Genomic DNA, 72,089 nt, shown 5'->3' with positions numbered 1-72,089 from the left:
GCTTCTGGCAAACAGAGGTTAGAGACATTTCAGAGCATGGTTTTGCATACCTGCCCATCCTACCTAATAGCTATTGATGGACCTGTTCTCCATGAACTTCTCTAGTTCTTTTTCAAACCCTCTTACAGTCGTAGCCTGGACAACATCCTCTGACAAAGAGTTCTAAAGGATCACTGTGTCTTTTTAAATCTGTTGCCTCTTTATTTCATTTCAGGACTCCTAATTATTGTGTTATGAGAAAGAGATATTAACACTTTTACCTTCAACATATCAGTCTTGGTTTTATAGATCTATGTCATATTTCCCCTCGCCTTAGTCATCTCTTTTCCAAGCTGAAAAGTCCCAGTCTTATTAATCTCTCCTCATACAGAAGCTGTTCCTAACTTCTAATCAGTTCTGTTGCCCTTCTCTGTACCTTTTCCAGTTCCAATATAATTTTTTGAGATGGGGCAATCAGATCTGCATGCAGTACTCAGGTTGTAGGCATACTATGGATTTATATAGAGGCAATATGATATTTTTGGTCTTAATATCTATCCATTTCCTAATAATACCCAATGTTTTGTTCGCTTTTTTGAGTGCCATTCCACATTGAGTGGATGTTTTCACAGAACTGTCTACAATGACTCCAGGATCTCTTTCTTGAATCTTAAGAGCTAATTTAGACCCCATCATTTTACACATATAGTTGCCATTATGTTTTCCAAAGTGCATTACTTTGCATTTCTCAGCATTGAATTTCATCTGCAATTTTGAGTCCTGTGGCACCTTTAAGACTAGCAGATTTATTGGAGCATAAGCTTTCATGGGTGAATACTCACTTTGTCAGATGCATGCATTTTTTTTGCAAATGCTTCATCATACTGTAAAACAAATTGCATAATTCCAGAAAATTTGCATAGCTTGCTGATTCTTCTCTTTCTTCCTGCCCCCTCAGAGCAAATCCTTGTTTAGCCAGGTAAAGCATTAGTGATTCTAGCAGCATAGTCTCTGTTTTCATGTAATGCCAGCCTAGGCCGCCCAGAGGAATCCGGGGGGCTAGGGTCTTCGGCGGCGGGTGCCCCTGCCACCGAATTGCCGCAGAAGACCCGGCACTTCGGCGGCAGGTCCCGGAGCAGAAGGATTCCCTGCCACCAAATTGCCACCAAAGACCCGGAGTGGAAAAAGCTCCAGGGGTCTGGGCCCCATGAGAGTTTCCACAGCCCCCAGAGCGAGTGAAGGACCCGCTCCAGGGGCCCAGAAAAACTCTCGTGGGGGCCCCTGCGGGGTCCAGGGCCTGGGGCAAATTACCCCATTTGGCCCCCCCCCCCGGCAGCTCTGATATGAGCTTGTGAGAATTTAACAACTGTGCCACTATAGAGCCTACTTCTTTAAACTGGTTTTAAAAAATGCCACTGTTCAGAACACTGCTCGTTTATGGCAGATGGTATATGTTTTTGTTGTTTTTCCAATATAATTTTCCAGTCTCTTACTCCATTTTTGGTGATGCAGGGTCTCTCAAAAAACTGGAAAACTGTCTGCAAGGAAAGCAGAAAACTGTATCTGCCTGCTCACTGTACTATTAAAACAAAAATAATTTGCAAAATTTGACATACATGAGAAACACTGTGACACAATTTTTCTGATTCTAGAGTTCCTAGCTCACTTTCTCTCCTTCTTTGGAATTTGCACCACTTAATCTCTTATGGCATTTGCATGCCCTTGGTCTTTGGTGGGTGTCCGGCTCCTATACCTGGCCCAGCTGTGTGACTCCTCCTGCTGTTATGCCTGCTGATGCTGGAACATCTCAGCTAAGGGAGCTGGAACATGGAGTGCAAGGAGGCCAGGGCCCACTTTTAAATGTGGTTCAGTCTTCATTGGAAAATGGTTGGTGGTAGGGGTCTTGGGGGAGGGGAGGTCGGTCTGTAGGAGAGGAGGGACTGTGCAGGCAGTCGGCAAAGGGCTGTGGGGAAAGGAGAGTGGAGGAGAGGAGGGACTCAGTGAACAGTGAGCAGGAGAGTGGAGGAGATGAAGGACTCAGCAAATGGCATGGGGGTTTTGGGGGAGGGGGATGGAGGACAGGAGGAACTCAGCGAGCTGCGGGAGGTGGGGCTGTGGAGAAGGGGGTGGAGGAGAGAATGGAGTCTGGAGTAGAGTCAGCACCTGGGGATTGGAGGGCCCCACAGGGCAGTGGAGGAGGGGAGAGGCTCAATGAGTAGTGTGCTGTGGGGGCCTCTGGGGGGAGGAGAGGAAGGATTCAGCGAGAAGCAAAGGGGGCCTCAGCAGAGAGGTGGAGCAGGGACAAGCAGAAGGACCACTTGGGGGGGCAAGTGGGGCAATTTGCCCCAGGACCCGGGCTCCCCAAGAGAACGGGTGAAGTTCCCACCCCGGCCCCGGCCTGACCCCGCCTCCGCCTCTCTCCCGGAGCTTCAGCACATCCAGGAGCATCCCTGGACAGCTGCAGCGTGGCCGGCGCTCCACCCCGCTCAGAGCTGGGTGGTAAGGAAGCGGGGCTGCGAGCTCCAGGACAAGTGAAGGGAGCTCAGACCCCGCTGGAGCTCGCAGCCCTGCCCCCTTACCACTTAGCTTTGAGTGAGGAGGGGCTTGGGCCCCGCCGCAGCCACGCTGCAGCTGTTCAGGGATGCTCCTGGATGCGATGTGCTGAGGCTCCGGGTGAGGAGGGGGCCCGGGGTAAGAGGTCACGGTGAGGGCCGGGGGGGTTCGATAAGTGGCAGGGAGTCCCAGGGACAGTCAGAGGACAGGGAGTCTGGGGGACAGTGAGGGGGCAAGGAGCAGGATGGGTAGGGAATTCTAGGGGGGCAGTCGAGGGGCAGGAAGTGGGTGGAAGTCGGATAGGGGGCACAGCCAGGCTGTTTGGGAGGCACAGCCTTCCCTACCCTAAAGCTCATTCAGCAGTTTGAGGCTTGCAGAAGAGCCAAGCTGTTAGCTTTTCCATTAGGGTTACCATCCCTTTCACTTCTCAAATGCCAGATTATAGTCTACATTTAATTTCAGTGCTATAGGTAGATTCATGTCAGGGGAGCGTAGCTTCATTTACAATTAGCCACTGCGGGAGGGATCACATGAGAAGAGCAATATCCTACACCACCTACCTCCTTCCCACCCCTACCAAGGGAAACCCCCCTCTTCCCCTGAGGCTCCAAAGGGGTTAATTCAGTGGTTCTGAAACTTTTGTCCTGGTGATCTCTTCAACGTAGCAAACCTCTGAATGCAACCCCCCCCCTTATAAATTGAAAACACTTTTTTATATATTTAACACTATTATAAATGATGGAGACAAAGCAGGGTTTGAGTTGAGCTCACGACACCAGTAGAAACCTTGTGACCCCCTGAGAGGTCCGGACCCCCAGTCTGAGAACCCCTGGGTTAATTTAATTTTAGCACCCTGTGTCCATTCACATGCAATTGCTATTTTGAGCATTTCAGTTTTCACAACATAGGCTCATCCCAGATTCTGGGACAAGCTCAAATGCTTAGTTCGTGGAGTATATACATAAGCTATACTAAAGACAAACCCACAGTAACCGTCTCCAGTTTGTGAGGGACCCCATGGAGCCAGTCTCTAGGAAACAGATAAATGCCTGGAGGTTAAGTCCATTAATGGCTATTAGCCAGGATGGGTAAGGAATGGTGTCCCTAGCCTTTGCTTGTGGAGATGGATGGCAGGGGAAGATCACTTGATCATTACCTGTTAGTTTCACTCTCCCTGGGGCACCCAGCATTGGCCATTGTAGGTAGAAAGGATACTGGGCTGGATGGACCTTTGGTTTGACCCAATATGGCTGTTCTTATGTTCTAACCTAAATGAACACAAAGTTATGGAATCAGATATGAGTCAAGGAAGCCAGCAGAGTATCAGAAACCTGGAAAAATCTCTGACTGGATGGGCTCAGGCGTTTGGTCACAAACTGAGGTGGTTCAAAAGTTTTGAATTTTGTTTAAGCGGAATGTTTTATCGTTTCTTTAAACAATTAAACACAGCAAGCAGCAAATATTTGGCAACACACTTCTGAAACCACAAACCATATTCAGGTTTTGGCAGACTAATTTCAGCTTTTCAAATAAAAAAACACAACAAATTTTGAAGGAAAGCAGACATTGTCAGTGATTTTTTCCTGCTTTTTAAAAGATCCAAGTTTTCGATCCAAAAAAAGTTTTGACAGAAAATATTTGTCTAACCCTTTGAATGAGCTTTTGTGCCTTTTAGCACTAGCTGATGCTGAGAACCAGTGATATCTTGTAAAGAAGTTTTCTCAAAACTGGGTTTGTGCTGAAATGTGGAAGGTTTATTTTGTCCCAGGGTAACCCATGGCGGGGGGAGTAATTGGGGCAATTTGCCTGGGCCCCCACGAGAATATATTATTGCAATTTTTTTTATTGAAGGGGCCCTCGAAATTGCTTTTCCCCAGACCCCTGGATCTTCTGGGCGGCCCTGAGAAGAGGTGGACCATGGGTGGGGCCATGGGGAAAAAGCGAGAGGTATCATCGAGGGTGGAGCATAGGCCAGGACACCACAGCCCAGGTGTCCCCTCTCTCAAAGGTGGTAAGTTGGGGTCTGCACAGCCTAGGGAGGTTTAGTCTCCCCTGGCCTATTATACTTACTGCCTACATGGGCCACTTCCTACTAGCTCCCTGCAAATGTCCCAAGGGCTCCATAAAGCAGCTGGAAGAACACCCGAGAGGAACCCAGAGGGACAAAGAATTTCTGCCTTATGCAAAAGATATATTAATGGGTGGAACAGAACAAAGAGAGGAGAGGAGCCATCATGAGGAATCCCGTAGCAACCACCTGAGCTGAAACAAGGGCTGTAGCAGGAAAACGGATTGTGCCCAGACTAGGAAGGCATCCAGTCTGTGAAAGAAATGTATTGAAACATCTCTGAGGGTGAGAATTTATCTGTATTCAGATTCTGACTGTATTAGACATAGACCCGCGTGTTTTATTTTATTTTACTTGGTAATTCACTTTGTTCTGTCTGTTACTACTTGAAACCACTTAAATCTTACTTTCTGTATTTAATAAAATCACTTATTACTTATTAATTAACTCAGAGTATGTGTTAATACTCGGGGGGTGGACAGCTGTGCATATCTCTCTATCAGTGTTATAGAGGGCGAACAATTTGTTTACCCTGTTTAAGCTTTGTGTAAGGTAAAACGGATTTTTTCGGGTTTAGACCCCATTGGGAGTTGGGCATCTGAGTGTTGTGGACAAGAACACTTCTGTTAGCTGCTTTCAGGTTAAGCCTGCAGCTGTGGGGCAAGTAATTCAGACTGTGAATTGGAGTCTGTGTTGGAGCAGGAGGGTGTGCCTGGCTCAACAAGACAGGGTGCTGGAGTCCTAAAATGCCAGGGCAGGAAGTCAGGGGCAGAAGTAGAATTGGCACATCAATTGGTAGCTTCCAAGAGGGGTTCTGTGATCTAACCCGACACAAGAACTGTGAACAAAAAATAGGAAAGGTTCACGAAAACAAGAAATCCCATTCTGTGGGCATGGGGATATCACAAAGATCCTGCAGAGGGACTAATGGAAAGCCACTTTGTCTCATAATGCTACAGTATCTTATGGTAGTCTCAGGGCAGGTCTACACTGCAGCTAGGATTGACACTCTGAGATCGATCCATTGGTGGTCGATTTAGTGGGTTTAGTAAAGAGAAGAGTAAGATAACTCAATGGGAGATTTTCGTCTGTGCACCCCTCTGCCCCCTCCCACAGTGTAGACCCCACAGTAACTTGATGTAAGGTACATCAACTCCAGCTATCATATTCATGTAGCTGGAGTTACGTAGAGTAGGTTCACTTACCGTGCTAGTGTAGACATACTCTTAGAGTTACAGAAATGCTGAGTAACAGGGTGTGTGAGGATGGAGGCTGATGGGTGACAATGAAAGAGGTCAAGTGATGCTCAGAGAGAGGTAACTCAGCAATGGAAAGAGCCGTGCTTGGTGATGGAGTGATAAGATATTGTGTGGGAGGAAATTCTCAGGCTGTGAATTTCCACAATCTGAGCTCAACCAAATTAGGACAGGGCACCCTTGATTAATGAGGAGATATGCTTTCTGCCTCTTGTAATAGAGGTTTCAAGTCAGCAGCCCCAGGTGATCACTTTCTGCAGCAGGTGTATTTGCCTACTTTGTCACGAAGATCTTTGGTTCTGACCCCATAAATGACCGGATTGAGCATGGGAGGGATGAGGAGATAGAGGTCAGCCAAGATGATGTGAACATGGGGAGTGATGCCTTGACCAAACCAGTGTGTGAGATTGGAGAAAAGGACAATGGTATAATATGTCAGCATCACACAGATGTGGGTTGTGCAAGTGTTGAGAACTTTCTCATGGGCTTTCTTAGTGGAGATTCTGAGGACAGCCCTGACGATCAGAAAGTAGGACAGGGCAATGAGCGTCAGGTCAAACCCATTGATTATAAACATTAGCACCAAGTCATATATCCTGGTTACTCTAATGTCCCCACACGCCATCTTGAACACAGCTATGTACTCGCATTGCATGTGAGGGATAATGCATTTGGCACAGAATGGCTGCTGACTCAGGAGCAAGGGCAGAGGCAGAATGAAGAGAACAGCTCTTATCAGACCTACAAGCCTTAGTTTAGCTATTCGTGCATTGCTGAGGATGGTGACGTATCTCAGAGGGTTACATATGGCAACATAGCGATCAAAGGCCATTGTCATGAGGACAGCTGAGTGCATAACAGAAACCATGTGAAGAAAGAACATCTGGGTGAGGCAGCCAGCCATACTAATGCCTTTCAAATTGAACCAAAATATGCCCAGTGCCTTTGGCATGACAAAGGTAGGTGAGGTGATGTCTGTAAGCGCCAGCATGCAGAGCAGCAGGTACATTGGCTTCTGCAAGGGTCTGCTCCTTACCTACAACACACGGAAATGTGAAATTTCCCAACAGGCTGATAATGTAGAATGTAGAGAAAGGGATGGAAATCCAGATGTGGGCAGCCTCCAGGCTGGGGATGCCCATTAGGATGAATGTTGAAGGGTCAGAGGAGGTGAAGTTGACCGCTCCCATGAGGTGGTTGATGCATCAATATGACTCAGAAATGCTCAAGGTGCCTGTAAAGGGAGAGAAGCACAGCAAGGGGGTTACATGCTTTATAACAAATAGTAGAGTAAATGTTTTATAGCTATTCACATTCTAGGAGTCTTCTTGAGGGGAGTGAAGACCACCAACGATGTCACTCTCTGCTTTATATAACTTTAGCATATGGCAGGAACCCTTTGTTTTAAAACTTGGTTTCCAGACTAGTTTGTGGGAAAAATTACAAATGGAGTCCAGAGTTCTTTGGCCTGGCCACTTGCTCTTGTAAAATCATAGCATCCATTATGTATAGGCTGTCTGAAGCATTCTCAGGGAGGCTCATCTGGTGGGAGATAAGTTTCTCTTAACACCTATTGTTTCATCCAGTGGCTCATTGCCCTGATTAGGCCCTTCCCAATCAGCTATCTAGACTGAAATCATCTTGCCTAGTGGGTGTTACCCAGTTCTAACTACGTTTGAAATACAGATCAGTAGTCAATATTCATAACTGCAGACAAAAATCATACATGCATATGAATCAGATAATATTTTTCAGAAAGTCATAACTTTTTCAATGACATCTTACATGACCCAAGATATGATAAAATGTATCATAATTCTGCTATAATCATATAATCATATTATAACAATATCACTATGATCAATATAGGGTACATTGTCACAAAATATCAGTGGTTATTTCTACCAGGGAAATGCCTGACGTTACATAACAATAATTAGGAACAAAACTGAGTAAAGGTTCTGTCAATCAGATTGCAGTTCTGTGGCTTGCCAGGGCAGAGACCCTGAAACTCCCCAAACACACTCTGTATCAGGAAAGATCCCAAAGCTGGCCTTGGATCAACAATCCTACAGAAAAAAATTATTTCAGCAGCACTGTCCACCTGTCCATCAACATGCCTCTCTGCAACCCTGTGACATTCCCCTCTGGTGGTGTCTCGACCAGTCATCTGCTAGGTCACTTCAATCCTTGACTCTTCGAGCCAGACTGACCCTGCTCTGCTGTGAGAATCTCTACTCCTGGGCTGTTCGCTCACGGCCTCTGCCATGTAAGCTGCTGCTTCGATTGTGCAACTGAATTACACTTAACAATATCTTCAGTCCCAGACACATCCCTAGGAACCTCCGGCTTGCCGGGTCCAGTTATGCTCACTGGATGCTGGAAGATTAAATGAATTCATCAATTTAACAAAGAAATTGATATGCATCAGTCTTGTTATCCGCAAGGTAGTCTCTTAAACACGTCAACCAAACACACTGCTTCAGATAGAGTAAACAATACATTTTTTTAAATCCAAATAGAGATATTAAGTGATATTAAGTGATAGGCAAAAAGTCAGAGTGGTTACCAAAATAAAATAAAATATAAAAATGCAGTTTAAACTCTCAACCGTATTAGACTGGACAACATCGAGATGAAGCAGTTTTTCTCACCCTACTGGATATTGCAGTCCTTAATATACAGGTTTATTTCTTAAACTGGGCCAGTCTCCCCGTTGTTTTGTTTTCTTCTCAATGTCTTTGTTGCCTGCAGCGAAGGTGGCAGCCAGAGAAGGGGCCAGTATGTGTCCACTCTGTCTGTTTTATACCCTCAGTTCATGTGTTTGGGGAGCACAAGTCCAGGCATGTCTGGGGGGCATTGCTGAGTCTCTGCAAGCAAGGTTGAGCAATTCCCTTTATGGGGCGTCATGCAAGTAAGTCATTGCATTGTGACTCCCTTGCTGGACAATGGCTGTTGATGGATTGTTTGACACCCTGCAGGAGATTGTTACTTTCCCTGCGTTGCCTCAAGGTGGGGGCTAATATCTGGTTGATTCCCCAACTTACAGCATGTTTTAGTGACCACCATATAACAGAATTCTCATTGCTCCATATACATTAATGATACATATATGGATAGAGACATGACTTTCAGCAGATCATGACGTTTCCCTTGTTACTGTACAAGGCCTGCTTTATATGTAAGATCTTGATGCTCTGAAAATGAGGAATATGGGGGTTACAGTACGCTCTCCCAAGATATAGACTGTCACAGAACCCACAAAGCCTCAGTGCTACTTCCTGTAACTGTACACACCCCACCTGCCTCCACAACACTCAGCAGTGCCAAGTTCTCTGTGTATACTCCCTACCTGCCCCCACAACCTCTACCACTGCCAGCCTGCCTCTGTACACTCCTCTTTCTTCCACACAACCCCTGGTGCTGGTCACCTGTCCATGTAGATCTCCCACCCACAGAACTTCCACCCTGTCACACAGTGATACCCCTCACTCAGGACCAAAACCAGGTGCCACACTCCACAGTGACAGCTCACAGAACTATCTCCTCAGACTAGGTTAAACTCAGTGTCTGACTGAACCGGGGAAAAGGGAGAGATGAGACTGAACTGCCTTTCTGGGGAGCAAAGGGTACCCCGGCAGCAGCTCAGCCTGTGTAGGGGAGAAGAGATGGACAGATGCTGCAGGAGGCGGAGAGGAGGTGGGATTAAAAGGAGCCAGCGTGAATAACTGTTCTTCAAAAAGACACAGAGCTTTAACATATTGAGTCCAGTCAGGAGCGGCGCCAGGGTTTTTGGCACCCTAGGTGGCGGTCCTTCCTCGCTCCCAGCAATTCTGAGGAGGGAGGGGGGTCCTTCTGCACTCCCAGCCATCAGGACACTTCAGCAGTGGGTCCCGGAGCGAGTGAAGAACCCGCTGCAGAATTGCCTCCGTCGACCCAGAGCGCGGAAGGGTCCCCCACTGCTGAATTGCCGCCGAGGGCAGAAAATCTCTGCCCTCCCAAATCCTGGTGCCCTAGGCGGCAGCCTAGGTCGCCTACATGGAAGCGCCGGCCCTGAGTCCAGTTAGAAACCCAGACATCCCTTCCTGAGGTGACTTTTCTGGGTTGGCAATTTCTGATGTTGCCACAAAACTGTAGTGAGCTTTCTCATGGAAGGAAGTATGGTCTGGATGGGAGAGGAAGTCAGAGACCATCTGACAGAGTGTGGCTCATTTTCCCTTGCAGTCTCAGACACCCCTCAGACCCAGGAGGCCTCATGATGCCTCTTTGGTCTGTGCATCAGGGAGGATGTCCATTCCCCATATTGCATAGTTTCAGGACTCTGTGCCACGGTGATCTGGATACTGAATGTCCCGCAGTCCTGCCCACACCCACGGCATACACTGTGTGTGTTCCTGGACGTCCCCAGGTAACGTCTGCAACACAACCTCTAATGCTTCTCTTCCTCTCCAGAAATGGTCTCTCTCCTCCTATTCCCTCTTGAAAAAAAAATGATTATCCTAATTGTTTTAAAGCTTTAAGGCTGTGAAACTGAGATTTAAGCAACATTCTCATCAGTTCTTCTTCGGTCTGAACAAGCTCATCCATCCTTAGAGGCCTCCGGGGTGACTCCAGATGAAGTCACTGGAGGCTTATGGTCGACGTAAATCAGGGCATTGATTTAAGTCACTAAATGTGGGTTTAGGGCAAACTGCTGGCTCAGTTAGGAATTTTGCCTTTGATCTCAAGTGGACCAGATTCACCCTGAACGTTTAACTTTTGGCTCCTGGCTGTTAAATTCATGGATTTGGGTCCTTCTGCAGAGAGCACTATTCTGTTAGGTTGCTGAGAAAGTCTGAGGGAATTGCCCAGTTCATGTGTCATTGTGAGACTGGAAAGAATGTTGGGAGATTCAAAACAGAGGGGTCTTGATTTTGCTCTCAGGGAGGTCAGTGTCAATCTGGAGTGACCTACTGAAGGCAGAATGTGAGAGCAGAATAAAGCCAGTGTGTGGTCCATTCTTGTTGTGAACCCTCTGGTAACACAGATACCCACTGCAGAGGCTTTGGCTGCACTTCCAAAAAGGGCACTGAGGTTACTGAATTCGAAAACTTGACCAAACCACAGAAAAACAACACAGCACTAAAAAAAACCCCAAAAAACGTGTAATTGAGAAAGATAGAAGGACAAAGTAAGAGAAAATGAATTGAACATAAATGCAAATATTTGTCTAAACTATTTACAATATATTTGTAGCTCCAATTTTTCCAGGTAAATCTCTTGCTTTTTCTGACAGTACTAAACAATTCAAGTCATCCTGCTGGTGAATTCCTGCCCTGATGATTCTTGATTTGAACCCTGGAAACCTTCCTGAGCCCTCAGCATTAACTTTAGTACAGAAACAGGCAACTCACAAAAATCCCACATAGCAGAGAGAGGAAATCTTTTTACTGCAACAGCAAGGCAGAGTCTTGAGAATCAGCGTATGAATGTCACATGTCTGACACTTGGTGTGCTGCACAGCGACCATTATAATCATCTAGTCAGACCTCCTGCACAATGCAGGCCACAGAATCTCACCCATCCACTTCTATAACAAATCTCTAATCTATGTCTGAGTTACTGAAGTCCTCAAATTGTGGTTTGAAGACCTCAAACTGCAGAAAATCCTCTAGCAAGTGACCCATGTCCCATGCTGGAGATGAAGGCGAAAAACCTCCAGGGCCTCTGATAATCTGCCCTGGAGGAAAATTCCTTCCTGACCCTAAATATGACGAACACTTAAACCCTGAGAACGTGGGCAAGACTCACCAGCCAGCACCCAAGAAAGTATTGTCTGTAGTAACTTAGATCCCATCCCATCTAACATCCCATCGCAGACCACTGGGCATACTTACCTGATGATAAGCAAAGATCAATTGCCAAATTAATTGCCAAAATTAGGCCATCCCACCATACCATCCCCTCCATAAACTTATCAAGCTTGGTCTTAAAGCCAGTTATGTCTTTTGTCCTCATACTCCCCTCGGAAGGCTGTTCCTGAACTTCACTCCTCTAATGGTTAGAAACCTTCGTATAATCTCAAGTCTAAACTTCCTAGTGTTCTTTTTATATCCATTTGTTCTTGTGTTCACATTGGTAATAAGCTTAAATAATTCCTCTCCCTCTCTCATATTTATCCCTCTGATATATTATAAAGAGCAATCATATCCCCCCTCAACCTTCTTTTGGTTAGGTTAAACAAGCCAAGCTCTTTCAGGCTCCTTTCATAAGACAGGTTTTCCATTCCTCGGATCATCCTAGTAGCCTGTCTCTGAACCTCTTCCTGTTTGAACTCATCCTTCTTAAACATGAGAGACCAGAACTGCACACACTATTCCAGATAAGGTCTCACCAGTGCCTTCTGTAATGGTACTAACTCCTCCTTATCTTTGCTGGAAATACCTCGCCTGATGCATTCTAAAACTGCATTCGCTTTTTTAATGGCCATATCACATTGGCTGCTCATAGTCATCCTGGGATCAACCAATACTCCGAGGTCCTTCTCCTCCTCTGTTACTTCCAACTGATGTGTCCCCAATTTATAACTAAAGTTCTTGTTATTAATCTCTAAATGCATAATCTTGCATTTTTCACTATTGAATTTCATCCTATTACTATTACTCCAGTTTACAGGGTCATCTAGATCTTCATGTAGGATATCCCGGTCCTTCTCTGTGTTTGCAATAGCTCCCAGCTTTGTGTCATCCGCAAACTTTATTAGCACATTGCCACTTTTTGTCCCAAGGTCAGTCATAAAAATACTGAATAAGATTGGTCTCAAAACTGATCCCTGAGGAACTCCACTAGTAACCTCCTTCCAGCCTGACAGTTCACCTTTCAGCACGACCGGTTGTAGTCTCCCCTTTAATCAGTTCCTTATCCACCTTTCAATTTTTTCTATTTTTTCTTTGCATAGGGGAGGCATCAAATTTCAATACTGTGCTGATCTTTTGCAAATGGATGCAGAAATGTGTTATGATATCCTGGGTAACAGCTAGAACAAGGGGACTTCTCCACTCACTGCGATTCGTTCACCTCTCCCCATGCTAAAATGACCTGGACTTCATCTCATAAGGTAGCCCATATTTTAAGAGGGAACAGCCATGTTATTTGCCTGATCTGTTACCCTGGGAGTATTTCAATGCGCTGCTCAGGTGAGAGGATGTTGGTAAAGGAACCACACAATTTCTACATCTGGATCTCCTGTTTGGCCTACTGTCCCTAGCCTCAAACTTGCATCATAGATGCCTTGTGGCCAAACTTGGGCTCCAGAGGGTATGAGTCTGATGGGTTGTCATCCCTGGAGTAAAGTCTAGGAGCCATGAGAACTACTGCACCCGTCTAACCACCCATCTGGGCTGGCTCTATTTCACACTGTTTTGCTGGTGATTCAGCTTCTCCAGGCCCTGTGATCACCAACACTACAGCAGATTTCAGAGTGGTAGTTGTGTGAATCTGTATCAGCAAAAATAACAAGGAGTCCTTCTGGTACCTTAGAGACTAACAAATTTATTTGGGTGTAAGCTTTCATGGGCTAAAACTCACTTCATCAGATGCACAGAGGGGAACATACAGTAGGGAGGTATAAATACACAGCATATGAAAAGATGGGAGCTGCCTTTCCAAGTTGGGAGTCAGTGCTAATGAGCCAATTCACTGAATTTGGAAGTGGGCTACTCTCAACAGTTGACAAGAAGGAGTGGAAATCACTGTTGTAGTGCTACTGAGACCAATGTAAACAAGGTGGCCAATTTCAAAGTGTTGAGAAGAAGGTGTGATTATTTAGCAAGGGGAAATCAGTTTTTGTAAAAACAAAGAGTAGTACTCATGGCACCTGAGAGACTAACAAATGTATTTAGTTTTTGTAGTGACCCATCCACTCTCAGTTTCAGGCCTAATTTGATGGTGTCCAGTTTGCAAATTCTGCAGTTTCTCATTGGAGTAGATTTTTTAAGTTTTTTTTGTTGAAGAATTGCCACTTTTAAGTCTGTTATTGAGTGACCAGAGAGATTGAAGTGTTCTTCTGTTGGTTTTTGAATGTTATAATTCCTGATGTCAGATTTATATCCATTTATTCTTTTGTATAGAGACTGTCCAGTTTGTCCAATGTACATGGCAGAGGGGCATTGCTGGAACATGATGGCATATATCACATGTGAACGAGTCTCTGATGGTGCGGCTGAAGTGGTTAGGTCCAACGATGTTGTCACTTGAGTAGATATGCAAACAGAGTTGGTACCAGAGTTTATTGCAAGGTTTGGTTCCTGAGTTAGTGTTTTTGTTGTGTGGTGTGTAGTTTCTGGTGACTATTTGCTTCAGATTTGGGGGCTGTCTGTAAGAGCAGACTGGTCTGTCTCCCATGGTCTGTGAGAGTGAGGAATTGTCATTCAGGAGAGGTTGTAAATCCTTGATGATGCTCTGGACAGGTTTTACTTGGGGACTGTAGGTGACGGTAGCTTGATAGAAGATTAGAAAGAGTCACCATCCTTCATGGATGTTTTCTTCTCAGAGGGTCATGTTTTCTTGCATTACGGCCAAATATTATGAATAACTATTATGAATAACATATACTGGAATTCAACATAAACAAACCCCCCAAAATAGTATAATCAATCAAACCAGTGGAAAAAACCCCACACATTCTGCAATACAGCAATCTAGCAAGTTGATCTTGTGGGCTACAGCTCCCACATACTGTAGGGAACTGTTACAACTGATGGGTTGGGTTTCAGTGACATTTAAAGAAATGTGTAACTTGTCAAATCTTCATATAAAGGATAAAATCTGAAATGTGTGACTTTGGAGACACATTCTTTCTTCATAAGGTGAATGTAACATCACTGCACAAGACGGCTTCCTAGAGACTGGTATTGTATAAAAGTTATTTCCTGTACTGTTTTCTTACAGGTTAGAGCAGTAAATCTGACATTCTTTAGTTGGCCTCTTTGACCCGTTTCAGAACAGATGAAAGCATGGTCATGCAATTGCCTACACAGCTGACCAACAACTAGTCTGAATCACTCCTTCCTCTTAGATTTAGTATTTAGACACAATGAAGGCACCCACAGAAATAATTCTCCTGAGCTAAAATGCCAGTGAATTTTATGAACCATCAGCATTATAGAAATAAATGGAAAACTTTAGTTTTATTTTTCTCATTGTGCTCCAAAGAAAGATTCTGGAAATGGTAAATGCAGTTTCAAAACTGCGACAGTCCAGAGACACAAACCTATACAAAGTAGCAGAATTATTTGCCAAAGCCACTAAACTCATAGCTACATTTCAAATTGAGTTCAAAGAAGTCAAATGTTGAACAAGTGAATTATCAGAAAAATGGGTCAGACAAATCAAGTCTGAAGAGAAGTGCCTGAGAAGGGCAAAAGGCAGGGGAGTAGCTTGTTTTGTGGCAGATGAGGAAGGAGATCAGAGCTGATACTGGTTGCTCCAGGGAAGAATCTCCCCCTGAACAAGTATACAAAGGTCCCTCCCTGAAGGTATGCCTACACTACCCACCGTATTGGCAGGTAGTGATAGATCTAGCGAGGATCGATGTATCACATCTCATGTAGAAGTGATACATCAGTCCCAGAACGTGCTCCTCATTGACTCCAGAACTCCACCAGGGTGAGAGGTGGAAGCAGAGTTGACTGTGAGAGGTGGCTGTCGAACTCGTGTTGTGGAGATGCGAAGTAAGTCAATCTAAGTCTATTTAAAATATGTCGACTTCAGTTACTATATTCTTGTAGCTGAAGTCATGTATCTTAGATCGATCCCCCCAACCCCCAGTGTAGACCAGGCCTAAGTGAAAGGACGGCCTGTTGCAGGAGGGGTCCCAAATCTGGGTACAGTACAGGAGCCAGATATCAACAATGCCCACCTGGTGAAGTGAAGAAACAGACTGATAGAGCCAGAACGATACTCAGAAGTCACCTATTATGGGACATGCCCAACAAAGAAATAAAAGAACATCACTAGCTGTCACCTACAGCCCCCAAGTAAAATCTGTCCAGCACATCATCAAGGATCTACAACCTGTCCTGAAGGACAATCTCTCACTCTCACAGACCTTGGGAGACAGACCAGTCTGATCTTACAGACAGCCCTCAAATCTAAAGCAAATAGTCACCAGAAACTACACAACGCACAACAAAAACACTAACTGAGGAACCAAGCCCTGATGCCAACTCTGTCTTCATATCTACTCAAGTGACACCTTCGTAGGACATTACCACTTCAGCTGCACCATCAGGGACTGGTTCACATGCACATCTATCAATGTGATATATGCCATCATGTTCCAGCAATGCCCCTCTGCCATGTACATTGGACAAACTGGACAGTCTCTATGCAAAAGAATAAATGGATATAAATCTGACATCAGGAATTATAACATTCAAAAACCAGCAGGAGAACACTTCAATCTCCCTGATCACTCAATAGCAAACTTAAAAGTGACAATTCTTCAACTACAAAAAAACTTCAAAAAGAGACTCCAACGAGAAACTGAAGAACTGGAATTAATTTGCAAATTGGACACCATCAAATTAGGCCTTAAAATGAGAGTGGATGGGTCACTACACAGACTAAATACATTTGTTAGTCTCTAAGGTGTCACAAGGACTCCTCTTTTTTTTTTCAAAACTGATTTCCCCTTGCTAAATAATCACACCTTCTTCTCAACTCTTTGAAATTTACCACCTTGTATACATTGGTCTCAGTAGCACTACAAAAGTGATTTCCACTCCTTCTTGTCAACTATTGAGAGTAGCCCACTTCCAAATTCAGTGAATTGGCTCATTAGCACTGACCCCCAACTTGGAAAGGCAACTCCCATCTTTTCATATGCTGTGTATTTATACCTCCCTACTGTATGTTCCCCTCTGTGCATCTGATGAAGTGAGTTTTAGCCCATGAAAGCTTATGCCTATATAAATTTGTTAGTCTCTCAGGTGCCACAAGGACTCCTTGTTATTTTTGCTGATACAGATTCACACGACTTCCACTGTGAAATCTGCTGTAGTGTTGGTGATCACAGGGCCTGGAGAGTCTGAATTGCCAGCAAAGCAGTGTGAAATAGGGCCAGCCCAGTTGCGTGGTTAGATGGGTGCAGCAGTTCTCATGGCTTCTAGACTGCACCCCAGGGGTGACAACCCATCAGACTCATACCCTCTGGAGCCCAAATTTGGCCACAAGGCACCTATGATGCAAGTTTGGGGCTAGGGACAGTAGGCCAAACAGGAGAGCCAGATGTAGAAATTATGTGGTTCCTTTACCAACATCCTCTCACCTGAGCAGCACATTGAAATACTCCCAGGGTAACAGATCAGGCAAATAACATGGCTGTTCCCTCGTAAAATGTGGGATACCTTGTGAGATGAAGTCCAGGTCATTTTAGCATGGGGAGAGGTGAACGAATCGCACAGTGCGTGGAGAAGTCTCCTTGTTCCAGCTCTGGATATCATAACACATTTCTGCATCCATTTGCAAAAGATCAGCGCAGTATTTTAATTTGATGCCTCCCTGATGCAAAAAGAAAATTGAAAGGTGGATAAGGAATTGGTTAAAGGGGAGACTACAATCTGTCGTACTGAAATGTGAACTGTCAGACTGGAAGGAGGTTACTAGTGGAGTTCCTCAGGGATCAGTTTTGAGACCAATCTTATTCAATCTTTTTATGACTGACCTTGGCACATAAAGTGGGAATGTGCTAATAAAGTTTGCGGATGATACAAAGCTGGGAGGTATTGCTAACACAGAAAAGGACTGGGATATCCTACAGGAAGATCTGGATGACCTTGTAAATTGGAGTAATAGTAATAGGATGAAATTTAATAGCGAAAAGTGCAAGATCATGCATTTAGGGATTAATAACAAGAACTTTAGTTATAAATTGGGGACACATCAGTTGGAAGTAACAGAGGAGGAGAAGGACCTCGGAGTATTGGTTGATCCCAGGATGACTATGAGCCGCCAATGTGATATGGCCGTTAAAAAAGCGAATTCAGTTTTAGGATGCATCAGGTGAGGTATTTCCAGCAAAGATAAGGATGTGTTAGTACCATTACACAAGGCACTGGTGAGAATCATTAGGAATACTGTGTGCAGTTCTGGTCTCCCATGTTTAAGAAGGATGAATTCAAACTGGAAGAGGTTCAGAGACAGGCTACTAGGATGATCCGAGGAATGGAAAACCTGTCATATAAAAGGAGAATGAAAGAGCTTTGCTTCTTTAGCCTAACCAAAAGAAGCTTGAGAGGGGTTAAGATTATTCTTTATAAATATATCAGAGAGATAAATAAGAGGGAGCGAGAGGAATTATTTAAGCTTAGTACCAATGTGGACACAAGATCAGATGGGTATAAACTGGACACTAGGAAGTTTAGACTTGAAATTAGATGAAGGTTTCTAACCATTAGAGGAGTGAAGTTCTGGAACAGCCTTCCAAGGGGAGTATGGGGGCAAAAGACATAACTGGCTTTAAGACTAAGTTTATGGAGGGGATGGTCTGGTAGGATAGCCTAATTTTGGCAATTAATTTGGCAATTGATCTTTGATTATCAGCAGGTAAGTATGCCTAGTGGTCTGTAACGGGATGTTAGATGGGTTGGGATCTGAGTTACTACAGAGAATACTTTCCTGGGTGCTGGCTGATGAGTCTTGCCCACGTGCTCAGGGTTTAACTGATCATCATATTTGGGGTCAGGAAGAAATTTTCCTCCAGGGCAGATTGTCAGAGGCCCTGGAGGTTTTTCGCCTTCATCTCCAGCATGGGGCATGTGTTACTTGCTAGTTGATTCTCTGCAGTTTGAGGTCTTCATACCACAATTTGAGGACTTCAATAACTTCGACACAAATTAGAGGTTTGTTATAGAAGTGGATGGGTGAGATTCTGTGGCCTGCATTGTGCAGGAGGTCAGACAAGTTGATCATAATGGTCCGTTCTGACCTTAAAGTGTATGAGTCTATGAGTACAGCTATTAGAACACTTGGTAGCTGTCAGATATATATTCAACTTAACACCTCACAGTGGCTCACTGGCAAATAACATTGCTGCCAGAATCCTGGGAGAAGAAAGCCTTTTACACTCCCTTCGTCTTGCATAAATTCAGAATCAAGTATTTTGGCCTCTACGGAGTGGCACTGATTTTTCAGAGGCTAATGGACTGAACATTACAACTTCATTGGCGATATGCAGCGCTATGCTGCTATAATAAACTGAAAATGGTTTTTGATCCTGTATCTTGTGGCAGCATTCCCACACATTGTGCAGATGGCAGTACGTTACACACAGAAAAGACAGCCATCGTCATTTGTTACACTGTACAGTCTGCAAGACACAGTTTGCCCTGAAAATCTGAGCCCCTGTTATCAGCAAAGCAATTATTTTTTCCCGAGAGTGGTTCTCAGGCTGAAGATCTCCAGGGTCCATTTTCTGCACTTCCAGCTGCTCACACAGAGTCCAGAGGATTGTACAGGAGTCCTGGCCAATTTGAAAATCCACAGGGATTGTACGGGGGAATCATAAAGGTCGCTGTGCAGCACGCTGAGTATCAGACGTGTTGCATTCATATGCTGATTCTCAAGACTGTGACTTGCTGTTGCAGTAAAGATATTTCCTCTCTCTGATGACTGGGATTTTGGTGAGTTGCCTGTTTCTGCTTTACAGTTAGTGCTGAGGACTCAGGAAGGTTTCCAGGGTTCAAATCAAGAACCATCTGGGCAGGAATTCACCAGCAGGATGACTTGAATTGTTTAGTACTGTCAGAAAAAACAAGGGATTTCCCTGGAAAAAGTGAAACTACAAAGAAATTGGAAATAGTTTAGACAAATATTTGCATTTAAATTCAATTCGTTTTCTCTTACTGTGTCCTTCTATCTTTTTCAGTGACTTTTTTTTTCTTTTGTGCTCTGTGGTTTTTCCTATGGTTCGCTCAAGTTTTCCAGTTCAGCAAGCTCGGTGTCCTTTTTGGAAGGGCAGCCAAAGCTTCTGCAGTGGGTATCTGAGTTACCAGAGGGTTCACAACAAGAATGGGTTACACACTGGCTTTATTCTGCTCACACATTCTGCCTTCAGTTGGTCACTCCAGATTGACATTGAAGTCTCTGAGAGCAAAATGAAGGCCCCTCTGTTTTTAAACTCCCAGTTTTCATTCCCAGGTTCAGAATGCCACGTGAACTGGGGGGTTCCCTCAGACTCTCTTACCACTCTAACAGAATAGCACTCTCTGCAGCAGGACCCAAATCCGTGAATTTAAGAGCCAGGAGCCTAAAGTAAAACATTCAGGGTGAATCTGGTCTACTTGAGATCCAAGGCAAAATTCCTAACTGAGCCAGGAGTTTGCCCTAAATCTACATGTAGTGAGTTAAATAAATGTCCTGATTTATGTTGGCCATGAGCCTCCAGTGACTTCATCTGAAATCACTGCGAGGCCTCTAAGGACGGATGAGCTTGTTCAGATCTAAGAAGAACTGACGAGAGAGTTGTTTAAATCTCAGATTCACAGCCTTAAAGCTTCAAAACAATTAGGAAAACAAATTTTACAAGGGAGGGTAGGGGGAGAGAGACCATTCATCTCTGTTTCTGGAGAGGATGAGAAGCATTAGAGGTTTTGTTGCAAATGTCACCTGGGGAGGTCCAGGAACACACAGTCTGTGTGGTGAGTGTGGGCAGGACTGCAGGACATGCAGTATCCACATCACAGTGGCACGAAGTCCTGAAACTATGCAACATGGGGAATGGACATCCTCCTTGATGCACAGACCAAAGAGGCATCATGAGGCCTCCTGGGTCTGGGAGTCTGAGACTGCAATAGAAAGTGGGCCACACTCTGTCAGATGGTCTCTGACATCATCTCCCATCCAGACCATACTTCCTTCCATGAGAAAGCTCACTATAGTTTTCTGACAACATCAGCAATTGCCAACACAGAAAAGCAACCTCAGGAAGGGGTGTCTGGATTTCTAACTGGCTGCAATACATTTGAGCTTTGTGTCTTTTTGAAGAAGAGTTAATCACACTGGCTCCTTTTAATCCCACCTCCTCTCCTCCTCCTTCTGGGTCTGTCCATCTCTTCTTCCCTGCACAGGTTGAGCTGCAGCCAGGGTTCCCTTTGCCCCCAGAAAGGCAGTTCAGTCTCATCTTCCCCCTTTTCCCCAGTGCAGGCAGACACTGAGTTTAACCTAGTCTGAGGAGACAGTTCTGTGAGCTGTCGTTGTGGTGCATGGCACCTGGTTTTGGTCCTGAGTGAGGGGTATCACTGTGTGGCAAGGATTGAAGTTCTGAAACTGGTGGATTTACATGGACAAGTGACCAGCACTAGAGGTTATGTGGAAGGAAGAGGGGTGTACAGAGGCAGGCTGGCAGTGCTGGAGGCTTTGGGGGCAGGTAGGGGGTATACACAGAGAATTGGGTACTTCTGAGGGTTATGGAGGCATGCGGGGGATGTACAGTGACAGGCGAGTAGCACTGAGGCTTCGTGGGTGCTGTGACAGTCTATAGCTTGGGGGAGTGTACTGTAACCCCCATATTCCTCATTTTCAGATAATCAAGATCTTACATATAAAGCAGGCCTTGTACAGTATCAACGGAAATGTCATGATCTGCTGAAAGTCATGTTTCTATCCATATATGTATCATAAATGTATATGGAGCAATGAGAATTCTGTTGTATGGTGGTCATTAAAGCATGCTCTAAATAGGGGAATCAGCCAGATATTAGCCCCTACCCTGAGGCAACAGCAGGGAAAGTAACAACCCCCTGCAGGGTGTCAAACAACCCATCAACAGCCATTGTCCAACAAGGGAGCTACAGTGCAATGACTCACATGCCTGAGGCCCCAGAAAGCTGTACTTTGCTTGGAGAGACTCAGCAATGCCCCCCAGACATGCCTGGACATGTGCTCCCCAAGCACATGGGCTGAGGGTATAAAACAGACAGAGCGGACACATACTGGGCCCTTCTCTGGCCGCCACCTTAGCTGCAAGCAACGAAGACATTGAGAAGGCAAGACTCCAGCAGGGAGATTGGCCCAGGTTTAAGGAACAAACCTGTATACTAAGGACTGCAAAATCCAGTGGGGTGAGAAAAACTGCTTCATCTCGATACTGCACAATCTAACAGGGTGGAGAGTTTAGACTGAATTTTTATATTTTATTTTATTTTGGTAACCACTCTGACTTTTTGCCTATCACTTAATAACACTTAACATCTCTCTTTGGATTTAAAAGATGTGTTGTTTATTCTACCTGAAGCAGTGTGTTTGATTTGAAGAGTGTAGGAGACTCCACTGGGGATAACAAGTCTGGTATATATCAATTTCTTTGTTAAACTGATGAACTCATCTGAGCTTCCAGCGGGGATAACTGGACACTGCAAGACAAAGGTTCCTAGGGTTGTGTCTGGGACCATAGATATTGACTAGTGTCATAGAGTTGCACTATCTAAGCAGCAGCTTACATGGCAGAGGCTGTGCGTGAACAACCCAGGAGTGCGGGTTCTCATAGCAGAGCAGGGTCAGTCTGGCTCCCAGAGTAAAGGACTGCAGAGACCTAGCAGATCACTGGTCCAGAGAACACCAAAGGGGAACGTCACAGAGTTGCAGAGCGGCATGTAGACGGACAGGAGGGCAGTGGTGCTGAAATAATTCTTTAGTGTATGATTGTAGATCCAAGGCCCGCTTTGGGACCTTTCCTGGTACAGAGTGTGTTTGGGGCGTTTCAGGGTCTCTTTGCCCTGGCAAGCCAAAGAACTGCAGCTTGGGTGACATAACCTTTACTCAGTTTTGTTCTCAATTGTTTTTGCTATGTAACTTCAGGCATTACCCTGGTAGAAATAACCATTGATATTTTGTGACAAAGAACCCCATATTAATCATAGTGGTATTATTATACTATGATTATATGATTATAGCATAATTATGATACATTGTATGCAAGATGGGTTATGTAAATTGACATTGGAAACGTTATGACTTTCTGAATATTATTATCCAATTTGTATGCATGTATGATTTTTTGTCTGCAGTTATTAATATTAACTACTTATATGTATTTCAAATGCAGTTACAACTGGGTAACGTCCATGAGGCACGATAATTTCAGTCTAGATAGATGGTTGGGAAGGTCCTAATCAGGGCAATGAGTCATTGGAGGAAACAAGAGGCGTTAAGAGAAATGTATCTCCCACCAGGTGAGCCTCCCTGAGAATGCTTCAGACAGCCTATACATAATGGATGTTATGACTTTACAAGGGCATGTGACCAGGCCAAAGAACTCTGGACTCCATCTGTAATTTTCCCACAAACTAGTCTGGAAACCAAGTTTTAAAACAAAGGGTTCCTGCCATATGCTAAAGTTAGATAAAGCAGGGAGTGACATCCTTGGTGGTTCTTCAGTCCCCACTCAAGAAGACTCCTAGAATGTGAAAAGCTACAAAATATTTACTGTACTATTTGTTATAAAGTATGTAATCCCCTCACTGTGCTTCTCTCCCTTCACAGGCACCTTGAGCATTTGTAAGTCGAATCGATGCATTAACCACCTCATGGGAGCTTTTAACTTCACTCCTTCTGACCCTTCAACATTCATCCTAATGGGCATCCCCGGCCTGGAGGCTGCCCACATCTGGATTTCCATCCCTTTCTCTACATTCTACATTATCAGCCTGTTGGGAAATTTCACACTTCTGTGTGTTGTAGGTAAGGAGCAGACCCTGCACATGCCGATGTACCTGCTGATCTGTATGCTGGCGCTCACAGACATCATCTCACCTACCTTAGTCATGCCAAAGGCACTGGGCATATTTTGGTTCAATTTGAAAGGCATTACTGTGGCTGGCTGCCTCACCCAGATGTTCTTCATTCACATGGTTTCTGTTATGCACTCAGCCGTCCTCGTGACAATGGCCTTCGATCGCTACGTTGCCATATGTAACCCTCTAAGATATGCCACCATCCTCACCAATGCACAAATAGCTAAACTTGGGCTTGTATGTTTGATAAGAGCTGTTGTCTTCATTCTGCCCCTGCCCCTGCTCCTGAGTCAGCAGCCATTCTGTGCCAACCGCATTATCCCTAATACGCAATGCGAGTGCATAGCTGTGGTCAAGATGGCATGTGGGGACATCACAGTCATTAGAATATATAGCTTGGTGCTAATGCTTGTAATCTGTGGGTTTGACCTGACACTCATTGCCCTGTCCTACGGTCTGATCATCAGGGCCGTCCTCAGAATCTCCTCTAAGAAAGCCCACCAGAAAACTCTCAACACTTGCACAACCCACATCTGTGTGATGCTGACATATTATACCCCTGGCCTTTTCTCCAGTCTCACATATCGGCTTGGTCAAAGCATCGCTCCCCATGTTCATACCATCTTGTCCCACCTCTTTCTCCTCATCCCTCCTATGCTCAACCCTATCATTTATGGGGTCAGAACCAAAGAGCTTCGTGACAAAGTAGGCAAATACATCTGCTGCAGAAGATGATAGCCTGGGGTTATTGACTTGAAACCTGTGTTACAAGAGGGGGGAAGCATATCTCCTTGTTAACCAAACATGCCCTGTCCCAGTTTGGTTCAGCTCAGCATTGTGGAAGTTCACAGTCTGAGAAGTTTCTCCCACATAATATCTTATCACTCCATCACTCAGCACGGCTATTTCCATTGCTGAGTTACCTCTCTCTGACTATCACTTGATCTCTTTAATGGGTCATCCATCAGCCTCCATCTCAACACACCCTGTTGCACAGCCTTTCCATTGCTCTAAGGCTATGTCTACACTACCACGGACAGTGAACCTACTCTACCCAACTCCAACTACAGGAATAAGGTAGCTGGCGTCGATGTACCTTTGGTCAAGTAACTGCGGCATCTACACTGTGGGAGGGGCGGGGGTGGGTAACAGGAGAAAATCTCCCATTGAGTTATCTTACTCTTCTCTTTACTAAACCCACTAAATTGACCACTGATGGATTAATCTCAGAGCATCCATCCCAGCTGAGTGTAGACCTACTCTGAGACTACCATAAGATATTGTAGCATTTTGAGGCAAAGTAGTTTTCCATTAGTCCCTGTGTAGTCATGATTCTTGTTCAGTTTTACAAACAGAAGCTACACTTTCAGACAACCAAAGAGAAAAAGAAAGAATCAGCAATGCTGAAGTTCTTTGTCATATATACAGTGATTCGGTGAGCAAAATGTATCTGATTTTTCTATGTTGAATCCATCACAAAACCTGGAGGATAAACCTAATGTTTCTACTGGAAAGTCCTTATACAGGAAAACTGCTGTCGGAATTGAGGACATTCTTCTAGAGCTTACTGGTGAGAGTTGTGAAACCGTGTGTTTTTGAAATCCAGACTGCGTATTTAACTACTACATCAACTTTGAGTAAAAATAACTTATTGCTTTGAGCAGCTGACTTTGGAGTGGAACAGACTGTGAACTTCCCTTGCATCCCAGAGAGGGCTATTTGTGATGTCCCCGTGCTCACAGAGTGGGGTTTCTTGTTTTCATGAACCTTTCCCATTTTTTTTTCATCATTCTTGTGAGGGGTTAGATCACAGAACCTCCCTTGAAAGCTGCCAATTGATGTACCAAAATTACTTCTGCCCCTGGCTTCCTGCCATGGCATTTTAGGACTCCAGCACCCTGTCTTGTTGAGCCAGACACACCCGCCTGCTCCAACACAGTCTCCAATTCACAGTCTGAATTACTTGCCCCACAGGTACAGGTTAAACCTGAAAGCAGCTAACAGAAGTGTTCTTGTCTTTAAAGCTCAGATGCCCAACACCCAATGGGGTCTAACCCCAGGTAAATCTGTTTTACCCTGTATAAAGATTAAACAGGGTAAACTCAAATTATTCTCCCTGTATAACACTGATAGAGAGATATGCACAGCTCCCCCCACCTGCCGCCAGTATTATCACATACTCTGACTTAATTAATAAGTACAAAGTGATTTTATTAAATACAGAAAGTAGGATTTAAGAGGTTTCAAGTAGCAACAGACAGAACAAAGTGAATTACTAAATAAAATAAAATAAAACATGTGGGTCTATGTCTAATACTGTCAGAAACTGAATAAAGATAAGCTCTCATCCTCAGAGATGTTTCAATACATTTCTTTCACAGACTGGACGCCTTCCTAGTCTTGGTACAATCCTTTCCCTTAGTACAGCCCTTGGTCCAGCTCAGGTCATAGCTGAAGGGGAGCTCATGTTCACTCCTCATGTTCACGCTTCTCCTCTCTTTGTTCTGTTCCACCCATTAATATATCATTTGTATAAGGCAGGAATCCTTTGTCCCTCTGGGTTCCTCTGGGGTGAGCAGACACCCTTTAGGCTGCTTTACGGAGCCCTTGAGACATTTGCACGGAGGTGGTAGGAAGTGGCCCAGGTAGGCAGCAAGTATAATAGGCCAGGGGAGGCTAAACCTTCCTAAGATGTGTCGCCCCTAACCTGCATTTGAGAGAGGGGACACCTGGTCTGTGGTGTCCTCACCTGCACTCCACCCGATGCCCTTTCCCGCTTTCTCCCCATGGCTCCGCCCACACCTCACCTCCTCTTGCCCCGGTTCTGCATCTCTGCTGAGGTCCCTTTGCTTCTCGCTGAATCCTTCACTGAGTCCCTTGTCTCCTCCACTCTCCTTTCCCCATGGCCTTTTGCCCACTGCCCGTTCAGTCCCTCCTCTCCTACAGACCAACCTCTCCTCCCCCAAGATCCCTACCGCTTACCATTTTCCAGTAAAAACTTAACCACATTTCAAAGTGAGCCCTGGCCTCCTGGCACTTCATGTCCAAGTCCCCTTAGCTGAGTTGTTCCAGCAGCAGCAGACAGATCAGAAGGCGGAGTCACACAACTGAGCCAGGCATAGACGAAGAAAGTCAAGGTAAGGCAAGGTAAGTGTGGGTCCCTTACTGAATGAGGGAGGCAACCTAGTGAGGCAGGATGTGGAAAAAGCCTCTTTTTGCCTCTGTCTTCACAAACAGGGTCTGGTTCCAGACTGCTGCACTGGGCAGCAAAGCATGGGGAGGAGGTGACCAACCCTCTGTGGAGAAAGAAGTGGTTCGGGAGTATTTAGAAAAGCTGGATGAGCACAAGTCCATGGGGCCGGATGTGCTGCATCTGAGGATGCTAGAGGAGTTGGCAGATGTGACTGCAGAGCCATTGGCCATTATCTTTGAAATCTCATGGCGATCGGGGGAAGTCCCTGGTGACTGGAAAACGGCTAATCTAGTGCTCATCTTTAAAAAAGGGAAGAAATAGGATCCAGGGAACTACAGGCCAGTCAGTCTCAACTCAGTCCCTGGAAAAAATCATGGAGCAGATCCTCAAGGAATCAATTCTGAAGCACTTATTAGAGAGGAAAGTGATCAGGAACAGTCAGCCATAGATTCACCAAGGGCAAGTCATGCCTGACTAACCTAATTCCATTCTATGTGGAGATAATTGGCTCTGTGGATGAGAGGAAAACAATGCCTGTGTTATTCCTTCACTTTAGCAAAGCTTTTGATAGGCTCTCGCACAGTATTCTTGCAAGCAAGTTAAAGAAGTATGTGCTGGATGAATAGACTATAAGGTGGAGGGAAAGATGACTACATTGTCGGGCTCAACGGTGTCAATGTTGAAATCAAGATTCACAATTTGTCGAGACCACTGTGTTTTGCTAGCACAGCACTCTGCTAATACATTCAGATAATGTGAGCCCCCATGCAAGACCCAAACAGTCATATTTATATAGATAAAAGGGGGTGAACGAAACAAAGGGACAAAGAGACAACATTGTAAAATTCACCTGGGACACAGCATGCATATCCTAATTCCTTACTAACTCTTATCGATCTAAGGCTAATACTTCACCAATTGCCCTTAAATGGAGCAATTGTTCTATCTTAATGTCTGCTTTCCTGATACCTGGATAGCAGCATTCTTTTCATTTCTACTTAAAGGCACATAAAACATTGTTTAATTCATTCTATTTCTTTAATATAATTCATTTCACTTTCACAACGGGTATTGATCAACAACTCCATGTCTAGTTGACAGCCGGTTTCAAGCAGAGTGCTCCAAGGGCTGGCCCTGGGGTCGGTTTTGTTCAATATCTTCTTTAATGATGTTTTGGGTGGTGTGGACTGCACCCTCAGAAAGTTTGCAGATAACACTAAACTGGGAGGAGTGGTAGATACAGTGGAGAGTAGGGAGAGGATACAGAGGGACCTAAACTAATTAGAGGATTGGGCCAAAAGAAATCTGATGAGGTTCAACAAGGACAAGTGCAGAGTCCTGCACTTAGGATGGAAGAATCCCATTCACTGTTACAGACTAGAGACTGAATGGCTAGGCAGCAGTTCTGCAGAAAAGGAGCTAAGGGTTACAGTGGACGAGATGCTGGATATGAGTCGACAGTGTGCCCTTGTTGCCAAGAAGGCTAAAGGCATCTTGTGCTGTGTAAATAGGGGCATTTCCAGCAGATCGAGGGAAGTGATCATTCCCTTCTATTCAACATTGGTGAGGCCTCATCTGGAGTACTGTGTCCAGTTTTGGGCCCCACACTACAAGAAGGATGTGGAAAAATTAGAAAGAGTCCAGCGAAGGGCAACAAAAATGATTAGGGGGCTGGGGCACATGACCTACGAGGAGAGGCTGAGGGAACTGGGATTATTTAGTCTCCAGAAGAGAAGAATGAGGTGGGATTTGATAGCTGCTTTCAACTACTTGAAGGGGGATTCCAAAGAGGATGGATCTAGACTGTTCTCAGTGATACCAGATGACAGAACACGGAGCAATGGTCTCAAGTTGCACTGGGGAAATGTAGAGGTGCAGACTCACTCCTGTGGCGCCTCCTGCTGGTTACTTCTGGGAATTAGCTCATTTCAGCTCCGAAGCGCCCTCTGCAGGCTGGTGATCTGCCTGTCCTCTGGCCCCCTGTCTCTCTCTGGGTCCAGTGTCCTTTCACATGGGGTGCTGTCCCTCTGGCAGTAGCTCCCTGAGTCTTAGGGTCTTCACTCCCTGGGGAACCACCACCCATTATCCCCACCTTGCCTCAGTATATGGCTACTGCCAGTCATCGTGTAGCCCCACACCCTGGGGAAGACTGCAGTATCAGCCTATTCATCACTGGCAAGGTTGGGTTTGGACCTGCTGCCTTGGCCTACCCCTGGGCTGCCCTCTGCAACCCATAGTATCCCTTTGCCTTCTGCTAGGCCGCAGCCTGGGGCTTTCCAGGCTGGAGCTCCCCAGATCCTCTGCCTTTCCCCAGCCCTGCTTCACTCACAACTCTGTGTCTAGCTCCCTGCAACCAGGCCCATCTCCCTCTACAGGCAGAGGGAGACTATCTGGGCTCCTGGCATCTCTGCCTTTTTAGGTACAGCAGAGTCTGTTTAGGACATGGCCCCAGCTGCAGCCACTTCCTCCAATCAGCACAGCCTAAAAATGGCTTTCTCCAGCCACAGCCCCCTCTCCGGGCTGTTTTTAACCCTTCAGGGCAGGAGTGGGGGGACCACCTCACTACAGGGAGGTTTAAATTGGATATTAGGAAAAACTTTTTCACTAGGATGGTGGTGAAGCACTGGAATGGGTTAGCTATGGAGGTGGTGGAATCTCCTTCCTTGCAGCTTTTTAAGATCAGGCTTGACAAAGACCTGGCTGGGACGATTTAGTGGAAACTGGTCCTGCTTTGAGCAGGGGGTTGGACTAGATTACCTCCTGAGGTCCCTTTCAGAGATTCTATGATTCTTCATGTTTGGGAGGACATGCAAAAACACAAAATCTTCTATGAGCTGTGGAAGAAATGATCGCACTGGTCACTGCCGACGTGTATGACCAGCAGCACAAGCACTCTACTTCCAACGAAGACAGCAACAATGAAATGTTGCCTTTTAGAGACTAACAATAATAAACTAATTCAACTCAAAATATCGTCATTAACTACAGTCTTTGAATGGAATGAGAAATAAATAATGTAATAATGTTATTGTTGTTTTCACACTACACATATTTTGGGCTCCTATTGGGTTATTCACCATTTTTCTGTGAAACACCTGCCACGCCACAATCAGGATACCAGTACCAGTATTTAGGTTTTAATTTTGAATTTGATTATTATTTCATAGCTTTGTTGCTAATATGAAGACACTCCTGCTGAGGCTCGTAGCTTTTTTTTTTTTAGTTTAATCTGTAGTAGGTATCTAACAAACACTTTCATTTGTTAGTTGATATATAGATGAATATGTTGATAAAAAAACTTTGTTTCAATAAATATATTGCAAAAGTGAGCTGATAGCTTGATAGAAGATTAGAAAGAGTCACCATCCTTCATGGATGTTTTCTTCTCAGAGGGTCATGTTTTCTTGCGTTACGGCCAAATATTATGAATAACTATTATGAATAACATATACTGGAATTCAACATAAACAAACCCCCAAAATAGTATAATCAATCAAACCAGTGGAAAAACCCCCACACATTCTGCAATACAGCAATCTAGCAAGTTGACCTTGTGGGCTACAGCTCCCACATACTGTAGGGAACTGTTACAACTGGTGGGTTGGGTTTCAGTGACATTTAAAGAAATGTGTAACTTGTCAAATCTTCATATAAAGGAAAAAATCTGAAATGTGTGACTTTGGAGACACATTCTTTCTTCATAAGGTGAATGTAACATCACTGCACAAGACGGCTTCCTAGAGACTGGTATTGTATAAAAGCTTTTTCCGGTACTGTTTTCTTACAAGGTTAGAGCAGTAAACCTGACATTCTTTAGTTGGCCTCTTTGACCCATTTCAGAACAAATGAAAACTTGGTCATGCAATTGCCTACACAGCTGACCAACAACTAGTGTGAATCACTCCTTCCTCTCAGATTCAGTATTTAGACGCAATGAAGGCACCCACAGAAATAATTCCCCATGAAATAAAATACCAGTTAATTTTATGAACCTTCAGCATTATAGAAATAAATGGAAAACTTTAGTTTTATTTTTCTCATTGTGCTCCAAAGAAAGATTCTGGAAATTGTAAATGCAGTTTCAAAACTGCGACAATCCAGAGACACAGACCTATACAAAGCAGCAGAATTATTTCCCAAAGCCACTAAACTCATAGCTACATTTCAAATTGAGTCCAAAGAAGCCAAATGTTGATCAAGTGAATTATCAGAAAAATGGGTCAGACAAATCAAGTCTGAAGAGAAGTGCTTGAGAAGGGCAAAAAGGCAGGGGAGTAGCTTGTTGTGTGGCAGATGAAGGAGGAGATCAGAGCTGATCCTGGCTGCTCCAGGGAAGAATCTCCCACTGAACAAGTGAACAAAGGTCCCTCTCCGAAGGTATGTCTAGCGAGGATCGATGTATCGCATCTCATGTAGTCGCGATACATTGATACCCGAACATGCTCCCCATCGACTCCGGAACTCGACCAAGGCAAGAGGCAGAAGCGGAGCTGACGAGGGAGCAGCGTCCATCTGTCCTGTGTGGCAAAGATGCGAAGTAAGTCAATCTAAATCGATCTAAGATACTTGAGTTCAGCTGTGCTATTCTTGTAGCTGAAGTTGTGTATATTAGATTGCTGCCGCTCCCCTGCCCTAGTGTAAATCATGCCGGAATGAAGGGACGGCCTGTTCAAGGACAGCCTGAGAGGGAAGCATTCATCTCTCATATAAATACTGGACTTGAGTGACCCCTTTATTTGCTTTTAGGGAAGAGCCTTTGCACTGACCTGGCCCTTGGAGCTTGCATCATACCACAGGAAGAGAGAGTTGCCCCCCCAAAGGACAGGAGAATGACCTCCCTACATGCAGCCCCCAGAGGGTGCCTTGGGGTGAGCAGACACCCTTCACGCTTCCTTAGGAATGATAGAGACCTTGGGGCATTATCCGGGAAATGATAGGAAGTGGCCCAGGGAGGGCTACCTTTCATAGACAGCAGGTATAATAGGCCAGGAGAGAGCGGACCCTCGCTGTCACTTGCTGAGTCCTTCCTCTCTTCCCTCTTCTCCCGAGGCCCTGCTTGCCAGTGAAAAACAGAACTACATTTAAAAGTAGGTCCTGGCCTCCCAGCCCTCTGTGTTACAGCCCTCTTGTCTGAGTCGTTCCAGTATCAAGAGGACCAGAAGCAGGGGGGAGTACCACAGCTGGGTACAGTAAAGGAGCCAGATATCAAGAATACCCAGCTGGTGAAGTGAAGAAACAGACTGATAGAGCCAAAAGGGTACCCAGAAATCACCTACTACAGGACAGACCCAACAAAGAAATAAAAGAACACCACTAGCCATCACCTACAGTCCCCAACTAAAACCTGTCCAGCTCATCATCAAGGACTTACAACCTCTCCTGAAGGACAGTCTCTCACTCTCACAGACAGCCCCCAAATCTGAAGCAAATAGTCACCAAAAACTACACATTACACAACAAAACACTAACTCAGGAACCAAACCCTGCAACAAACCCTGGTACCAACTCTGTCTGTATATCTACTCAAGTGACACCATCATAGGACCTAACCACTTCAGCCGCATCATCAGGGGCTAGTTCACATGCACATCTACCAACGTGATATATGCCATCATATGCCAGCAATGCCCCTCTGCCATGTACATTGGCCAAACTGAACAATCTCTATGCAAAAGAAGAAATGGATATAAATCTGACATCAGGAATTATAGCATTCAAAAACCAGCAGAAGAACACTTCAGTCTCCCTGGTCACTCAATAACAGACTTAAAAGTGGCAATTCTTCAACAAAAAAAACTTAAAAAATCGACTCCAATGAGAAACTGCAGAATTTGCAAACTGGACACTATCAAATTAGGCCTGAAACTGAGAATGGATGGGTCTCTACAAATACTAAATACATTTGTTAGTCTCTAAGGTGCCATGAGTACTCCTCTTTGTTTTTACAAAAACTGATTTCCCCTTGCTAAATAATCACACTTTCTTCTCAACTCTTTGAAATTGGCCACCTTGTTTACCTTTGTCTCAGTAGCACTACAAAAGTGATTTCCACTCCTTCTTGTCAATTGTTGAGAGTAGCTCACTTCCAAATTCAGTGACTTGACTCATTAGCACTGACCCCCCACTTGGAAAGGCAACTCCCATCGTTTCATATGCTGTGTATTCGTACCTCCCTAATGGATGTTCCCCTCTCTGCATCTGATGAAGTGAGTTTTAGCCCATGAAAGCTTATGCCCAAATAAATTTGTTAGTCTCTAAGGTGCCAGAAGGACTCCTCGTTATTTTTGCAGATACAGATTCACACAACTACCACTCTGAAATCTGCTGTAGTGTTGGTGATCACAGGGCCTGGAGAGGCTGAATCATCAGCAAAACAGTGTGAAACAGAGCCAGCCCAGTTGGGTGGTTAGAAGGGTGCAGCAGTTCTCATGGCTCCTAGACTGCACCCTAGGGGTGACAAACCATCAGACTCATACACTCTGGAGCCCAAATTTGTCTGCAAGGCACCTATGATGCAAGTATGGAGGTAGAGACAGGAGCCCAAACAGGAGATCCAGATGTAGAAGTTGTTTGGTTCCTTTACCACCATGTTCTCACCTGAGCAGGGCACAGATACCTAAAATACCAGCACACTGAAATAACCCCAGGGCACCTGATCAGGCAAATTCCATGGCTCTTCCCTCATAAAATGTGCAATACTATGTGAGATGAAATCCAGGTCATTTTAGCATGGGGAGAGGTGAACGAATTGCACAGTGAGTGGAGAAGTCCCGTTGTTCTAGCTCTGATCCAGGATATCATAACCTGTTTCTGCATCCATTTGTGAAAGATCAACATGGTATTGAAATTTGATGTATCCTTGATGCAGAGAGTAGATTAACTATTAGAACAGTTCCTAATTGTCAGACATATATTCAACTTTAGATCTCACAAATGCACACTGGCAAATATTGCTGATGCCAGAATCATAACAGAAAAAAGCCTTTTCCATGCCATTCAGCTTGCATCAATTCAGGATCATGTAATTTGGCCTCTACAGGGTGGCATTGATTTTTCAGAGACTAATGCAACGGATATTACAACTGCATGGGCAGTATGCAGCAGTACAATGCTATGATAAACTAAAAATTGTTTTCGGTCCCATATCATGGGGCAGCCTCTCTGAGAGCAAAATCAAGGCCCCTGAGTTTTGAAATTCCCAGCTTTCATTCCCGGTCTCAGCACACCACATGAACTGGGGGTTTCCTTCAGAGGTTTTCAGCATCCTAACAGAATAGCGCTCTCTGCAGCAGGACCTAAAGCCATGATTTTCACAGCAGGGAGCCAAAAGTTAAACATTCAGAGTGAATCTGGTCCCTTTGACATCAAAGGCCAAATTCCCAACAGATCCAGGCATTCCCCCTAAATTCACATGTAGTGACTTAAATAAATGCCCTGAATTACACTGGCTATGAGCCTCCAGTGACTTCATCTGGAGTCGTCCTGTGGCCTCTTAGGATGGTTGAGCTAGTTCAGACACAAGAACAATCCCAGTTCCCTCAGCTTCTCCTCCTAAGTCATATGCTCCAGCCCCCTAATCATTTTTGTTGTCCTCCACTGGACTCTTTCCAATTTTTCCACAACCTTCTTGTAGTGTGGGGCCCAAAACTGGACACAGTACTCCAAATGAGGCCTCACCAATGTTGAATAGAGGGGAAAATCATCATGTCCCTCAATCTGCTGTCAACCCTCCTACTAATGCAGTGCAGTATCCCGTTAGCCTTCTTGGCAACAAGGCCACAGTGTCAACTCATATCCAGATTCTCGTCCACTTTAATCCCTGGATCCTTTTCTGCAGAACTGCTGCCTAGCCATTCAGTCTCTAGTCTGTAACAGTGAATGGGATTCTTCCGTCTTAAGTGCAGGTCTCTGCACTTGTCCTTGTTGAACCTCATCAGGTTTCTTTTGGCCCAGTTCTCTAGTTTGTTTAGGTCCCTCTGTATCCTATCATAGACTCATAGACTCATAGACTCTAGGACTGGAAGGGACCTCGAGAGGTCATCGAGTCCAGTCCCCTGCCCTCATGGCAGGACCAAATACTGTCTAGACCATCCCTAACAGACATTTATCCAACCTACTCTTTAAATATCTCCAGCGATGGAGATTCCACAACTTCCCTAGGCAATCTATTCCAGTGTTTAACTACCCTGACAGTTAGGAACTTTTTCCTAATGTCCAACCTAAATCTCCCTTGCTGCAGTTTAAGCCCATTGCTTCTTGTTCTATCATTGGAGGCTAAGGTGAACAAGTTTTCTCCCTCCTCCTGATGACACCCTTTTAGATACCTGAAAACTGCTATCAGGTCCCCTCTCAGTCTTCTCTTTTCCAAACTAAACAAACCCAATTCCTTCAGCCTTCTTTCATAGGTCATGTTCTCAAGACCTTTAATCATTCTTGTTGCTCTTCTCTGGACCCTCTCCAATTTCTCCACATCTTTCTTGAAATGCGGTGCCCAGAACTGGACACAATACTCCAGTTGAGGCCTAACCAGCGCAGAGTAAAGCGGAAGAATGACTTCTCGTGTCTTGTTTACACTATCCCTACTCTCAAGTGTATCTGCCACTCCTCCCAGTTTAGTGTCACTGCAAACTTGCTGAGGATGCAGTCCACGCCGTTCTCCAGATCATTAATGAAGAGTTGCTGAAATCTCAATCTCACAGGCTTAAAGTTTCAAAACAATTAGGATAACATTTTCTTTTGAAGGGAGGAGAGAGGCCTGCTCACCCTGAACCCCTGAATCTCTGTTTCTGGAGAGGGTGAGAAGCACCAAAAGGCAGTACAAATAAAAGCATCTTTCTGGCTTAGACGTGGTGTTGGAAATGTCACTAGGGGAGATCCAGGAACACACAGTGTGTGAGGTGGTGGGAGTGGGACCTCAGGACATGCAGTATCCAGATCAGAGTGACACGGAGTCCAGAAATTATGCAAAAAGTGAAATGGATGTCCTCCCTGATGCACAGACACCTCCTGTGTCCAGGGGTGTCTCAGAATTCAATGTAAAGTGGACCACAGTATAGGTCTCTGACACCATCCCCCATCCAGACCATCTTTCCTCCCATGAGAAAGCCCACTACAGTTTTGTGCCAACATCAGCAATTGTGAACAGAGAAAAGCAGTTCAGAAAGTTATGTCTAGGTTTTTAACTGGCTGCAATATGTTAAAGCTCTGTGTCATTTTGAGGAAGAGTTACTCATGCTGGCTCCTTTTAGCCTCCACGTCCTCCCTCCTTCCTGCCAGGCCTGTTCCCCTCACCTTCCCTGCACAGGCTGAGCTGTTTCCAGGGTTCCCTTTGCCTCCAGAAAGGCAGTTCAGTCTCATGTCCCCCTTTTTCCTAGTGCAGGTAGACACTGAGTTGAACCTTGTCTGAGGAGGTATGTCTGTGAGACGTCACTGTGGTGTGTGGCACCTGGTTTTGGTCCGGGGTGAGGGGTATCCCTATGTGGCAGGGATGGAAGTTCTGGGCGTGGGGGAATACATGGACAGGTGACCAGCACCAGAGGTTGTGGGGCAGGGAGTAGAGTGTACACAGCGAGGCTGGGAGTGCTGGAGGTTGTGGGTGCAGGCAGCAGATATACACAGAGAAGCGGACACTGCTGAAAGTTGTGGAGGCAGGCAGGGGATGTACAGTGACAGGAGAGTAGCGCTGAGGCTTTGTGGGGACTGTGAAATTCTATATTTAACCCCCATATTCCTCATTTTCATATAATCATGATCTTACATATAAACCATACCTTGTAAGGTATTAGGGGAATGGTTATGATCTGCTGAAAGTCATTTCTCTTTCCGTATATGTGTATCATTAATGCATATGAAGTTATGAGAACTGTGTTGAATGATTGTCACTAAAATATGCTGTAAGATAGGGAATCAGCCAGATATTAACTCTGCAGAGTCAACAGCAAGGAAAGTAATGACCATCAACAGCCATTGTCCAGCAAGGGAGCTACAATGCAATGACTGACCTGCCTGAGACCCCACCAGGGGAGTTGCTCAGCCTTGCTTGGAGAGACTCAGCAATGTCTCCCAAACATGCCCGGACTTGCGCTCCCAAAGCACATGGACTGAAGTATAAAACAGACAGATACTGGGCCCTTCTCCTGCCCCCACCTTCACTGTAAGCAACTAAGACATTGAGAAAAAGACAAGACACAAACAGGGGAGATTGGTCCAGGTTTAGGGAACAAACCTGTATATTAAGGACTGCAATATCCAGTGGGGTGAGAAAAACTGCTTAACCTAGATGTTGCCCAGTCTAGTAGGGTTTAGTTTAGACTGTATTTTTATATTTTATTTTATTGTGGTAACCACACTGACTTTTTGCCTATTACTTAATATCATGTAAAATTGAACTTTGTAGTTAATAGATTTTTTTGTTTATTCTACCTGAAGCAGTGTGTTTGGTTTGAAGTGTGTCAGAACCTCCCCTTGAGATAACAAGCCTGGTGCATATCATTTTCTTTGTTAAATTGCTGAACTCATATAAGCTTGCAGTGTCCAGCAGGCATAACCAGACACTGCAAGATGGAGGTTCATGGGGGGGATCCGGGACCGGAGATATTGGCTACTGTCATTCACTTGCACGATCCAAGGAGCAGATCACATGACAGCAGCTGTGCATAGAACAGCCCAAGAGGCGGTTCTCACAGCAGAGCAGAGTCAGTCTGGCTCCCAGAGTCAAGGATTGGAGTGACGTAGTAGATCACCAGTCCAGATAACACCAGAGGATCATCACAGGAATGCAGAGTGATGTATAGATGAACAGGTGGGCAGTACTACTGAAATTAATTTGCTCTTTGTGATTGTTGGTCCAAGGCCGGTGTTGGGACCTTTCCTGGGGAGTTTCATGGTCTCTTTGCCCTGGCAAGCCTCAGAACTGCAGTCTGAGTGTCACAACCTTTACTCAGTTTCCTGTTCTTGTTGGTGTTATGTAACTTCAGGCATTTCACTGGTAGAAATAGCCATCGATCTTTTTGTGACTCTATAGCCCATATTGTTCATAGTGGTATTATTATGATATGATTATATGATTACAGTATATTTATGATACAACATATGCAAGATGGGTCATGTCCAATGTCTTTGAAAAAGTTATGACTTTCTGAATATGATTATCCTATTTGTATGCATGTATGATTTTGTCTGAAGTTATGAATATTGACTACGTATCTGTATTTCAAATGTAGTTACACCTGGGTAACATCCACTAAGCAAGAAGGTTTCAGTCTAGATAGCTGGTTGTGAAGGGCCTATTCAGGGCAATGAACTATTAGGGAAAACAATAGGTCTTAGGAGTAACTTATCTCTTACTCAATGAGCCTTCATGAGAACACTTCAGACAGCTTATAATTAATGGATGCTATGACTCCACAGGGGAGTCTGTACTTTTCCCACAAACTGGTCTCGGAACCAAGTTTTGAAACAAAGGTTTCCCGCCATATGCTAAAGTTATATAAAGCAGGGAGCGACACTGTTCATGGTTCTTTATTCCCCACTCAAGAAGACTCCTAGAATGTGAATATCTATAAAATATTTACTGTACTTGTCAGAGTCCCCCTCTTCATTGAACTCTGGGGTACAGATGTGGGGACCCACATGAAAGACTCCTTAAGCTTATATTCTACCAGCTTAGGTTAAAAATTTCCCTAAGTCACAAATTCCTTTCCTTGTCAATGGACAGTATTGCTGCCATCACCAAGTGATTTACACAAAAATTCAAGGGAGGATCACTTGGAATCCCTATCCCCCCCCAAAAGCCCCTTCACCCCCTTTCTTGTTTAGACTTGAGAATAATATACGAACGAATTTCCTTAGCAATGTGAGTAGAGACCAGACCCTTATCTTTATGATACTAAAATCAATCAGGTTCTTAAAAGAAGAACATTATTATAAGGAAAGAAGTAAAAGAATTACACCTTCAAAATCAGCATGGAAGTTAACTTTACAGGGTAATAAAAAGATTTGAAACACAGAGGGCTCCCCACTGGACTCAGCTTCACAGTTATAAAACCGGAAATTAAACTACCTCTTTAGCGTAGGGAAAATTCACAAGCAAAAGCAAAAGATAACCTAATGCATTTCCTTGCCTTACTTACAATGTTTGTAATTTTATATGGGTCATTTCAGGTATGTTTTCAGGAGATGTTGTACCTGCCTGGTCTCTCTTTCCGTCCGGAGAGGAAACAAACAAAGAGAGCCACAAACAAAACCTCCATCCCCCACCCTCAAATTTTTGAAAGTATCTTTTTCCTTATTGGCCCTTTTTGTCAGGTGCCAACTAGGATATTTGAGCTTCTTAATCCCTTATAGGTTAAGCAATTTAGTACAGCTGTCCAAGAGGAATTTTATACTACTCTAACCCTTCAGCATTCACCCTAACAGGCATCCCTGGCCTGGAAGCTGCTCATGTCTGGAGATCCATCCTTTTCTCTACATTCTACATTATCGGTCTGTTGGGAAATTTCATGCTTCTGTATGTTGTAGGTAAGGAGCAGACCCTGCACAAGCCGATGTACCTGTTGCTCTGCATGCTGGTGCTCACAGACATCGCCACACCTACCTTCGTCGTGCCAAAGGCGCTGGGCATATTTTGGTTCAATTTGAAAGGCATTACTATGTCTGGCTGCCTCACCCAGATGTTCTTCCTTCACATGGTTTCTGTTATGCACTCAGCCACCCTTGTGACAATGGCCTTTGATCGTTATGTTGCCATATGTAACCCTCTGAGATACGCCACCATCCTCACCAACACACAAATAGCTAAGCTAGGGCTTGTGGGTTTGATAAGAGCTGTTCTCTTCATTCTGCCTCTGCTCCTTCTCCTGAGCAGACAGCCATTCTGTGCCAACCGCATTATCACTAACACGCAATGCAAGCACATAGCTGTGGGGAAGATGGTATGTGGGGACATCATAGTCACCAGAATATATGGCTTGGTGCTAATGTTTGTAATCAATGGGTTTGACCTGACACTCATTGCCCTGTCCTATGGCCTGATTATCAACGCCATTCTCCGAATCTCCTCTAAGAATGCCCACCAAAAAGCCCTCAACACCTGCACTGCCCACATCTGTTTGATGCTGACATATTATACCCCTAGCCTCTTCTCCAACCTGACACATCTGTTCAGTCAAGGCATTGCTCCCCACATTCGCATCAGCTTGGCTGACCTCTATCTCTTCATTCCTCCTATGCTAAGCCCTATCACTTATGGGGTCAAAACTAAAGAGCTTTGTGACAAAGTAGGCAAATACACCTGCTGCAGAAGGTGATTTCCTGGGCCACTGACTTGAAACCTGTGTGACAAGATGGGGAAGGGATATCTCCTTATTAATCAAGGGTGTCTTGTCCTAGTTTGGTTGAGCTCAGCATGATGGAAGTTCACAGTCAGAGAAGTTCCTCCCACCCAATATCTGATAATTCTATCACTAAGCACTGCTCTCTATGGTGCTGAGTTTCCTCTCTCTGACCATCACTCAACCTCTTTCATTGTAACCCATCATCCTCCAATCCCCATACACCTTGTTACTCAGCCTTTCTGTGACTCTAAGACTATGTCTACACTACTGCAGTAAGTCGACCTACTCTACGCAACTCCAGCTACATGAATAAGGTAGCTGGAGTCGATGTACCTTAAGGTCGAGTTACCGCGGGGTCTACACTGGACGGGGGTCTCCCATCGACTTACCTTACTCTTCTCATTGTGGATAGAGTACAATGGTTAGACCCACTAAATTGACCACTGGTGGATCTATCTCAGAGCGTCAGTCCTGGCTGCAGTGTAGATGTACCCTAAGATTACCATAAGATACTGTACCATTTTCATGGAAAGTGGTTTTCCATGAGTCTTCGTGTGGTCAGGGGTTTTGTTCAGTTTTACAAATAGAAGCTACACTTTCAGATAGCCAAAGAGAAAATGAAAGAAACAGCAATGATGAACTTCTTTATCATATGTACAGTGGTCCGGTGAGCAAAATTTATCTGATTTTTCTGTGTTGAATTCATCAAGAAACCTGGAGGAAAATCCTAACATTTCATTTGGAAAGTCCTAATACAGGAGAACCGCAGTAGGATTTGAGGACATTCTGCTAGCACTTGTTTGTGTGTGTTTCCTGTGCAGTTTTATTATGGGGTTAGAACAGTAAACCTGACATTGTCTAGTTGGCCTCTTGAACCTATTTCATAACAAATGAAAGCTTGATCAAGTAACTGACTACACAATTGACCAATAACAAGTATGAATCGCTCCTTCCTCTCAGATTCAGTATTCAGACACAATGAAGGCACCCACAGAAATAATTCTCCTGAGCAAAAATGCTAATGAAGTGTATAAGACTCCAGAATTAAAGAAATTAATGGACAATTTTAGTTTTGTTTTTCTCATTGTTCTCCAAATAAAAATTCCGTAAATAGTAAATGCTGGTTCCAAACCTCTACAATTCAAAGACATGCATGTATACAAAGCAGTAGGATTACTGCCCAAATGCATTGAACTTCTAGCTAGATTTCAAATTGAGTTAAAAAAAGCCAAACATTCATCAAGTAAATTATCAGGAAAATGGGGCACAGAAATCAAGTCTGAAAAGAAGTGCTTGAGAAAGGCTAAAAGGCATGAGAGTAGCTCATTTTGTGTTTGATCAGGAAGGAGAGCAGACCTGCTACTGGCAGTTCCAGGGGAGGTGATCTGAGGGAAGGTAGAATCTCCCCATGAACAACTGCCCCAAAGTCCCCCACTGAGGGAAGGGGGGAGCCTGCTGCTGGGACAGCCTGAGAGGGAAGCATTCATCTCCCATATGAATGCTGGTCTTGATGTATCCACTTTATTTGCTGTTTGGACTACTCCAGCAGGGAAGAGCTCTGGGACTGAGCTGGCCATACCACAGGAAGAGGCAGTTGTTGCCCGAGAAGGCAGGAGAAAGACTTTGTTACATGCAACCACTGTTACCTTGGTAACTTTTATTCAATCTCCTGAAATTTCCTTGTAGGAAGTTAAATCTCACCCCAGAATGAAATCTGCTTCCTGACAGTTTATTGGAAGATACCTAATGTGATGCCAATTTTTAAAAATGGCTCCAGAGGTGACCCTGGCAATTACAGGCCAGTAAACCTGACTTCAGTACTGGGCAAACTGATTGAAACTATAGAAAAGAACAAAATTGTCAGACATCTAGATAAACACAATTTGTTGGAGAATAGTCAACATGGTTTTTGTAAAGAGAAATCATGCCTCAGCAATCTACTAGAATTCTTTGAGTCAGACCTCAAAAAATCATAAGATTGGCTTAAATGCCTCAAAAATAGGTACATTAATGTTTATTATGTCTTCTGTTTCTAGGCCATTAAGTTGAACCTGGGTCATGCTTTCAAGGTTTCCTCTGTAACCAGAAGGCTGAGAACTGCTGTGTTCTTTACAGCTGAGATTCTCACTTCATCTCAGGACTCCAGGTGTTGGTGTATTAAGAAAAACATCAAATATCATGAGACTTGAGATCAGTCATGCGAGACAGCAACACTGTTACATCGGCAGAGTTGCTCACTGGCTGTAGTGCAGGGTGAGTGTTGAGGCCAGGGGAGGCTTTGTGCTTGTGAACTGTGGTGGTAATAATAATAATAATAATAATTAATAATAATCTGCCAATTCCTTTAGCACTATTGGATACAGAGCATCCAGCCCCATGGACTTGTGCTCATCCAGTTTTTCTAAATAGTCCCAAACCACTTCTTTCTCCACAGAGGGCTGCTCGTCTTCTCCCCATACTGTGCTGCCCAGTGCAGCAGTCTGGGAGCTGACCTTGTTCGTGCAAACAGAGGCAAAAAATCATTGAGTACATTAGCTTTTTCCACTTCCTCTGTCACTAGGTTACCTCCCTCATTCAGTAAGGGGCCCAACTTTCCTTGACTTTCTTCTTGTTGCTAACATACCTGAAGAAACCCTTCTTTTTACTCTTAACATCTCTTGCTAGCTGCAACTCCAAGTGTGATTTGGCCTTCCTGATTTCAGCAGCTGGAGATTCCTTGCTTAAGCTTAGAAATATTTGTCCCCACAGAATCTGAGCAGCATAAAAAAGACAGTTCCTTCTCAGCAGAGAGTTTTAGTCCTTTCCCCCTCATTTTAAGCTGTTGGGACGAGGCCAACTGTTTGTCTCCTCTTCATGGATGTGGGGGGAACAATCAACAAAGTCTTTTGTCCTCTGATGTTCCACCGTGGCTTGTCTGGTATCTAGGGGCCTTCTCTTGTTGGGCAGGACATGACACCTATTGGGGATAGCTAGTATCTCACACTTAGCTTCTTCCCTGACTATGAGGGTTTCCAGTTTCATAGCAAACAATTTTATAGTTAAAGAGCCCTTAAATATGACCTTTAACATGGAGTACAGATGTTACCATTGATGCAGGCAGCAACTTAAAAGCATTTCATGGAGTGTGAACACATATTTATAAATCTAATCACTATTTTAACAATATCAACACACAGATGAGCCAGACTGGTTTCCAGCTATGCATTTGGCAGTGTTCAGTGAGGCCTAGGGACCTTGGCATGAGCTTGCAACTGATTTGCCAACATCACAACATGCTTGGATTGAATGAGGTTATTGGGGCAGCCAGGGGGATATTTCCCCCTGGTGTTTCCATCGGAAGCTGGTTTGCTGAGCTGTTTTTATATGTAAACCATAAGGCAGTATCTCCAAGTCATCTTAGCATATGCAGTGGGGTCTAGAGAGTTGGAGGATTCCAGGCAGGGGAGGAGACAGGTCCACTGTCCGCTTTGGGGTGGCTTGTGTGGAGGATTACAACCCCTCTGCTGTCCCTACTAAATTGCTTTGATAAATTGAAAAATAAATGAACAGTACATACCTCAGTGGATATTAGTCATTTCCTTCACAGTGAGAAAAAGCCCTTACACCAGCGACGGTGATTTTGATTCTTTCTTTTATACCTCTGTAACTAGCTAAGTGATAAACATACACGTAAATTATTAAAGTATTGGCCTTTAGAGGCAGGCCTGTATATCTATATCCTAACACACCTGTGCAGGGCAGGGGAAAGAGAAGCCAGAGATACTGTTAGTGGCTGCTAAGGCAGGGAAGAGCACCAGGCCAAGCCGTTTCCCATGGAGTGCAGTTACCCGAGGGTCTGTGTAAACAGCCATCTCCACACACAGCTCTGCTAGGGTGCGTTTTTACTGCTTTCCCCCGTTATCTGGTACAGGGACTCCGGTCTCAGTTCTTCCCATTGTGTCCCTTGTGTAGCTAGGGCATCTCTGTAAAGGGCATGGAAGAGGCTGCCATTCAGAGGGAATTTGCATAGATGTGTGTGACCATGCAAAGTGCAAGGCCGTGGCAGTTCAGGCCCAATTCTCACTTGGCACCAGGAGTAACTCCAGGGAAGCTAACAGAGCTACATTCATGTCATAATCAGGCCCGCTGCCTCTGCTGGATGGGAGATAGGGATTCTCTTCTGGTTTGAGCATCTTCAACAGAGATGCTAACGAAGTGCCACTTGTGGGGCCAGCTGCTACCCTGAGTTGCATCTGTGCAGCCCCTGTGAAAGCAGCAAGGTCCCCCAGGTGTGAAGAAGAATGAAAAAATCTTCTTGTGACAAGAATATAAGAACAGCCACACTGGGTCAGAGCAATGGACCATCCAGCTCAGTATCCTGTCTTCTGACTGGGGCTAGGGCCAGGTGCTTCTGAGGGAATGAAGGGAAGAGGGAAATTATTGAGTGAGCCATCCTCTGCTGGCCAATCCCAGCTTCTGGCAGTTGGGGCTAGGAGAGAGACATTCAAAGGCTGGGGTTGTGTTCCTTACCATGATGGCTAATAGCCATTAATGGATTATATTTTTGACTTCACAACATCCTCTGGCAACTCGTTCCTCAAATTGACTGTGCATTGTGTGAAGAAGTACTTCCTTTTGCTTGTTTTGTGAAGGTGTAAATATTCACCTTCTAGTCACTTTCTCCACGCCATCCATGATTTCACAGACCTCTACAATATCTCCTCTTAGCCAAGCTAAACAGGCCCAGTCTTTTTAATCTCTCCTCGTACAGAAGCTGTGCCATACCCCTAGGCATCTTTGTTACCATTCCCTGTACCTTTTCCAATTCTAATATATATTTTTGAGATGGGGTGACCAGATCTGTACACAGTAATTAAGATATGGGGGTGTCATAAACAGATAGCTAAGGGTTAATGTTTCTTTCACCTGGAAAGGGGTAACAAAACACAACTGACCAGAGGACCAATCAGGAAACATGACTTTTTCAAATCTGGGTGGAGGGAAGTTTTGGGTGTGAGTTCTTTGGTCTTTGTCTTGTGTCTGACCCTCTCGGCTCTGAGAGTGATCTTTCTGTCTCCTACCTTTCTAATCTTCTGTTTCCCAGTTGTAAGTACAAAGAGATAAGACAGTAGGTTTATATTTTTTTTTTGTATTTACATGTGTGTAGTGGCTGGAATGTGTTAAATTGTATTGTTTGTGGATAAGGCTGTTTATTCATATTTCTTTTAAGCAATTGACCCTGTATTTGTCACCTTAATACAGAGAGACCATTTTTATGTCCTTTTCTTTCTTTTTATATAAAGCTTTCTTTTTAAGACTTCTTGGAGTTTTTTCTTTAGTGTGGACTCCAGGGAATTGAGTCTGCAGCTCACCAGGGAATTGGTGGGAGGAAGAAGTCATGGGGAAGATCTCTTTGTGTTAGATTTACTAAGCCTGACTTTGCATACCCTCTGGGTGAAGAGGGAAGTACTTGTGTTTCCAGGACTGGAAACGGGGAGGGTGGAGTCCCTCTGTTTAGATTCACGGAGCTTGCTTCTGTGTATCTCTCCAGGAACCCAGGGAGGGAACACCTGGAAGGGAGAAGGGGGGGGGGAAATGGTTTATTCCCCTTTGTTGTAAGACTCAAGGAAATTGTGTCTTTGGGGTCCCCAGGGAAGGTTTTTGAGGGGACCAGAGTGCCCGAAAACACTCTAATTTTTTGGGTGGTGGCAGCTTTACCAGGTGCAAGCTGGTAACTAAGCTTGGAGGTTTTCATGCTAACACCCATATTTTGGATGCTAAGGTCCAAATCTGAGAAAAATGTTATGACATTGGGTACAATGGATTTAGTGACAGTATGATTTTTACTGTTTTATTATCTACTCCTTTCCTAATCGTTCCTAGCATTCTGTTCGCTTTTTGGCTGCTGCTGCACATTGAGTGGATGTTTTCAGAGAAATGTCCTCAACGACTCCAACATCTCTTCCTTGAGTGGTAACAGCTAATTTGGACACCATCATTTTGTATGTATAGCTGGAATTATATTTTCCCATGTGCATTACTTGGCATTTATCTATACTGAATTTCATCTGCCATGTTGTTGCCCAGTCACCCAGTTTTGTGTGATTCCTTTGTAACAATTTGCAGTCTGCTTTGGACTTAATTCCCTTGAGTAGCTTTGTATCACCTGCAATCTTTGCCACCTCATTGTTTACATCTTTTTTCCAGATCATTTATGAATATGTTGAATAGCACTGGTCCCAGTACAGATCCCTAGGGAGACACCACTGACCATTTATTCCTATCATTTATTTCCTATCCTTTAACCTATTACTGACTCATGAGAGGACCTTCCCTCTTATCCCATGACTACTTACTTGCTTAAGACCCTTTGGTAAGGGACCTTGTCAAAGACTTTCTGAAAGTTCCAGTACAGTATATCAACTGGATCACCCCTGTCCACATGTTTGACCTCCTCAAAGAATTCTAATAGATCCGTAAGGTTGATTTCCCTTTACAAAACCATGTTGAGTCTTTCCCAACATATCATGGTCATCTACTTATCTAATAAATCTGTTCTCTTCACCAGTTTGCCTGGTGCTGAAGCTAGGCTTACTGGCTTGTAACTGGAGCCCTTATTTAAAAATCAGCATCATATTAGCCATCTTCCAATCATCTGACACAGAGGCTGATTTAAGCGATAAGTTACACACCACCCTTAGTAGTTCTGCAATTTGATATCTTTCAGAACTCTTGGGCAAATATCATCTGGTCTTGGTGACACATTACCGTTTCATTTATCAACCTGTTCCAAAACCTCCTCTGTTGATAGTTCCACAGATGTATCACATAAAAAAATAGCTCAGGTGTGGGAATCTCCCTTACATCCTCTGCAGTGAAGACTAATTAAAATAAATCATTTAGCCTCTCTGCAATGGCCTTCTCTTCCTTGCTCGAGCAGCCAGTGGCAACAGTGATCACTTGGCAGCTTTCCTGTTTCTGATGTACTTAAGAATTTTTTTGCTATTGGTTTGTGTCTCTTTTGCTAGTTGTGCTTCATTTTATTTTTTGGCCTGCCTGCTTACACTTTTTCACTTCATTTGCCAGAGTTTGTGCTTTTTCTATTTTTCTCTGCAGATTTGCCTTCAAAATTTAATATGATGCCTTTTTGCCTCTAACTGCTTTTTTTATTTTGTTCTTTAGCCATTCAGGAACTTTTTTTGGTCCTCTTACTGTTTTGTTTTATTTTTATTTGGGAAATACATTTAATTTGAGCATCTAGTATGGTTTTTTTTTAAAGTTTCCATGCAGTTTGCAGGCATTTCAGTCTTGTGACTGTTCCTTTCAATTTCCATTTAACTAGCTTCTTCATTTTTCTGTTGTTCCCCTTTCTGAATTGAATGCTACTGTAGATGTTATATGGTTGCTATTACCCAATGCTTCAGGTATATTCATCTCTTGGACCAGCTCCTGTGCACATTTTTGATTGAATCAAGAATTGCCTCTTCCCTTGTGCAGTCCAGGACTAGCAGCTCCAAGAAGCAGTAATTTATGGTGTCTAGAAATGTTATTTCTGCTTCACAACCTGAGATGACCTAGCCAATCAATATGAGGATAGTTGAAATCCCCAATTATTAACGTGTGTTCTATTTCTGGAGTCTCTAAAATCTCCATGAGCATTTCACAATCGCCATCACCATCCTAGTCAGGATGTATTATTATTTCTACTGATGTACAATTATTCAAACATGGATATTTGATTCATTTAAGATTTTTACTATATTTGACTCTCTGTCATTCCTCTATATTTCATACTCTGGTATTACCACATCCCATTGATTGCAATCCTTCCACGATTTTTCTGTGATGCTTGTTACATTAATATCCTTTAAATACCAGGCACTCGAGTTCACCCATCTTAGTATACTATTCTGCGCTGGCCAGGCATCAACTGGAATATTGTGTCCAGTTCTGGGCATCGCATTTCAAGAAAGATGTGGAGAAATTGGAGAGAAATTAGAACAACCACACAGCCCAAAAGAGAAAGTTACTGGGACAGATCGAGAGACAGAAGGACACAGTAGGAAACAACAAACTGATCTTAAAAACAAATATTTGTCTAAACTATTTCCCATATATTTGTAGTTCCAATTTTATCAAGTGAATCTGTTGGTGTTTCTGACAATACTAAACAGTTCAAGTTGCTGTGCTGGCAAATTCCTGCCCAGATGGTTCCTGATTTCAACCCTGGAACCCTTCCTGAGTCCTTAGCACTAACTTTAATAGAGAAGAAATCTTGCTCAGCAGAGAAAGGAAATCTATATATTATGAGAGGAAGACAGAGCCCTGAGAATCAGTGCATGAATCTCACATGTCTGACACTCAGTGTACTGGGCAGTGACCTTTATGTTTCCCCTGTACAATCCCTGTGGACTCTTAGGTTGGCCAGGATTCAAAGACAATTCCCTTGGCTCCATGAGCAGTGGGAAAAGCAGAAAATAGACCCTGGAGAACTTCAGCCTGAGTGCCTCCCCTGGGAGTGAAGAAATGATTTGCCAATCCCAGGGGTTCAGATTGCCAGCACAAACTAAGTCTTGCAGACTGTGCAGCCTAACAATTGATAATGGCTTGTTTTTTTCTGTACTTAATGTACCGGTATCTGCACCATGTTTGGGAATGCTGCCACATGACAAGGGACAAAAAACCATTTTCATTGATCTTAGCAGTGTACTGCCCAAGAACATCCAGTCTTTTATCCTCTGAAAAGTCACTGCTACCCTGTGGAGGACAAACAATAAGATCCTCAATTCATGCAAGCCAAAGAGTGTGAAAAATGCTTTCTTCTCCCAGGATTCTGGCATCAAAGTTATTTGCCAGTATGCATTTGTGAGGTCAAAATGAATATATATCTCACAGCCCTCCCAACTGTTCTGATAGTTTGTCTACTTTGTACATTTCCCATGTATCTGAAGAAGTGGGTATTCTCCCACGAAAGCTCATGCTCCAAAACGTCTGTTAGTCTATAAGGTGCCACAGGATTCTTTGCTGCTTTGTACATTAGATAAGCATCAAATTTTAATTCTGGGTTGATCTTTCAGAAATCAGTTCAGAAATGAGTTCTACTGTCCTGCATCAGAATTAGTACAATGGGACTTCTCCACTCACTGTGTGACTACTTCACCACTTTTAGGGCCAAAATGACCTGAAGTTCATCTCAAATGGTATCCCACATTTTGCAAGGGAACAGCTGTGGACTTTGCCTGATATTTTGCCCTGGGACCATGTCAGTGTGGTGGTATTTTAGGTTGGTGTTCTCTGCTGAGGTGTGAACACAGTGGTAAAAGAATGAAACAACTGCTACATCTGGATCATTGTTTAGGCTACAGTCACTCCCTCATGCTTGTGATCCTAATTTGGGCACCAAAGGGTATGAGTGTGACATGTTCCCAATCCAATATTTGTTCCTTGGGGATATCCAGGAATTCTCTTGTTTGGAAATTGAGGCCACTAGATGATGTCACACCCCACCTTAGATAGCTTTAATCCATGGTGGGAATCCTTTGTTCCAAAATCAGTTCCCAGTCCAGCTTGTGGAAAAATACAGTTACTCAAAATGGAGTTCGGTGTCAGTTGGTCTGGTCGCATAACTTTGAATGCCGAATCATAGCAGCCATTATCCCTAGTTTATATGGAGTGTTCTCAGAAAGTCTCACTAGGTGGGGGATAAGCTTCTCTTGAAGCCTGTTGTTTCTCCTAATGTCCCATTACCCTGAATAGGCCTTTCACAACCAGCTGTCTAGACTGGAAGCATTTTGCCTAGTGGGCGTTTCCCAAGTGTAACTAATGTTCAAATACAGATACATAATCAATATGCATAATTTCACATACAAAAACAATGTATGCACACAAATAAGATAATCCTCTTTTGTAAATCATAGCTTTTCCAATGACACGTGTCAAGACATATCTTGTAGAAAATGCATCATATATATTCCATAATTATATCAAAAGCATACAAATATGAAGAAGATAGGGTGCAGTGTCACAGTGAGTTTATGAGGAGGATCTCCTCCTAGGCTTTTAAAAAATTCAAATGATAGGAGGAAAACATATTAGAAAATCCCAACTATACATACCAAAGAATAGGGTCTAAATTAGCTGTTACTACTCAAGAAAGAGATCTTGGGGTCATGGAAGGAAGTTTTCTGAAAATGTCAGCAGTCAAAAAGGCTAACAGCATTTTAGTGACCATTAGGAAAGGGACAGATAAAAAGAAAGAAAATGTAATAATGCCACTACATAAATACAGCACCATGAATACTGTATGCAGTTCTGGTCACCTCATCTCAAAAAAAAAAAAAAAAAAAAAAAAAAGACATCTCAGAAATGGAAAAGGTACAGAGAAAGGCACCAAAATGATTAGGGGTTTTATAACAGCTTCCATCTGAGGAGAGACTTAGAAAACTGGGACTTTTCGGCTTGGAAAGGAGACAACTAAAAGGGATATGATAGTGATCAATAAAATTATGAATGGTGTGAAAATAGAAGTCTTGTTTACTCCTTCACATAACACAAGAATCAGGTGTCAACCAAGAAATTATAGGCAACAGGTTTAAAACAAAGAAAAGGAAGTAATGTCCACAACACACAGTCAACCTATGGAACTCATTGCTAGTGGATTGTATGAAGGCCAAAAATACAAAGGTGTCCAAAAAGAACTAGATAAGCTCATGTAGGATATGTCCATCAATGGCTCTTACCCAAGATGTTCAAGGATGAACTCACATGTTCTGTGTGTCCCTACCCCCTGACTGCCAGATGATGGCACTGGACGAAAAGACATGAATCCCTAGATAGTAGCTCTGTTCTGTTCTTTTCCTCTGAAGCACATAACATTGGCCTCTCCCAGAAGACAGGATACTGGACTAGATGCACCAGTGGTCTGACCTAGTATGGCCATTGTTATGTTCTTATCTGAGTCTCCTTATTCTTCTCTGAATGCTTGATTTCATAGCTGATGAGACCTACATGCCTCATTACCTTAAATGTTCCCTGTCATTGAATCAGTAATTTGAACAGTAAACTTGGTAGTGACAAGAACACTCAACCACCCAATTTGAACACTCCCAGCTGGCCCTGTTTGTTATAGGCCTTCTCTGCATCTCTTGTGCATTTAGCAATTTTTTTTTCTAGGAAATGCCCAGTAAGTCGTAAGTGAAGAATATACTGGACTGTTAACAGACATTTGGCTGTGTGTGTGTGTGTGTTCTTTCAGTGTTCTTTCCCAGCTCTGCACAGATAGCAGAGACAGTGAACTATCCAATACATCCACAGATTTGGTTTTCAGTGAGGGAACTAGGTCAGGGTTCTTGCCGACAGAGCACGGTGCTAATGCCCCAGCTCAATGGTTACAGGCACACTGACACATGTATGCTTCTGACAATGGACCAGCTCAGTGAATAGCTGGACTTTGCATTCTCCCCTCAACTAGTCAAAAGCATTGCCTCTGAAACACATCTTATTGACATACAGACAAGTTACATATTACTTCTGATATATGAGGGTGCCACACTCTGACCTATCAGGTTGACACCCATTGGTGTATCCAGGGGACACCCATTACCTTCTACATATTGTTCAATCAAAACATTTCTATCCATCATGCTGTTATTCCTGACCTTATACTTAAGATGCGTCAGCGTGTTCCTAGTTTCTTCGAGGGCTGTGTTTGGTATTGAGGTGTTCTGGTGACACCTTTTTGGAATGTGTTTGCATATATATTCTTTTGCCTATCACTGCTTTGGAATTTTGCTTCTGCAATATCAGCCTCTTCTTGCCAGGTTCCGTGATCTAGGCCTGCCTCTTGCTCACAACTTCACTTTTTTTTATAGCTGCAAAGTTTTGACTAATTTAGCCCAGGCCTCAGGCCTCATACCAGGCCTCTGCTACAAGGCCTCAAGGCTCAGGACTTTTTTCTGCTACATTCCCTCACTTTTTGGTTTTTTTTTTTTAATAAGGAGAATGTTTGCCCAACGTCCTGGAAAAGCATAATGCATGGACTGAAGGTGAGCCAGCTGGCTAAAGATTATGATGGGGTCACCTTACTTTACCATTCATGCCTTTAGCCAGCACATTCCCTCATATGACTGATGGGCAGATTTTATTTTCTCATTTTGTTTAGTCCCTTATGTTGGGCCTGGGAATGTTAGACCTGGGAATGTTAGGCCTGGGATTATTACTGAAGCATGGAGTGTAGACTAATCCTTTGATAAACTTTGAGTGACATGAGATAGCCTTTATACATAGTTGGTGGTTGATGAGATGGCTTTGGTCAGGATTACAAATGTATTGTGTGAGAGAAGAACCCCAAACCCTTTATTGTCTGTAAGATTGTTTGATTTGTTACCTTACTAGTTGTGTTGTTTTATAAGCTAAATTAGTAATATGAACATCTACTGTTTTGAAAGCACTATATTCTGTTACAAGCCTGCCTGTTATGAGATTGTTTCTTTAATAGCTTTTTAGAAGATTGTTTAGCTGTTCTTTGTGTGAGTGAGATATGCATGTAGGTGAGTAGATAAGAAGAGACACCAGCAGCAGATGGGTCTAATCAAAATACAGGGAATGAAGAATAGAAGGCACCAGCGTCATCTTCTCTGGATGGCCGAAGAGTGCATATTAGTGACCCTAAAGTGCAAAGGTATCCATCTGAAATAAGAACAAAATACCAGATAAGGAAATGGAGAATGGTCATGCAAACCATTTGGGGTATGTATGTGTGTATGTGTCTGTGAATATAAGCATATGCTGATTTTGATATTTGCGGTCATTTTAAATAAACATGGCACATTGCCATATCCCCTGAAAAAGACTCTATGATCTTTTATTAGCATAGCATTAATCTTATTCCTTATAGATACTGATATATGTAAGGGATTACATGATCATTTCTTGAATGGTTGAATACCAGATATGTTTCCTATGTAACTTGTGATAGATGATAATATATGAATAATGTGGATAATTGGTATATATATCCACACCAATATGTGTGTGTGTGTGTGCGTGTGCGTGTGTGTGTGTGTGTGTGATAAATCTCTGCCCTTGTCTCTGTGGGTCCTGCATTTCCTGGAGGATTTTGCTGGCCTCAGAGGTTCAATGTGATCCTCCACATAGCCCTTCCGTCTATAGAGTCAAGGGTCACAGCTTACTGAGATATTTTCATCATAAGCCAGCAAGGGAGGTGAGAAGAAGCAGTGGTCCCTCTCACAGTCTCTGTTGACTCCCAGTCTCAGGTGATCAATCGGGGATGGGAGGGGGGAGCCCGAGCCCAACGTCTGCTCTGGGCTCCAGCCCAGTGACCCTAAGCATAGCAGCTATGGTAGCTGACTTTTTGGAAATAGGACGTGTACAATTCCCTGGGACACTTTCCCCACAGCAGCACTCCACTCAATATCTCCTTCACCGTTACCTCAGGACCTCCTTCCTTGTGCCTGATATGGATTCATACTGCTTAGTTCCTCCAACAGCATGGCTTCCTCCTACAACTTCTGACACGCATACCTCACTGACTAAATGAGAGGCTTTTAACTAATTTCAGCCAGCCTTTGATTGGCTTCAGGTCTCCTAGCTATCTCCACTGCTTTCTAGAAGGATCTTAATTGCCCCAGATGTCTTTTGTAAACTTGGAGCAACTGTCATTTGGTTACCAAGACACCAGGGATTTGTTTAGCTTGGGGCTAACATACCTGTTCCTCACTACTTTACTATAGCCATCTGGCCTTGCCCCATCACAATATAAATATAGTATGTGTGTTTACATATGACACCCTCTTATATCGAAGCATAAGAATTTTTTTTTTCAAATCTGGTGCTGTAGTCTGGGGCTTTTACTTTGGTGCCACAGACAGCAACACTTCTATTAGGGCAATTACAGTTATCACCTGTATCCTCCCTACTAGTAGCCTGAGTGTTTTGAAATACTGGGGCAGGCATTGTTCAGGGTGTTCCAGTGCTACGTATATGAGAAGTGAAACAGAAATTTGGAGTGGTGACATTATAAATGAGGCCTTTATATATAAATATCTTGTAATTAGTTACTACATAGTACTGTCCATTCATACTATAGGTTACCCTTAAAGCGGGTTGATGTCCTCCGGTAAATTTTACTGGGTAGGAAATAGGAATGTCTAGTTTCTATGGTCCAGGGGTTGCATTGTTCTGTGATACACCAGTATCTGACGTAGAGCCAGGTGTTTCTTATGGATTCTGTCTTCCAGGTAGGCTACTGAATGGACAGTAACCAGTTTCTCAAATATTGCTGGGTCAGAATGTAGAACAGGTACCCAGACACTGAGCAGGATTGTTTTGAATAACATGGACCTTAGTTAGAATGCAGTGTCACTAACGCAAGTTATGATTGGTACTAATGGAATATGTTTACAAAATTTGTAGGTCCTATGTAACATATTTTTTACCACTTTGTTTTTTTCCTTCCCTCCATGTTGTTTACTACTATTCGTTCGTTGATTTTTAACTGTGTTAAAAAGTTTAGCAATGTTATGCACATTGTAAATGATGTACAGCAATAATGCAATATAGCAATAATACAGTAATACAGCAGTAATACAGTTGCTGTTACATAGTAGCCAAGTTTAAATTAACTGTCAGTAATTTTTAGCTGATTGCCAATTTAATTCTCCATATATGGCAGGTTGAAGTGTATTTGACCAGTCTCTAGTTTATAAAGGACTTCATTTTCCTTTTCTTTATGCTGGACTAGTCCAAACACCAAACAAAGGGAATCAGTCAAGTCCAACATTCATATGAGAGATGAATACTTCCATCTCAGGCTGTCCCTGCTACAGGCCCTCCCTTCCCTCAGGGAGGGACCTTTGGGCTTAGTACCAATGTGGACACAAGAACAAATGGATATAAACTGGACACTAGGAAGTTTAGACTTGATATTAGACGAAGTTTAGACTTCTCATTAGAGAAGTGAAGTTCTGGAACAGCCTTCCAAGGGCAATAGTGGAGATAAAAGACATATCTGGCTTTAAGACTAAGCTTGATAAGTTTATGGAGGGGATGGTATGATGGGATAGCCTGATTTTGGCAATTAATTTGGCAATTCGTCTTTGATTATCAGCAGGTAAGTATCAGCAGGTGAGTATGCCTAGTGGTCTGTGATGGGATGTTAGATGGGTTGGGATCTGAGTTACTACAGAGAATTCTCTCCTGGGTGCTGGCTGGTGACCCTTGTCCACATGCTCAGGGTTTAGTTGATTGCCATATTTGGGGTCGGGAAGGAATTTTTCTCCAGAGCAGATGAGGTCTTCAAACTACAATCTGAGGACTTTAAAAACTCAGACATAGGTTAGGTATTTGTTACAGGTGTTGGTGGGTGAGATTCTGTGGCCTGCATTGTGCAGGAGGTCAGACTAGATGATCATAATGGTCCCTTCTGACCTTAAAGTCTATGAGTCTATAAGAAATTCTGCCTCTCCTTAGCTCATCTCCCTTGAAGCTGCTGGTGGCTGGTCTGCTTTCCTCCCTGGTCTGCCACAAAATGAGCTGCTCCCTTGCCTTTTTGCCCTTCTCAAGCACTTCTCTTCAGACTTGATTTATCTGACCCCTTTTCCTGATAATTTACTTCCTGAATGTTTGGCTCCTTTGAACTCAGCCTGAAATGTACCTACAAGTTCACTGGCTTTGGAAAGTAATGTTGCTGCTTTTTAACGGTCTGTGTCTATGGAAGTTTTGAAACAGAATTTACCATTTCCACAATCTTTCTTTGAATCACAATGAGAAAAACTAAATTAATATTTTCCAATAATTTCTTTAAAACTGAAGATTTGTAAACATCATCAGCCTTTTTTTGCTCAGGAGAATTATTTCTGTGGGTGCCTTCCTTGTGTCTAAATACTGAAATTTGAGAGGAAGCAGTGAGACAGAGAAAGAAGATTGAGGGAAATGATTATTCTCCTTTATTCAGCACTGATGAGGCCACACTTGGAGTATTGTATCCAGTTTTGGGCTTCCTACAGAAAGGATGGAGACAAATTGGAGAAAGTCCAGCAGAGGGTAACAAAAATTATTAGGGGGCTGGAGCACATGACTTATGAGGAGAGTCTGAAGGAACTGGTATTATTTTGTCTGCAGAAAAGAAGAGTGAGGGAGGATTTGGTAGAAGCCTTCAACTACCTGAAGGGGGTTCCAAAGAGGATGGAACTTGGCTGTTCTTAGTGGTGGGAGATGATAGAAGAAGGCGTAATCGTCTCAAGTTGCAATGGGGGAGGTCTAGGTTCAATATTAAGAAAAATATTTTACTGCGAGGGTGGTGAAACACTGGAATGGATTCCCTGTGGAGGTGGTGGAATCTATATCCTCAAAGATTTTTAAGCCCTGGCAGGGATGATTTAGTTGGGATTGGGAATGCCTTGAGCAGGGGGTTGGACTAGACTAGGTCTCTTCCAACTCTGATTTTCTATGATTCTATGATTCATTCTAATTGTTGATCAATTGTCTACTCAATTCCTTAAAAATGTTTCATTCGTTATCAAATCTGTTCAAGAGGCGAAACACAAAACATCAGTTTTACTGCTCTAACCCCATAATAAAATAGTACAGAGGGGGAAAAGGTTTTATATGATACCAGTCTCTGGGAAGCCATCTCATTCAGTGATGTTATATTCCCCTTATGCAGAAAGTGTGCTCCCCAAAAGTACATATTTCAGCTTTTGTCACTTAAATGAAAATTTCACAAGTTATGCATCTCTTTACATGTCATTAAAATCCAACCCTTCAGTGTCCCAGTTTCCTAATGTAAGCGGGTAACTATTCTGGGGAATTTCCTGGCTTCTGCACTACCCCAGGGGAATTGGCTAGCAAAAGGATTGGAGTCCCTACTCCCATTCCCTTAATCCCAAGGCCTCCTTGACCTTAAGGGCTCCCCTTCCACTGTCCTGTGTGGCATAGTCATAAGAACATAAGAATAACCATATTGGGTCAGACCAAAGATCCATCCAGCCCAGTGTCCTGTCTATCGACAGTGGCCAATGCCACGTGCCCCAGAGGGAATGAATGTAACAGGTAATGATCAAGTGATCTCTCTCCTGCCGTCCATCACCACCTTCTGACAAACCGAGGTCAAAGACACCATTCCTTACCCATCCTGACTAATAGCCATTAATGGACAACCTCCATGAATTTATCCAGTTCTCTTTTAAACTCTGTTATAGTCCTAGCAGTCACAACTTCCTCAGGCAAGGAATTCCACAAGTTGACTGTGCGCTGTGTGAAGAAGGGCTTCCTTTCATTTGTTTTAATTCTAGTACACATTAATTTAATTTGGTGGCCCCTAGTTCTTATATTATGGGAACAAATAAATAACTTTTCCTTATTCACTTTCTTCACATCACTCATGATTTTATATACCTCTATCATATCCCCCTTAGTCTCCTCTTTTCCAAGCTGAAAAGTCCTAGCCTCTTTAATTTCTCCTCATATGGGACCCGTTCCTAACCCCTAGTCATTTTGATTTCCTTTCTCTGAACTTTCTCTAATGCAAGTATATCTTTTTTTGAGATGAGGAGACCATATCTGTATGGAGTATTCAAGATGTGGGCATACCAAGGATTTCTATAACGGCAATAATATATTCTCTCTCTTATTCTCTATCCCCTTTCTAATAATTTCTAACATTTTGTTTGTTTTTTTGACTGTAGCTGCACATTGCGTGAATGTTTTCAAAGATGACTCCAAGATCTTTTTCCTGATTAGTTGTAGGTAAATTAGCCACCATCATATTGTATGTATAGTTGGGGTTATTTTTCGGAATGTGTATTATTTTACATTTATCCACTTTAAATTTCATTTGCCATTTTGTTGCCCAATCACTTAGTTTTGTGAGATTTTTTTGAAGTTCTTCACAGTCTGCTCTGGTCTTAACTATCTTGAGCAATTTAGTATCATCTGCAAACTTTGCCACCTCACTTTTTACCCCTTTCTTCAGATTATTTATTAATAAGTTGAATTGGATTGCTCCTAGGACTGACCCTTGGGGAACACCTCTAGTTACCCCTCTGCATTCTTAAAATTTACCATTTATTCCTACCCTGTCTTAACTAGTTCTCAATCCATGAAAGGATCTTCACTCTTATCACATGATAACTTAATTTACATAAGAGCCTTTGGTGAGGAGCCTTGTCAAGGCTTTCTGGAAATATAAGTACACTATGTCCACTGGATCCTCATTGTCCACATGTTTGTTGACTCCTTCAAAGAACTCTAATAGATTAGTAAGACACGATTTCCCTTTACAGAAACCAGGCTGACTTTTGCCCAACAATTTATGTTCTTCTGTCACTGACAATTTTATTCTTTACTATCGTTTCAACTAATTTGCCTGGTACTGGTGCCTCACCTCTAGAGCCCTTTTTAAATATTGGCATTACATTAGCTATCTTCTAGTCATTGGGAACATAAGCTGATTGAAAGGACAGGTTACAAACCATAGTTAGTAGTTCCACAATTTCACATTTGAGTTCTTTCAGAACTCTTGGGTGAATACCGTCTGGTCTCAGTGGCTTGTTACTGTTAAGTTTATTAATTAATTCCAAAACCTCCTCTAGTTCCACATCGGTCTGTGATAATTCTTCAGATTTGTCACCTACAAAAGCCAGCTCAGGTTTGGGGAATCTCCCTAACATCCTCAACCGTGAAGACTGAAGCAAAGAGTTCATTTAATTTCTCCTCAATAACTTTATCATCTTTAAGTGTTCCTTTTGTATCTCAATTGTCCAGTGGCCCCACTAGTTTTTTAGCAGCCTTCCTTCTTCTGATGTACTTAAAAAACATTTTGTTATTAACTTTGGAGTTTTTGGCTAGCCGTTCTTCAAACTCCTCTTTGGCTTTTCTTATTACACTCTTGCACTTAAATTGGCAGTGTTTATGCTCCTTTCTATTTACCTCACTAGGATTTGACTTCCACTTTTTAAAGGAAGTCTTTTTATCTCTCACTGCTTCTTTTACATGGTTCTTAAGCCACGGTGGCTCTTTTTTAGCTCTTTTACTGTGTTTCTTAATTTGGGGTATACATTGAAGTGGGGCCTCTCTTACAGTGTCTTTGAAAAGTGTCCATGCAGCTTGCAGGGATTTCACTTTAGTCACTGTACCTTTTAATTTCTGTTTAACTAACCCCCTCATTTTTGCATAGTTCCCCTTTCTAAAATTAAATGCCACAGTGTTAGGCTATTGAGGTGCTCTTCACACCACAGGAATGTTAAATGTTATTATATTATGGTCACTATTTCCAAGCAGTCTTGTTATAGTTACTTCTTGGACCAGCTCCTTTGCACCACTCAGGACTAAATTGAGAATTTCCTCTCTCCTTGTGGGTCCCGGTACCAGTCGCTCCAAGAAACAGCCATTTAAAGTATTGAGAAATTTTCTCACCTCTGCATTTTGTTCTGAGGTGACATATTCCCAGTCAATATGGGGATAACTGAAATCCCCCATTATTGTCCTCATTCCATGTCAATGGAGGAGATCCCACCACCTCCCTAGGAAACCCATTCCAGTGTTTCATCCTCCGCCTAGTGAAATAGTGTTTCCTAATCACTTGGACATTTGATTGTAGTCTCTGTCTCATCTCTTTCACAATGTCCAAGATGAAATCTTGACACCTAAGTCTGATGCCTTGGACAGCAGGAACAGTCAGTGTGTATTTTGAAAGTTTCAGCTGAAAGCAAGTATAGAGGTGCGGACTCATCCCTGTGGCGTCTCCTGCTGGTGACTTCTGGGAAATAGCTTGTTTGTGCTGCCCCCTGGCAGTACCCCCACAGTTCTGGGTCTCCCCCTCCCCGGGGAACCCCCACCCACTATTCCTGCTTTGCCTCAGTCTTGGCTACTGGCAAGTCTCCATGTAGCCCCCGTTCACTGGGGCAGACTGCAGTATAAGCCACTCATCACAGGCAAAGGGGTTTGGACCTGCTGCCTGTGGCTACCCCTCTGTACCCCCAGTACCTGTCTGGCCTTACACTACGTTGCAGCCTGGGGGTTTTACCAGGCAGAGCCCTACAGCTCCCTTGCCCTATTCCCCAGCCCTACTTCCCTCAGGTACTCTCTCAACTTCCAGCAGCCAGGCCCTTCGCTCTCTGAATGCAGAGAGAGAGAGATTGAGACTGCTTCAGCCTAGCAGTCCCTTATAGGGCCAGCTGAGTCCGTTTGGGGTGTGGCCACAGCTGCGGCTGTTTCCCCACTCAGCCTGGACTGTTCTCCCAGCCTGCCAGCCCTCTCCCAGGGCTCGAGCGGGTCACCACGCCACTAGAGCAAGTATAAAAATCCACTGTACAAAGTGGTAAGTCTTTGGTCTCCGTGGCAATTTCATGGCTTAACACAGCAGTCTGTTACGCGGATTTTTCAAAACCCCAGCTGGGAAATCTTAACCCTTTCACTCCAAGCAGTGTCAGGATCAAAGAAATGAGAACACAGCAATGCAGTCTGATCAAGGATTAAATGCAAGTAAACATGCTCTTGCCTAACACTGCAGTTTATTTGATTTAAGCACACACAGACATAAGCAATAGGTTTCAAACATCCCAGCTATTTACCTAAGAGCTGGAATGGTATTGAGTAAGTAACAGCAGGTTCGCAGTGGTCAGTTGCTCACCCACCAGAGAGGAAGGGATTCAGGAAAAAAATCTTTCAAGATGGCTTCAGAGGACTGCTCCAAAGTACGCTGTATTAGCTAATCTTTTTTAACTTCTACAAAATGCATAGATCATAGTGACCCCTACTGGATCATCACTTTTCCTAACTTTCAGAAAACTTCTACTATCATGGGCATCTAGACTCTAGGTTCACATTCATTTATATTCTTTCTTTCTAATTTATTTACTTGTCTGTCTGCTCCTTCCATTCTGATTAGCAGAAACTGCCAGCTAGATTTTAACTTTGCATCTAAAAGCCTGCTTTCCAATTAACCCTTAATTATGTTGTGCTCTCTTTTATTAATTCATAGTGACCGAGTGCACACCCTATGGTTGTAATTGGCTTGAACACATTCTGGGGTACACACCCTCGAACCTAGGATAACACGCTCCAGTTTTCAAAAACACAAAGGTTCACAACTCTCACCATTAAGTTCTAGTTGAATGTCCTGAATTCCTGCAGCAGCGTTCCTGTATTAGCACTTTCCAACTGAAACATTTGGTTTATCCTCCAGGCTTTCTGAAGTATTGGACATATTAAATTCAGGTAAATTTTGATCACCGTATCATTGTACTTAGGATGAAGAAATTCAGTATTATAGTTGCTTGCTTTCTTTTTCTTTTTTTTGGCTATCAGAAAGCATTGCTTCAGTTCTCCAAACTGATCAAGAATGCTGTTCAAACAGGGTCTAATGGAAATCCACCTGGCTTCACAAAGTTGCAGTATCTTTTGGTGTCTGGAAGTCAAAGAAAGGGAAGGGACAGGGTGTGTGGAGGTGGGGGCTGATGAGTGACACTGAAAGAGATTGGGTGATCGTCAGAGAGCAGGAACGCAGCAACAGAGAGAGCAGTGCTTGGTGATGGAGTGATAAGATGTTAGTTGTGAGGAGCTTTTAAGACTGTGAACTTACACAATGGTGAGCTCAACCAAACTTGGACGGATTGCCGTTGACTAATGAGGGAATATCCTTTACCCCGCTTGTCAGAGAGGTTCAGAGTCACTGGCCCCAGTTGATGACATTCCACAGATGTATTTGCGCATTTTGTCACAAAGCTCTTTGGTTTTGACACCATAAACAATAGGGTTGAGCACGGGAAGGAGGAGGTAATACAGATTGGCCAAGATAATGTGTACGTAGGGAGCATACCCTGACCAAATCAGTATGTCAGAGTGGAGAAAAGGAAGATAGGATAAGCCATCAGCATCACACAGATGTGGGCTGTGCATGTGTTGAGGGCTTTCTGGTGGGCTTTCCTGGAGGGTATTCTGAGGACATCCCTGATTATCAGACCATAGGACAGGGCAATGAGTGTCAGGTCAAACCCGAGGACTATAAATACTATCACCAAGCCATACATCCTGTTCACTGTGATGTCCCCACATGACATCTTTGCCACAGCCATGTGGTCGCAGTACGTATGGGGGATAATGCGGTTGGCACAGAATGAATGCCTGCTCAGGAGCAGAGGCAGGGGCAGAACTAAGAGAAGAGCTCTTGTAAAACACATTAGCCCTAGAGTAGCTATTCGTTTATTTGTGAAGATGGTGGCATATCTCAGAGGGTTACATATGGCAACATAGCGATCAAAGGCCTTTGTCACGAGAACGGCTGAATGTGTCACAGAACCCGCGTGAAGGAAGAACATCTGGGTGAGGCAGCCACCCAAAGTAATTCCTTTCAAATTGAACCAAAATATACACAGTGCCTTTGGCACAATGGAAGTAGATGCACCAATTTCTGTGAGCGCCAGCATGCAAAGCAGCAGGTACATTGGTTCATGTAGGGTCTGCTCTTTGCCTACAACAAACAGAACCATGAAATTTCCCAACAGGCCGATAAAGTAGAACGTGGAGAAAGGGATGGAAATCCAGATGTGAGCAGCTTCCAGGCCGGGGTTTCCCATTAGGATGAATGATGAACGGTCAGAATCACTGAGACTGAAATGTGCCATGAGGTGATCTATGCATCGATTGTGCTCAGAAATGCTCAAGGTGTCTGTGAAGTAAGAGAAGCAGAGTGAGGGGGATTACATGCTTTATAATAAATAGCACAATAAATATTTTATAGTTATTAACACTCTGGAAAGAGTGGTGAACAATGAAATGCCAACATTTGCAGATGGCACCAGATTATTGACGTCATAGTCAAGTCTAGAGAAGTCTTCACATTGAGCTAACCAACCAAGGTGAATGGGCAGCATGATGGCAGATGAACTTCAATGTCAATAACTGCAACGTGCACACCCATTGTAGGAAAAAGATTGAATTCCTCAAATATCTAACAAGGTTCTAATTTAACTGTATGAACTGAGGACAGTGACCTGGGTGTCATGGTACACAGCTCTGTAAAACCCTGCTCAGAGTGCAAGTATGTCAGAAACTAAGCAAAACATTGTAATCCAGGAGGAGTGTGTTTGGAAATCATAAAGGAAATACAATGCCATGAGAGCAATCAGTCAATACTTCACACCCCTCTGGTCTCCTCTTTGAAGTATGGGTCTCCCTCCTCACACAGGTTATTACAGAACTAGAGGGATTCAGGTAAGGTCAACAAAAATAACCAAAGGCCTGGGAAAACTCTCCTTATGATATAGATTGGAAAGATTGGGATTGTTACCTTAACAAGGAGGTGTATTAGAGGGGCCATGAGAAAAGTCTATGAAATACTGACTCGTAGAGAGTAGATCGAGAATGTGTTCTGCCTGTCTCATAACACATTATCAAGAGGACAATAAATGAAACTGAAATATGGAAAATTCAAAACGGATGAAAAAAAATGCTTTCTTCTCTCAGTGCCTAATTAGGCTGAGGAGCTCGTCGCCACAAGAGGTATTTGAGGCCATGAGGCAAATGAGAAACTGGAGGGGTTTGGAGGTTTAGATGGATAGCGAGACTATCCAGTTACAATACTTACAGATAAATAAATATTTTGGAATGTCTATACACTGACGTGTTTCAGGGCACAAGCCAAGAGGTCGCTGTTAGGTGACACCCTCAGGGATGGTTAGGTCATCCCTGAATCCACCTACTTCTTGGTTTCCTTCAATTTGTTCTGCAACATCTGGATATTTCAACATTGTCATTCCTATATTGAAAAGAGCCAAATTTTCCCCATGGAAGCAGTCATTTTAATGCTGGGCTATGACTTTCTGCTTAAGAGAATGGGTATGAAGGGCATAAGGGTCTTGTTATTTATGGCTACAGGCCTGCACCTCTGTTACTTCCCATCTTCCTTGTGGTAAGACACTTTCATGCAGGCACCCAGCTTTGTCTGAGAGATAAGTTACAGATGTTACCTGACAAGTATAAGCAGAGGCATGTGACAACAACTCATCTGCTAACCATTCTCATGCCTGAATATCGATGAAGTTTGCAGATGACACAAAATTGTGGGATTGTAAATAATGAAGAGGACACGTCACTGATTCAGAGCAATCTCCATTGGTTGGTAAACTGGGTCGAAGCAAACAATGTGAGTTCTAACATGGCTATGTAGATATCTCTGTCTAGGAACAAAGAATTCAGGCAATGCTTAAACAATGGGGGACTACTGTGGGAAGTGCAATGACCATGAAGAAGATTTGGGGGCCAAGGAATAATTAGCTGCACATGAGCTCTCCGTGTGACCATGTGGTGAAAAAAGCCAGTTTGATTTTGGGCTGTTAAGCAGGAAAATCTGAAGGAGAGGTAGAGAAGTAATTTTACCTCTGGGTTCAGCACTGGTGTGACTGCTGTTGGAATCCTGTATCTAGTTCTTGTGTCCACAATTAAAGATGGATGTTGATATGCTGAAGAGGTTTCAGAGAAGAATCAGACTTAGTAAAAGATTAGAAATATTGCCTTATAGTGATAGACTCAATGAGCTCAATCTATTTAATTACCAATGATGGTAAAGAGGTGACTGGACAACAGTCTGTAACTAGGTACACGGAGAACCAATATTTTAAAATAGGCTTTTCAACCTAGGATACAGAGGTGTAACACGATTCAATGGCTGGAAGTTGAAGGTAAAGAAATTATGACTGGAAATAAGGTGTACATTTTAAACTGGTGAGAATAATTAACCGCTGGAACAATTTACCAATGGTCTTCATGGATCCTTCATCACTGAGAATTTGTAAATCAAGATTGGGAGTCTCTCTAAAAGTTCTTCTCTAGGAATAATATTGGGGAAATTCTCAGACCTGTCTTATAGAGACTAGATGATCACAGTGGTCCCTTCTGGCCTTGGAATCTACAAACATGTATCCACAAGTCAGCTAGAGATATTTTTCCTGCAAGCTTGTGCCTGAGTTTACTGAAGGAAATTTTTTTTCTGTTCATGACTGTGTTGAATTTAACCCTATGGGGAGAAATTCTCATGTGACTCTGGCGCATTGGAAATATTACGCTAAGTGGGTATTTTACGAGGCTGAGGGATCCCATGAGGCACTGCATGGATGAACATTTTAGGTGAGAAAAATAATGGTTTGACCCAATAAAATCTCCACACTGAGGAATGAGTGTACACCCTTCATTATTAATGAGAAACAGAGCTTGTTAGCAATTGGTCCCAGAGCATCCTGGGTTAAATGTTTGTTTCCCAGTGGCCCACTGTTTCAGTCAGCTTCCAGTGGCTCATCCATGTGGCAGCTGTATTTATGTAAGCTCACATGTCGCAGAGTTGCCTGCTTTCATTATACTGTGTGCATACTTCTCTGCTTGCCAGTTGTTCCTATGTTGCAGCCTTAAAGCGCCAGGCGGTGTGTATGGGTGTAACAAGAAAAGCCATAAAGATGCCTGCCTTGACATGTGCCACTCGTGTGTGAGATTTTTCACTGGTGAGACACAGCCAGTGATTACCACCCAGCCAAGGGAGCAGATGTGGTAGGAGGCACCTCACCCCCTGCAGAGGAAGAGGTGATGCGTCTTGGAGTTTGTGAGAGCTAGAGATGACTGAGGAACATGCAAATGACATAGGTGACCAAGCATGCTGTTGGAATTAGGGGAGTCTCGCATGGTGAAGGAGAAGAGGAAGAAGGGGCCAGAGGATGATGGGAGATTGGGATGGGAGATGATGGGAGATTGGAGCAGCTGAGGAGCAAAGTGTGATGGTTTCCTCCAGAGTGCCACCTAACACTGGGATACCACAGATTCCTCTGACTCACCAGCCTGGGCTCCCTCTCTCAATGTGCTGCTCTGACAGACTGTAGACCTTCTTCTGGTACTTCACCTCATCCAGCATTCATGCAGGCGGTGGTCCTGGGTCACCCCCAATGCCAAATCACCACTGGGCACCCCAGAGCCCCCCACCCAGTAGCAGCGGTCACCCTTGACTACCCAACATAAGGCAAAACCCCAGGACCCCCCTCTCCCTGCTACAGGGTATTAGCTGTGCCCTACGGACTCCTCCAGAACACCAAAAATTTAGGCAGTGATACCTCATACAAGTCATGGACTGGTCATGGGTCCATGAATTTATGTTTATTGCCCATGACCTGTCCATGTCTTTTACTAACAATGCCATTTATTAAATCTTAGCCTTACATACAGGCTGTCTGGAGCATTCTCGGGAAGGGTCATCAGGTGAGACCCATCTCCTGTGGCCTATTGTTTTCTTAATGGCTCATTGCCCTGAATAGTCCCTCCCCAAACATCTATCTAGACTGAAAGCAACATGCCAAGTGGGTGTTACCCAGCTGTAATGACATATGAAATATAGATACGCGGTCTGTATTTATAACTTCAGATGCAAAGAGGATCAATGCACACAAATAGGATAACCGTATTCAGAACATCATAACTTTTCCAATGGCATCTTACAGGACTCATCTTGCATAAAATGTATCAGAATTATGCTATAATCACATCATACCAATATCTCTATGGAGAATACGGGGTGCAGAGTCAGGCAAAGCTCAGTGATTCTTTTCACCAGTCAAATGCCTGAACTTATGTAAGGAGAGACAGGAGTGCAGAACTGAGTTGGAAAGAGACCTGAGTCAAGGTGACACCCGGGCTGCAGTTCTGGGGCTTGCCAGAGCAAAGAGACCCTGAGACTGACCCAAGCCAACAATCACAAAGAAAAATTTAATTTCAACAGTGCTGCCCACTTGTCGCTCTATATGTTGCTCCTCGCCCCCAGAACTGATATGCATTTAGAACTCCCTCTGCAAGAAAATCATTAAATTCCTTCAGTCTAACATTTAAAAGCTTAAAAATAAGCCCCAGTACTGCTTGCCGCTACATCCCTTACCTGTCCCCACCACCTCCAGTGCTGCCCTCCTGTCTGTGAACAGCCTGCTCCCTACTGCACAACCCACAGTGCTGATAACTTTTCCATGTAGGTCCCCCACCCCCACAAATTCTAGCCCTGTCACACAGTGATACCCTTCTCCCAGGACCAAAACCAGGTGCCAGATCCCACAGCGACAGCTCACAGAAATATCTCCTCAGACTAGGCTGAACTCAGAGTCTGTCTGCACCGGGGAAAAGGGACAGATCAGCCTGAACTGATTTTCTGGGGGAAAGGGAACCCCAGAGGCAGCTCAGCCTGTGCAGGGAAGGAGAGAGGGACAGACATGGCTGGAGGGAGAGAGGACGTGAAGACTAAAAGTAGGCAGTGTGAGTAACTCTTCCTCAAAATGACACAAAGCATTAACGTTGCAGCCTGTTAGGAACCTGGACAGACCTTCCTGAGGCTGTGCTTTTGTGTTGGCAGTTGCTGAGCTTACTATGAGGCTGTAGTGGGATTGCTAACAGGTGGACAGATGGTCCAGATGGTGGATGGTATCAGAGACAACTGCTACTGTGTGGTCCATGTTATGTCACTGTCTGAGACACCCAGAAGGCCTCATTATTCCTCTTTGGTCTGTGCATTAGGCAGGATTCCATTCCCTGTTTCATCCAGTTTCAGACTCCATGCCACTGTGACTTGGATACAGTATATTGCTCCGGCCTCCCAACCCCCCAAACACACACAAACACTGTGTTCCTGGACCTCCCCCGATGAGATTTGTAGCAGCACCTGTTTCCTCTAAGCCAGAAACATACTTTATTTTTAGTGGTTTTTGGTGCTTCTTGTCTGCTCCAGAACCAGAGATACAGGGGCACAGAGTGAGCAAAGCACATGTCCTCCCTGAAGAAAACTGTTATCCTAATTGTTTTAAACCTTTAAACCTCTGAGTTTGAAATTTCAGCAACTCTCCTCTTCTGTCAGTTCTTCTTTGGTCCAGACGAGTTCCCTCATCCTCAGAGGCCATGCGACCACTCCAGTTGAAGTCACTGGAGGCTCATGGCCAGTGTAAATGAGGCCAATTATTTAAGTTCCTATATGTGGATTTAGGGTGAAACTCTGGCCTTGTTGGGAGTTTTGCCATTGATCTCAAAGGGATCAAGATTTTACTCTTAGTGTTTAAATTTTGGGTCCCAGCTGCACAAATCACAGTTTTGGGTCCTGCTGCAGAGAGCGCTATTCTGTCAGAGTGCTGAGAGAGTCTGAAGGAAACACCCAGTTTATATGGTGTTCTGAGACTGGGCATGAAAGTTTGTGATTCCAAAACACGTAGGCCCTGATTTTGCTCTCAGGGAGGCCTGTGGCAATGTGGAGTGACCCACTAATGGAAGAATATGAGAGCAGAATCTGGCTGTTGTGTGACCCATTCTTGTTATGAACTCTCTAGTAAGCAGATACCCACTGCAGAAGTTGTGACTGCACTTCCTAAAAGGGCAATGAAGTTGCTGAATTGGAAAAATTAAATGAACCATAGAAAAAACCTCTCTGCCCCAAAAAGGAAGCTACTGAGACAGATAGAAGGACACAGTAAGAGACAAGGAAATGATATTAAAAACAAATATTTGTCTAATCAATTTTCAATACATTTGTAGTTCCAATTTTACCAAGTAAATCCCTTGGTGTTTCTGAAAATACTAAACTGTTCAAGTCACCGTGCTGGTGAATTCCTGCCCAGATGGTTCTTGATTTGAACCCTCGAACCCTGCCTGACAGGAATGTGGAGACTTAAGGATCAGTTTATGATTCTCACATGTCTGACACTCAGCATGCTGGGCAGCGACCTTTATGTTTTCCCTGTATAGTCCCTGCGGTTTCTCAGGTTGGCCAGGAGTCCCAAACAATTCCCTCAGCTCCATGAGCAGTGGGAAGAGCAGAAAATAGACCCTGGAGAACTTCAGCATGAGAACCTCCCCCAGGAGTGAAGAAATGATTAGCCAATAACAGGGGCTCAGATTGTTACGGCAAACTGAGCCTTGCAGACTGTTCAGCCTAGCAATTCACAATGGCTATTTTTATTGTGTGTAATGTACTGTCATCTGCACCATGTGTGGCTACGCTGTCACAAGATACAGAACCAAAAACCATTTTCAATTAATCGTCACAGTGTACCCATTGCATACTGCCCATGAATTTGTAATATCCAGTCCATTAGCCTCTGAAAATCACTGCCACCCTCTTGAGGCCAAATGACTTGATAGTGAATTGATGCAAGGAGCCATTAGGAAAGGAATTGATAAGACTAGAGAAAGTACAATAATGCCACTATATAAATACCACACCATGGATGGTGCATGCAATGCTGGCCACCTAATTTTTTAAAAAAAGGATATTAGAAATGGAAAATTATAGAGAAAGGCCACAAAAAGGATTAGAGATATGGTACAGCTTCCATCTGAGGAGATATTAAAAAGACTGGAACTTTTCAGCTTGCAAAAGAGACAATTTACAGGTGTTAAGATAGAGAGCTATTAAATCATGAATGGTGTGGAGAAAGTGAATATAGAAATCTTGTTTACTCCTTCACATAACACAAGAACCAAGGGTCACTGTTGGGATTTTGTGGTTCCCAATGAGTCTGATGCTGGGTAGAATCAAGGGAATTCGATGCGATGCGATTCGATTTGATTTGATGCGTTTCAATTCAATTCAACAAGGCTTTATTTAATATGTACAAAAGGAGAGCCCCGATACAAAAATTGGGCAGAGTCCCTCCAGCAAGGAGTCCCTTCCCTTGCTATTTTATAACACTTGGCACCTACATAGCAAGTTACATAACACGAACCTCTAACCAATCAGATTTAACCTTTCCATAAGTGGATTTGTTTATCACATGGTCATAATTCTCCATTCCACATGCTGAGCTCACCCCTGTCCCCCTGGCCTTCTCTAGAATGTTCCTAAGGTGGTGAGCCACAGCATGCTTCCCTATGCATAAGCACCCTGCAAACCACATTTTATCCAAAATGAACAGAAGCATATCCTTCACACACAAGGAAATAGTATACACAACACACAGTCAACCTGTGGAACTCATTCTCAGGGGATGTTGTGAAAGTCAAAGGTAGATAAATTCAGTGGCTGTTAGCCAAAATGTTCAGATATGCAACACTATGTTCTTGGAGTCCCCAGCTTCTGATGACCAGATGATGGGACTGGATGACAGGAGATGGATCCCTCGATAATAGTCCTGTTCTGTTCTTTCCCTCTCAACACCTGGCATTGGCCACTGTTAGAAGATAGGATACTGGACTAAATGGACATTGGTCTGACCCAGTCGGTCCATTCTTATGTTTTTATCTGAGTCTCCTTTTTCTAATCTGGGTGCTGGATCTGATATTCGATGGTGCCCACATGCCTCACTACCTCAAATGGTCTCTGTCATTGAACCAGTAATTTGAATATGAAACATGTCAATAACAATAACACTGAATCCCCCATTTTGAACACTCATGGCTGGACCCCTTTGTTATAGGCCTTCTCTTGTACCCATTATGCATTTAGCAAAATTCTCCTAGCAAATGCTCACAAAGTCTTGAGGTGCTTGCTAAATTTGAGAATGTATTGGACTATGTTCATTGCTTGGGGTCTTTGCTCTTCCAAGCAGGTCTGGAAAGCCTAAAGGCTGCCTCCCAGACAGCAGTTGAAAAGAAGAAAACTTGGAGGCTTGAAGCACTTTCCTGGTAGCAAAAAGGAAGTGGGGGAAGAGTTGGTCTCAGCATTTGGAATTTGAGGATACAAACTTCTTTAAACTCGCCATCAAAGTTCTGTGAAATTGCTCTACAAACCCATAAGTTCTTAATACCTTTACCTTCATTAGATTCTAAGTTCTTTCATTAATTGTAAAGAGAAGTTATGTCCTTGATCAATAAGGATTTCTTGGGGTATTAGCACCGTGGAGAGGAATTCCATAAGCTCATTTGCTCATTTGGCTCATAGCTAGGGTGCTAGGTCTATGCCTAGCTGGCAATAAACTTGGCTGGGTGCCTTTGTCAGCGAAGTGTGCCTGTGGTCTTTCTTTATGAGTAACATCATGGTCTGCTGAACTAGCAGGTTACCTTATTTGTGAATACTGATAACACTCGATCTCCAAGGACAGAAGCGCTGAGCAGCCTCAACAGCGCTACCGAGGCAACAACATGCCAGCTTTTAGCACTTAACGATAGCCAGCTGATACTCTGAGCCCAGTGATGAGCAACTCTACACTCTGGAGCAGGTTTGGCGACTGTCTCAGTCACTGAGGTTCCACCATTTCCCCATTCACTACAGCAAGTTGTTCCCAGGCATGGCTAAGGATGCGATTATGTCATGGAAGTCACAGATTTAGTGACTGTCAGAGATCTCAGTGACATTTTCCACTTCAACTCTGGGGTGACGGAGACAGAGCTGTCAGCCAGAGGGAGCCCCCGAGTTCTTAGCTGCCATGGGTTGCCAAGGCCACAGCAGATCTCAGCAACCGCTGGTGTCTGGGGGACCTGGAGCTCCAAGTTATCATGTGTGGGGGGACCCAGAACTCCAAGCTGTCACGGGCAGTGGGGGCTCCGGGGCTCTGTGACACGGGCTGCAGCAAGGGCTCTGGAATTCTGCGACACTGGAACTGCAGTGGGGACCATGGAGATCTGAGCTGTTGGTCTGCAGCAGGGGACACGTAGCTGTTAGCTGTGTTGGCAGCAGGTGCTAGATCTCCTCCAATCCTGAAGCCGTTCTTGGGCTCTCATCCTCCTGACTGGGCTTTAATTGCCTGCCCCATTTAGTTTTAGTAAAAGTCACAGACAAGTGATGGGCTTACGTGTATTTCTGTTTATTGCCCGTGACATGTCCGTGACTTTTACTAAAAATAACTGTGACAAAATCTTAACCTTAGGCATGACTGATCATCTGGTCTCCCTGTATTTTCTGAACAAAATTTGGGTCTTGGGCCAGGATAGACTCCTTGGGTGAACACATTCTTGATGCTGTCTAAGGCTGTGGTCAATGCAAGTCCACTGACTTGC

At 43.7% G+C, this 72,089-nt stretch overlaps 1 protein-coding gene, 2 long non-coding RNA genes and 1 pseudogene across 3 annotated transcripts; 2 read left to right on the top strand and 2 right to left on the bottom strand.

The window, feature by feature from the left end:
* Positions 1-13,609: 13,609 nt before the first annotated feature.
* LOC115641984 lies at positions 13,610-25,736 on the top strand. Its single transcript, XR_003998137.1, has 3 exons — positions 13,610-13,620; positions 23,764-23,765; positions 25,652-25,736. It is a non-coding gene; the product is annotated as an uncharacterized LOC115641984 (long non-coding RNA).
* Positions 24,104-38,825, bottom strand: LOC115641983. Its single transcript, XR_003998136.1, has 3 exons — positions 38,709-38,825; positions 35,818-35,823; positions 24,104-24,114 (listed from the first exon to the last, which is right to left on the bottom strand). It is a non-coding gene; the product is annotated as an uncharacterized LOC115641983 (long non-coding RNA).
* A 540-nt stretch (positions 38,826-39,365) lies between these two features.
* On the top strand, positions 39,366-40,127 carry LOC115641909 (putative olfactory receptor 52P1). Its single transcript, XM_030545265.1, has one exon. The coding sequence runs from the start codon at positions 39,366-39,368 to the stop codon at positions 40,125-40,127; it is 762 nt and encodes a 253-aa protein (XP_030401125.1).
* Positions 40,128-61,805: 21,678 nt separating this feature from the next.
* LOC115641908 lies at positions 61,806-62,776 on the bottom strand (annotated as a pseudogene).
* Positions 62,777-72,089: the final 9,313 nt, after the last annotated feature.

The sequence above is a fragment of the Gopherus evgoodei genome, unplaced genomic scaffold (assembly GCF_007399415.2).
Source record: "Gopherus evgoodei ecotype Sinaloan lineage unplaced genomic scaffold, rGopEvg1_v1.p scaffold_36_arrow_ctg1, whole genome shotgun sequence".
NCBI lineage: Eukaryota > Metazoa > Chordata > Testudines > Testudinidae > Gopherus > Gopherus evgoodei.
Note: the sequence above shows the minus strand (reverse complement) of the source record. Positions and strands in the feature narration are given on the sequence as shown.

Bases quoted from the DNA above. Each gene is read 5' to 3' on its own strand.
- LOC115641909 (XM_030545265.1), top strand. From the start codon at position 39,366: ATGTACCTGTTGCTCTGCATGCTGGTGCTCACAGACATCGCCACACCT.